Source organism: Papaver somniferum, chromosome 7 (assembly GCF_003573695.1).
Source record: "Papaver somniferum cultivar HN1 chromosome 7, ASM357369v1, whole genome shotgun sequence".
Lineage (NCBI taxonomy): Eukaryota > Viridiplantae > Streptophyta > Magnoliopsida > Ranunculales > Papaveraceae > Papaver > Papaver somniferum.
In genome coordinates, this window is record NC_039364.1 from 59,308,835 (window position 1) to 59,380,923 (window position 72,089).

Here is a 72,089-nt window from a genome sequence, read left to right on the forward strand (position 1 = left end):
GGCATCTCTTCAAGTGTAACGCCTCCAGCCGTCACCAGAGCAAGAGGAGGACCATCTCCCATTACATTCGCGAATTTGATGGAGAGGCAGGAAGTCCTTGATAAGACTCAAACGGATATGGCTGCAACTCAGAAAGAGGTACTCACTTTTCTTAAAGCATTAACTGATCGATTGCCACAAGATCCACGACATCCCATGGAGCCAACAAGGAACGCATTCAACGCACCCGGAGAAGGTACTTCAGCGGCGCGGGCCTACATGGACCTGATCAAAGAAGCGATAAACGACATACTCGATCTCCTCATCAAGATGACATCAGATATGAGCGGTCCTGTCATGGAGACTCCCACACTGGGGACTGATCCTTACAGCGATCCTCCTCAAGTTAATAGTTTCACTATGAACCAGAGACCGGTGGATCAGGAAGCGGCTTCAGTGGAAGGTTTATGCGAATTCTTACACCTCTCGAAGAATCAGCGAGCGGAGACGTTTGCTCCAATCAACCAGAGGGAGGTCACAACCGGGCCCTACATATTACTGCACGCATCAAGGATTCAGAGTTCAAGAGAGCCCCGATCGATACAGGAGCGTCTTCGAATGTGATTACCCTCAAGACTCTCAGGACAGCCAAGGTCCTCCCATGAAAGATCGTACGGAAGCCTACCACAATGACAGAATTTGAAGGAAACCAGACTAGCACATACGGGATCGTCCCTTCAACATATCACCAGTTCCTAAAGACTATGCTAAATGAAGAAGTCGTCCGTATTCCTGCATCATCGTCTCCATACGCACCAATATGCAGGGTGGAACTGTTCGAATGATTAAAAATTTTGATTGTGGTTGTAGTAAATAGGATTCGAACTCTAAGACTTGTTAAGATTAATTTTAAAGGAATAAAATAGAGAGTTACTGGATCTAGGATTCGGCCAAACTCATATCAATAGGTTCAATTATTCATTCTCAAACAATTATCGCTCGACAAATAAAACAACATCGACTCTTATTCTTGCCAAGGTAGATTCTCCAAACATTAATTATAAATCGTAAGCATGGGACATCAAACATCTAAGCAAGCATGACCCATTTAATAAAATAATAACTAATTTTTTCAAAACATAATTCTATTCTAATTAAGTGCAAAAGTCAAATAGAAAATAAAACAAAGTCACCCAAGTATGAAGTCTGGCTTCCTCCGTCGACCCAGTGTTGGGGTTTAGCTCCACATGGTGAAAACACTCTCAAAATAATATTCCATTCCTCAAAAAGGTGTTTACAAGGAGAAAAAGGTATAAAACATAGCTTTTGTAACAATTATAATTGTTACAGATACAACAATAAACTGTTACTGATGTTGTAGCTTCTACGACTGTCACTTTGTGTCGCAACCACTGTAGATATACGACCCACGGCTGAGTGTCGTTGTCACTGTTGGAAAACGACTGTCTTTGCCAGTCTGTTCTTCGTTCTTCACTGTTTTTCTGCTGCTGCTGCAGATTTCTCTGCAGCAATTATCTCGACTCTGTAGCCTCCCCAATCACTCGATAGCCCCCACTGACATCCCATCAACCTTTATATATACCACAACAACAACAAATCTCTCTCATTAACTCCCAATAATCTTCCTTTACTCGGTAATAAAGAAAATATTTTCTTTCTCAAATGCACCTGTGAATGACGTGCAGAATATCCTTGTTCATCTTATTCACGTTTATTCAGTAAGCCAACTCTATCCAAACACGTGAGTACACGTCAAAATTTGTTGTAATGCCGTGATTATCTCTCTCCGAGAATAAACTCCCCTGTTTTGTCGTGTGTCCAAATACAGTTTGATTCTGTCAATCCCAAAGCTTACGCGTCCCCTGTCTAGTCATCAAGGATCGATGCTAATCCATTTCAAGCCAAAACTCTCGCCAAAAATCTCCAAAAATCTTCACAGCTTAATTGCAGGAAAAACCCGAGTTTTTCCTCACTCCCTGTTTTTTTCAAACCTTCGATTCTAACCAATTATGGTTGGTTCAAGCAGCCTTACCAACTCTGTTAGGCCCAAAGGAAGATACCCAAACAATTTCAGCCATTGAATCTCCATAGAACAACTCCGAAATCAAAACCCTAATTCTGGCAGTTCAATAATCAGTTTTCCCGCCAATTTCTGTTCTTCCTGTTTTCATCAATCCGTGATTATCCAGCCCATCTTAACTGATTCAGAGCACATTATCATCCCTGTTTAGGTTCTAGGAACAAACCCATTTGATTTCAGCGCTTTAATCTCACCCAAACACCTCCAAAACCGAAACCCTAATTCTGTTCCATTGAAAACCAGTTTTTCCCGCCATTTTTCAAATTCAAAAGGAAGAAGATGACCTCTCCCTTATCCTGTTCTGGTGTCCCTTTAGCAAAATGTGTTGAATAGTAAAGAAGGCGCCCCTTAGTAATTGAGGTTCCCTTTAGTAATTGAGATTCCCCTTAACCAACAGTGAGAGTCCGAATAACACGTGTCCTCCGGAGTGCAAAAACCACTTTTCGAGCAACTTTCTCCATGAGAGCTTATTTCCTTGAAAAGACTTAAAACAAGTTTATTAGAGAAATAATGAGTCCTAGCCAATGTATTTATGGGTTAAAATGTGTCGCACTTTCGTGCTTATCAAATTCCCCCACACTTATATTTTGCTAGTCCTCGAGCAAAACAGAAAATTGACCCGCTACACAGCTGGTCATAAAGAGAGATAGAGAGAATTGACCCGCTACATAGCTGGTCATAATTTCTTTCTTTTTTTTTAAGACCGAGACCCGCTACACAGCTGGTCATATAATGCAAGAAAAAGAAAAGACCCTCTACACAGCTGGTCATATAATAAGATAGAGAGAGAGAGACCCGCTACACAGCTGGTCATACAATTTTTTATTTTTTTTTATTTTTTTTTCCAAGACCGAGACCCGCTACACAGCTGGTCATAATATGCAAGAAAATCCCTGAAACAGTAAAGTAAAAAGTTAAACACTCACCCACACTTAAACATTACATTGTCCTCAATGTAATTGAGTCATCCAACGCAAAACTTAAGATGGGAAATTCATAAAACGCAAAAAGAAAACGAAAAAAAAATAAAAAAAATAATAATAATAAAATAAAATTATACCTAATGGAATATACAAAAAGGATCCTCATACACTAATAACCTGAAAATTTGGGGATCGACCCAAAATACAACATTTACAAATGACAGCTTCACACTAATGTTATAAAGATGCGGAGACGCTGAAACTATCAAAAACCAAGATTTACCCCTAAACCAAGTTTTTACTGCACAAGGAAGTGCGTAAAGAACAAAATATGGGGATTCTATTGAGACTGGGGAAATATCAATTGATTCATGCACAATATCAGGAATAGGCAAGTCCTCTGGGTACTTAGATGCAAAGTAATCCAATAATACTTTAGAAGCACACAATTCTAACTCTAAATTAGGCAACTTTTGGAAGTCTAGGGGTCTAGAAACAACCTCTAAGTCGGGTGAATGATCTTGTGAGGTAGATTCATATATGGAAGTAGGCAAATCATCCACACAATCATCCACAGGGTCATCTATATGTTCAGTTTGGAACAGAGAGTCACTACCAGATTCATCATCAGCAGCAAATAATCTTTTACATTCAAGAACTCTCAATCTTTGATCCAAACTAGGCGGTGTGTGTTTGTAATACTTCTCGTATATCTCTAGAGGAGATTCTTCACGTACCTCATGTGGAGCAGAAACTCCATACCATTGCATACACATGTATTCAGCAAGCGTCATCTCAGATGAGGTTTCCTGATAATTTGATTTTCTACGCATATATTCCGCCAGCGTCATCGTAGGTGACGTCTCCTCAGAAGAAGTCATCATCCTCAAAAAGTCCCTGAAAAGAAATACAAAAAGAAACGCATAAAAAGGAAAAAGAAAATACTATACAAAATAAATAAAAAAATAAACCTAAAAATTAATCTAAAAACAAATCTGTGTCGGCGGCGCCAAAATGAATAAAAATTTTGATTGTGGTTGTAGTAAATAGGATTCGAACTCTAAGGCTTGTTAAGATTAATTTTAAAGGAATAAAATAGAGAGTTACCGGATCTAGGATTTGGCCAAACTCATATCAATAGGTTCAATTATTCATTCTCAAACAATTATCGCTCTGCAAAAAACACAACATCGACTCTTATTCTTGCCAAGGTAGATTCTCCAAACATTAATTATAAATCGTAAGCATGGGACATCAAACATCTAAGCAAGCATGACCCATCTAATAAAATAATAACTAATTTTTTCAAATCATAATTATATTTTAATTAAGTGCAAAAGTCAAATAGAAAATAAAACGAATTCACCCAAGTATGAATTCCGGCTTCCTCCGTCGACCCAGTGCTGGGGTTTAGCTCCACATGGTGAAAACACTCTCAAAATAATATTCCATTGCTCAAAAAGGTGTTTACAAGGAGAAAAGGTATAAAACAGGGCTTTTGTAACAGTTATAATTGTTACAGATACAACAATAAACTGTTACTGACGATGTAGCTTATACGACTGTCACTATGTGTCGCAACCACTGTAAATATACGACCAACGGCTGAGTGTCGTTGTCGCTGTTGGAAAACGACTGTCTTTGACAGTCTGTTCTTCGTTATTCACTGTTTTTCTGCTGCTGCTGCAGATTTCTCTGCAGCAATTCTCTCGACTCTGTAGCCTCCCCAATCACTCGATAGCCCCCACTGACATCCCATCAACCTTTATATATACCACAACAACAACAAATCTCGCTCATTAACTCCCAATAATCTTCCTTTACTCGGTAATAAAGAAAATATTTTCTTTTTCAAATGCACCTGTGAATGACGTGCAGAATATCCTTGTTCATCTTATTCACGTTTATTCAGTAAGCCAACTCTATCCAAACATGTGAGTACACGTCAAAATTTGTTGTAATGCCGTGATTATCTCTCTCCGAGAATAAACTCCCCTGTTTTGTCGTGTGCCCAAATACAGTTTGATTCTGTCAATCCCAAAGCTTACGCGTCCCCTGTCTAGTCATCAAGGATCGATGCTAATCCATTTAAAGCCAAAACTCTCGCCAAAAATCTCCAAAAATCTTCACAGCTTAATTGCAGGAAAAAACCGAGTTTTTCCTCACTCCCTGTTTTCTTCAAACCTTCGATTCTAACCAATTCTGGTTGGTTCAAGAAGCCTTACCAACTCTGTTAGGCCCAAAGGAAGATACCCAAACAATTTCAGCCATTGAATCTCCTAGAACAGCTCCGAAATCAAAACCCTAATTCCGGCAGTTCAGTAACCAATTTTCCCGCCAATTTCCGTTCTTCCTGTTTTCATCAATCCGTGATTATCCAACCCATCTTAACTTATTCAGAGCACATTACCATCCCTGTTTAGGTTCTAGAAACAAACCCATTTGGTTTCAGCGCTTTAATCTCACCCAAACACCTCCAAAACCGAAATCCTAATTTTGTTCCATTGAAAACCAGTTTTTCCCGCCATTTTTAAAATTCAAAAGGAAGAAGATGACCTCCCCCTTATCCTGTTCCGGTGTCCCTTTAGAAATAGGTGTTGAATAGTAAAGAAGGTGTCCCTTAGTAATTGAGGTGCCCCTTAACCAACAGTGAGAGTCCGAATAACACGGTCCTCCGGGGTGCAAAAACCACTTTTCGAGCAACTTTCACCATAAGAGCTTATTTCCTTGAAAATACTTAAAACAAGTTTATTAGAGAAATAATGAGTCTTAGCCAATGTATTTATGGGTTAAAATGCGTCGCACTTTTGTGCTTATCATCGAACTGAGGGAAGCTCCACAAGAAGAATCAGACAAGGACCATTGCATCCCACTCCCTACATGGGCGTCAATCCAGGAGGAGGACCGACTCGCATCATTGAGGGCTAAGCCCCACGATGCATCTTTGCTGAAGAAACATTCTTCTTCATCCGGTGAAGCAGAAACCCATGTTCACACCAAGAGGGAACGAACTTTTGTGGCGAGTCGTGACTAGAAATGGAAAATGGTATACCGACACTGCCATTATCAATTAGCAGGAGAGACTGTTACCCAGTCTCTCCACCCAATGGAATGCTACAACAGCAACGAACCACAAGAACAAGTGCTAGATGCTCCACAACAACTGCAAGATGGCGCCAACTCCACAACTGATGAGATTGAAATCGTTGAGGAATCTCCTAGGCCTATCTCCATCAGCTCAACCTTGTGTACGGATGAAAGCACGAAGCTCGTGGAACTTCTCAAAGAGTACCAGGACATATTCGCTTGGAGGTATGAAGAAATGCCGGATTTAGATGAAAATTGGTCACCCATCATCTACATGTCATACCTGAATCCAAGCCGGTTAAACAGTTGCAGTTCAGACATGAGGAAAATGGACAGATCAGGTGTTGCATGGATTTCAGAGACTTGAACAGATGTTGCCCCAAAAAACGATCTTCCTCTACCTAACATCGACATGTTAGTAGATGCAACCAGCGAACACGACATGTTCTTCTCCATGGATGGATGTAGCGGCTACAACCAGATAAGGATGTACGAGCATGATGCAAGTAAGATAGCTTTTCGAACTCCTCTCGAGAATTTTATTATATCGTACTTCCATTTGGTTTAAAGAATGTCGGTGCAATGTATCAACGCTCTATGGCGGAAATCTTCCACTGGAGTCGATACCCAAGGGAGCAGCCTCAAGGAGATAACGATGTCCACGCGTCATGTCGAGCAAGATCCGGGCGATTCACTCTATCAGACAGTGGTGCATGTCTATCGTGCTATGTTGGAGAATCTGCGCTTTTGGTCATCCTCTGGAGCTGTTGAACGCTCATCTACAACAACATCTACCTTGCTAGAAAGAACCAGTTTCGCTGAAGCAGTAAGAGGAAAACCACCGAGATACAACATCCTGCACGCCAACTCCAACTCCAATACTGCATACACGACTGCGACAATGATGAAACAACGTCCAAGATATTCCATATCTATATCGACGGAAGAAACATTAAGAGACGCTTTCAGTCTCCCATAGAAGAAGTAGTAGCGTTACCAAAGGAGTGTGACTGGGGACTTCTTAGCACGTTGTCCATCTCAAACATGGATGCAAGCACGCTATCATTATGATTCCAAGATGTTCAAATACGAGTATACACTCAAGAGAACAGGCGTACTGTCAAAGATCGGTGATATTCCTGGATGTCTATGAAACACAACGTAGTAAAGACGGCCTCATGAAACCAGTGTGGAAACATCTATCAATTCGAAGGCTCAGTGGATACTCGTGGGCAGGGGACTGTCTCCCTCTTTTTCATTCCAGAGGCAACATCAAGAAGTTATCGGTTTCATCATGCTTCTCCCTCTAATAACGAGAGATCGCCAAGTTCGTGCTCGTAGATATTACGCCCCTTCCTGCCAGTCTCTTCTGATCACAGCTGCAGCTAAGAACCGTTGGTCGTTTGTTGATACCAGTGCCCGAACTTCACCACAGCAACAACTACTACGAACATAGGTAATCCGAACTTATGCATATTTTATTTTCCCATGGAGAATTAATAGAGCTACAGAGGCAAGATGGTGATATATTTATGGTAAACCCACCGACCATACAAACCATGTAAACCACGCTTGGGGACTGAGGCTCAGCATGAAGTTCCTTCACCGTCAGTCAAGGACTTCTTCAACACGAGAGAGATGGTCAATCAAGAAACATGGAATTCACAAGGGTAAATCAAAATGAAGAGGAATCCAATTCAACGCTCCATCCAGCAGGAGCTGCTTCAATGGTCTACTCAGGAGCCGCCTCAACGCACTCTTCGAGACCCACGTTCGGTTCAGAATCCTGCTTCAATGCTATCTCCAGGAGCCTCCTCCACGTTCACTCCAGAAGCTTCTTTAACGCTCTCTGCAGGACCCACATTCACATTTGAGAACACAAAGTTCATTTTTGAGCAAAGCAAGCACGCGGTGGGTCCCACGTTCGAGCAGGCAGCAAGGTCGGTGTTTGGTCAAGTTAGCTGGGTCGGTGTTTGGTCGAAGTATCAAGGATGACACTCAAGCAAGCACATAAACCGTACAGGCAAAGCAAGCAAGGCTGGTATTGGGCCACGTCAGCAAACAAGGCCGGTGTTGCTCAAATCCGCGAAGCTGGTATTGGTCGCAAAGCTAATATCCCGTCAAGCAAGCAAGACTGATATCACGTCACGCAAGTAGGCTTGTATTGGGTCACGTCAAGCCGGTATTGTTCAAGGCCGATCAAGGTCACAAGGCTGGTATTGGGCCACGTCAGCAAACAAGGTCGGTGTTGGTCGAGTCCACGAAGCCGGTGTTGATCAAGGTCATAAGGCTGGTATTCAAATGAAATAGGCGCACACAGCAGGGACGATTTTTAGTCGAAGCACATGGCCGATGTTTGAAGCATGTACACGGTGAACCCTTGTTTGATCGAAGCATGCACATCTTCCCATGTTCGAATAAAGCATTTTTACATCGGGTCCCACATTCGACAAAATCAGGCACAGAGTGGACCCACGTTTAACCGAAGCAGGCACAACAAGCCCACGTTCGATCAAGCAGGCACATGATGAGTCCCACGGTTGAGCAAAGCAGGCCGACCCACATGCCTATCAAACAGGTGCAACAGGGTGACGTTTGGTCGAAGCATATACATGGTGGGGTCCACATCGTCCAGGGTTACACGCACGGTTTTCTATGGGAAGAGGAGCATACAAGCTCTATTCCCTTCTTGGCTCGAATACCCGAAGGAGGAAACCAGTCCCACCAAGGTCGTCGTCACACCTGGCGTACTCCCACGAACGAAGCAGCCACAACTTTCCCCACATTCAAGCGGAGCAAGCACGAAGCACGCTCTCGACCGAAGCAGGCATAACAAGGTAGATCGAAGCAGGCAAGACTGACATCATGCTAGGGGAACGCTCGCCTAGATGCCTCTTGAACGTGACATGCTCCAAGGACAGGACGACCCGTCTCTCCTGGTAACATCTAACTTTGTCTCGTAAGTTTTATCTGTATATGTCACTATCTAATGCCAACCGCACAATAGTGTAACCATTATGTGCTAGGCAGAGGACTTAATGATGATGGTGGATTTTAGTACAAGGCTAAAATTGTAAAACCAAATTTATGCACTGATATCCTGTAAAGGATAAAGCCACTGATAAGTGATGAATACTTCTTCACTTCGCTAATTTACCTAGTGTTGATGGTGGATTTTCATTAAAGGCTAAAATTATAAAGGCCGAAATTATGCGCTAACATCTTGCAAAGGATAAAGCCACTGATAAAATGGTGAATACTTCCTCACTATAAACTTATAGCATTATCAATTAATGCATGACCAGCCTTGTATTTTCTGTACTGCTCCACTCTCATTATTGGTGCGGTATGACGACTGAGTGTTGCTCTCAGCAGAGCAACACGAATCTCCAAGCGTTAATAATGAAGCATATACAAAATACCCGTACAGGCTGCAATTCTCGGAGTGTTATACTAACCCGATCGAGCATCTGGACTGTCTACGACAGTCTTGGAAATAATCACGACCACGCAAGTCGACCACAAAGGTGCAAAGTCACGCCTGACAAAATAATCACCAAACGCCAGCCTAGAATGGATATCCAGACTGGTGTGGAGCAGCTTGGAAAAGCTTGTGCGCACAAGACCGCATACGGCAGTCTCAAATTCATCACGACCGTCCAACTTCACCAGCATGGTTGGACGACGTAGATTATCCCATTACCGGTTAGACAAAGCTTGTCATGTACACCGGCGGACCTTCTTCCTACCTGCATGACTGACTCTTCCCTAACCTGATCAGATTGAAATATACGATTGTCCGAAGTTGGGTCAGCGTGGAGAATTGAGGGTCGCAGAAAAGTCCATTAAAAACCTAAAATTGATCACGACCATCCAACTTCACCAGCATGGTTGGATGGCTTAGATCAAGCCTGAGGTGGTCGTACATATACCACCATGCTCACCACCGTCCCAGCAAGGGTCCCACATGGTCGGCCTCACCGGATGAGGTATGTAGCACATGTTTTCGGTTAGCCAAACATGCATGCACACGACCGGACAAGAAACCCTAATGGGTTTGTGTCGCAAATCGATCACGAGCGTCCATTTTCTCCTGCTCGAATGAAGGGTCCAGGAATAGACTAAGCAGGTTCAGTGGGTATCAACACGATCACTATGGGCCCACCTATCTTCACACCCGATCGGCCAAGGAATACCATGGATGGTTGCCTCGATACGTACGCTCAAACTAGGCGTGGTCACACTTCCCAATTGCAAACCAATCACGACCACTCAACTTCGCCGGATAAATTGAGTGGCTTAGATCACGTTTCTATGGGACAATAAGGTACATACGTGTACACCAGCCCGCCGTCTGCATGCCTGACTGATCGTCCAAGACCGACAAGGCTTGGTCGTCTCGAAACACGCGCCCGAAGTAGGCATGACGCGCGGCCTTTGCGGCATGAGATTTCTGTCGCAAATCAATCTCAACCATTCCTCTTTGCCTGACAAATTCAGTGGTCTAGATTGCACCTTCATGAGACAGTGAGGTATAGGCGCCTACGCCAGCATGCCGTCTACACACATGCCCGATCGGTCCTGCCAAATATGTCTCCCACGCTTGGATTCGACCAAGCTAAAGGTTGGTGTTTGAGCACCTCCGAAACCCTAATCCAACGGTCGCAGATGTGGGTCGTAATCCATCTTGTCCGTCCAACTTCACCAGCTTAGACGGACAACCTAAGACAGGAATTAGGCGACCAGTGAGGCATCACCACAATCATCATCCACCACTCTTCCGCACAAAGTGATCGGCCAAGTCAGGACTTACATGTATAGCCTCTAAACGATCACTCGAAAATGGCTAGACATGCATCTATTTTAAGACGCTTAATCGTGACTTACTTCGTTAAGCCTTAAAACAGCGATGCTTCACACATGCTGATTATATTCGATGCATTACCTGCATAGAATACACACGATATTTCACAAATATCGACTTCCCAAATAACTTAGTTATTTAATCTAGCATCACATGCTACCTTTTGTGGGTCCCACGATCCACACACTCGAGACATTAATCATGTCACAAACTGGGGGCTACATACTGGGGTATTGGTCTGGCGGTTTATAGCGTGCAGCGCACAACGCGCCATCACAAGAACGTGTCAGGAAGACATGGACGGTTAGTGATGATGGGAGAAGTGGGCAAGACTAATCGTGTGACACTAACACACGCAACTCCACTACTCCATCACTCCACTTTCTCCATTTCCCATGAGAGACGTGGGTAAGGCTCAATGATTTGTATAAATAGGTTCTCCTCCCTATTTCAAAACAACATAAAACAGAAACCAAGTGTTGATACAACCGTATCCAAACACCAGAACTGATAGCTTACATTCTGCAAGCCAGTTCAGCTTTCTGATACAAGTCATACACAGCCAACACCTTCACAATCTCAACACCTTCTTCGCTTCCCTCCCTAAGATCAACCCCATCTCCTTCACTTTGTGACCGAAGCAAGTCTGGAACGGCCATTTCTTAGTTTAGGACAGAGTTGTACAGATTGATTTCTCGAATCACAAGCACTCTTGTGTAGTGCATTTGTTTAGGGTTTAGAATCATTTCTCATCCACACACCCCAAATTACCAAAACCGGCAGAAATAGTTTTCACCCATAAACAGTGACATCGTCTCAATGATAGAAAAGTGAATATAAATTGAGAAATAGGTGGTTGAGTCTTCACTTACCTTTTTTTGATGAAGTTCTCCAAAAGCTTCGGTTGATATTCGCCTTCAACGGTAGAACGCAATGATGACTGTCGTGATCCACTGTTTCTCAACTACATTTCTATCCTAGTCCGAGACTTAACTAATTGTAGACTAGAAATCAAGATATAATTTTGACAACTAAATTTGACAACATGTTTGAGATAGCAACACTTGTGAGTTCGACCGAGCAATGCTCTAACATTGTTAGATCGAAAATGAACTATACATCAAAAAGTCAGAAATCATAAGAAAACATAAGCCAGTTATGAGACTGAAACTTAGTTAATCAAATCCAAAGTTTATCGTATAAACAGAAATCAACACAAAGAGATTGATAAATTGAAACTAGTGAAAAGGAGAGGGCACCAAGTACACTACCAACTTTTTCATTCGGCAACCTATATGAACAAAACCTAAAACAATCACAAGTAGGTTAATAGTAAAAGCCCTTGTGTAAGATTGTATATAGAGTTTCTCTCTTTCTTTTCCACAATCAACATGCACAAACCAAGGTAAAAGTTTCTTTCTTTCCTTTCCACAATCGATATGCACAAACCAAAGTACGTGTACCTGATTGTGTGGAAGAGTTCTTGGACGATTTTAAAAATCGATATCCAGGATCAATGTAGTATGTACCGAATCGTACAAGATACAAATTCCAACAAGCATGAGATTTGTAATCTATATTTTAAGATACGAATCCAACAAGAACTAGTCTTACAGAATTCAATCAATTAGGACTCGAACAATATATAGATTGATTACGTACTACTTTTTTGATATTCTTATTTAACTTCTTTCACTCATAATTATAAATAAGAGTATAACAATAAGAACAAATTTGATCCAATGGAGTTATGGTTTGTCAATTTATTTTGATTACTTATGAAACAAGGGGGTTGATTATAATTATAACTAAAGTATATTAAAGCAAGAAAATTCAAGATAAGATTGCTTAAATTCAAGCTAACACTTTGTTTAGATGAAATTCATGTAAGCATGTGAAAAAGTTATTTTTTAATTGCTCAAAAGAATACGCACTAAGGTCCGAACAGTAATGTCCGAACATTAATGGTACCGTGCATGATGATTGTTTACAAAGGATAATTAACTTAGGACCTGGTGGGTATTTACTGATTGGACCCGAAATCTTAATAGGTCCAAACGAGTAATACCCGTAGGGTACCGATTATTCATTTTTTAATTCATCATTTTAGTAAAATTATAAGTATTTTTCCAGTTTTGACTTTGATTTTTTTCCATTTATTCTTACATTATAAGTATTTAGGACTTTAACAACAAAATAATAATAATTTTTATAAAAATAATTTAAATTCAAGTCAAAAAGAAAAAGATATTAGGTTTTTGAGTTTTATTTTTCTGGCTAGTTTGGGGTCTGGAGCATTTAATTGGGACATGTTACTAAATGACAAAAAGGGTCATTAGATATCAATTTTACACAAGCCCTTATCCAACTATTATTTTTTACCCATTTTACCCTTGATTAATTAGTGTTAACTAATCGTTTAAGGTATTAATTAACGTTTTAGATGTGAGATCAACTAATCTAAATCGAATTCCAAAACATTAAATAAGTGATTTTTTTTCCCGAACACAAACCAGAATCGGTTTACATTCATGCACTCGTTAACCGATTCTGAGTTGGTGTTTTGAAGTTCACGAAGGATATCTGGAATCGGTTCACATATGCATAATTGAAACCCGATTCTAGCAATCAGGGTTTTCCTAGTGACATATAAACCGATTGTTTCGTTCGTATAATCGGTTTATGTGAACATCCACGTAATATGATTCTAACAAAAAAAAAATACAAAAAACTGGTATCTCTTCCATACCATAATCGGTTTATGTGGGCATTAACTTTTACCGATTCTGGTTAAATTTCCTTCGATCAGAAAACACATTCAGGACAATTCGGTTGACGTGTTCATGAACGTCGGCCGATTGCCATAGGAATTGGTAAATATGGACATGAACATCAACCGATTATGTTAAAAATAAAATGGATTATGAAATTTCTTTTAAATCGATTGATGTTGTTAGAACCGATTGATGAATTAGAGTTTGAGTTTTAATTTGTGAGAGAAATGATTTGAATAGATTTTGGTTTTGAAATGATTTTAAATTTAAAAGGATATAAATTAGAATTGAATTTTAAAAGTGAGGGTAACTTAGTACTTTTTCCTAATTTTGTCACGTAGTGATAGGCCCCAAATAACTCCTATAGGCCCCAAACTAGCCATGTTTAGTTTATAGTTTCCTTAATACCCAACGGGTACCAAAAACCTACGAGTACCAGAGTTTTTAACGGATTCGATTTTGGATCCACATTTTTAGCAAGTGAAAAATACTAGAACCCCCCTACTATATGGGTTCAATATATAGAAACCCCACTAAATGGATCATCCACTGTCAACTCCATACTTTAACAAAATGATATTATTAGGCCCAAAAATCATTTTTCAGATCTGGCCCATAATTAATTATTAGAAATTCTAATAATGACTACACTTCCCTTTAGTATTTATATCATTAGATATTTTCTTTTTCAATTCATTTTCTTTTTCACTTTCTCTATCTCATTTTCCTTCCGCTCTCTCTCGGATGAAGGAACAGGCGAGAAGACACAATTTTCGATTGGAATTTTCAGTGAAAAATGAATTCAAAACCTAGATCCTGATTATCTAAACGTTAATTCGACATCAACATCACTTGTTCTTCGGAGATTCAATGAAAATCGATGGAAAATGAATGATAATCATCAGCAGCAGCAAATAAATCTGAAGATTGAACAGATAAGCTTCGTTTTATCTTTAACGTTTCAATTCAATAAGTAGATTTAGTTCTTTGATTTTTCAGATTTAAATTTTCAGCATAAATCTCTTATTGAAATCATAAGTAGAGTTAGATCTGTTATAATCTCACCTTAATCTTACTGTTGAGAGTAAAATTTCGTAAAAACATTCAAGAAAAATTTCTAGGGTTCTTGAACAAAATTCGATAGATCTTTTAATTTTTTATCTCGATCGAAAATCGGTTTTCAGATTTGAAATCAGTGAATCATTATCTCATTTACCCATCTATTAGATACGAATTCTATATAGTTTGATTTTTGAACTGATTTTTGCTCACCTCTAATGTTACATTTTCTTAAAAAATGATTTTTAGTTCAATCTATATTTGCTTTGGTTGTTCAAATTTAAACAACATGATGTAGTACGATTTTAAGATTTAGATTATATATCTAATCAAAATTTTATGTCAATACCTTCTACAGAGCGTCAATTACTGGCAACGGTGATGTCAAATCCATAGAAACTAAAGTTGAAGAATAAAGAGATATGGAAGGAAAATTTGGATCGGAAGTGATTGTAGAGGTAAAATGAATTTGGTTACTAAATTATGGCTTCTGCTTCAATTTTCAGTTCATAGCTTGTGATGGTGAAAGTTTGAGCAGGTGGTGATGTTGGTAGCCTGGTAGTGCACTACACCAAATTCTGGGATTAGAAACAGAACTAACCCGTTAAACGGATTGTAACGGCTCTTGCCTGTTGCAAAAGTGGGTGTTACATTTTTTTTGTAACGGCTTTGTGGCCATTACGAATTTTGGTTGTAACGGGCCCTTGTAACAGCTTCAGCCGTTACGAATTTGCCACGTGGTAACAGCTCTTGGCCGTTACGAATTGTTTTTGTAACATCGCTGCCGTAACGTTGGCGAGCCGTTACTACGTGGCAGATTGTAACAGCTTTAACCGTTACTACGTGGCAGATTGTAACAGCGTGTAACCGTTACTAAGTGGCAGATTGTAACAGCTTAGAGCCGTTACGATCTTTTTTGTAACAACAGAAAAATTACTGCCAGTCAGCCTTGACCTGGTCAAAATTGGTCAAGCTGACCGGTAGTACTTTTCTGCCGGAATTCTAAATTCAATACCCTGCATACACCTTTCAATACATTCATAACCCCACTCAACAACAATTTCTTCATTCAATTGATAATCACATTCATTCAATTCATCTCAGGTTCATATAACAAAAGAACTGAAATTTCTCTATGTACCAAACTTTTTGTTTTTTGTCAAGTATCAAATTTCTAAAGGAATACATGGAAGGTTCCAAATTTCTAAGGGAACAAATACAAACTTACTAACTGCCTACAAAACTTAAATACATGGAACTTACAAAATCTTGAAGCTCCTTTGTTCTCCACCCTTTCTGATGAAATAGAGCATCATTCAAATAACAACAGCTAGTTCATTATATCCTTTGCAGGCTTGCTTTGTTGAAAGCTTGGGCATTAGAAAACTCGATGTAGGCAATCCTGCAAAATACAACAGGCAGCATTATTATGACAAGTAAATAGCACTCATATACTCTAACTGTTGTAGGTAGCCTCAAGTAAGTCAAAGATAGACAATTGCAACACGATATTCCCAGCAACAAAATTCAAGTGCGGCGTTAGCACGAAAAAACAACGGAAACCATGAGACGAATGGTTCTTGGCTCAACATACGGGTGTTTGGCAGGTGGTTTACACATTTTGCAGGGAATTAATATCTCGGCCCCCATGTCATCGGATTCACCACATTCCTGATAAATTACCTGCAGTTGCAGAGTGCAACTGTTAAGATACTTCTCATTCATCTATATTCTGGCAGTATAGATTATGAAATTAGGAAAGACAAAGATACTTAACTAGTTAACTGCAATTAGGTAAGATGAAGCTTCATAAGTTGGCACTATCTTTGGTCCTGCAGCAAACCAAAGTCATACTATCAGGTCATATGACTGCAACATATGGCAAATGCATATTATTTTTGGTCCCATCAGAATTAGACCACATAAGAAAATTTGTGTCTACCATGAACAACAAGTCAAATTCGGAATACCTAAGTGTCAACTAGTTCTTCTAAGACCACAAAGAGGACAAAAGACTCGATCGAAAGTAAAAAAAAGTAATACTTTCCGCCAAATCATACATGATAGATTCAAATGCAATATCTGTACATGTAAACATGTACTAAAATGAACCCTTCACAGGCTCATAGGAAAGGTTAATGCCTATTTAAACCAAAACGGAAGCCTTTTTCAGCTTTTCTAATATCTACTTAGATATTATAAGTTATTTTCTAGACCTATGATTAAAGGGCTATATGTTTTCCACACAATGTCCAAGGGCTAATGTTCCCACATTATCATTCACTACCTAAAGAACCAAACCTCAACATGTAAGAACTATGTAAACTATCACATATTCTCCAAGAAAGTAGGCAGTGAGTTATAACTCAGAGATCACAAAAAAGATACCATGCCTCCTGAATTTGTAAGAAGGCCCTGAGTCTTGATTATTGCATCTGTTCGCTCCACATACGAAGCATTAGCACCAGTTCCAATTATCACTGCTGCTAGAGTGTCTTTGTCATGAAAATGTCCAAGGGCTAATGTTCCCACAGTATCATTTACCTGCTTAAAACGAGAAACATATTATGCTCAGAGTAAGTATAATGTAATAATTAGTGTCTTTTACGCGGATCTTACCAATAGCAGCAGCAATATAAAGAGAACAAAGTTTATCATAAACAGCAAGTTGATATAACAAACTTGGGTTTCTCAAAAGACTCTCAACATTCTAAATCATCAATTTTAACTGCATTAAACAACCCACCATCGTTACTACACAGAACATGTCTTCATTAAGTTTAATCTCCGGTCAGAATTGCAAGGAAGAAATATTTCTTTGTATCTTTACTAACGAAGTGTTGGCAAATTTAAAATGTACTTTATTCATAGTTTCACAGTGTCCCGTAAACGAACCTAAATTTTATTAGTCAAGGAAGTCACTTTCTCAAACAAATCTTAAGAACAAATTCTAGTCCCTGAGATTCGACGCATTAGAATTCATTCATTCAATATTGAATACTCCTACACAATGTACAACCAACATTATCTACTAGTACTGACAGTCTCACCAAACCATGATTGTATTCATAGCAACAAGATTTTATCATTTCTAGCCATGCATATGAATAGTTATAAAGTAGACACATGGGAAATCTTGATTCCACCTGGTAACACCCTTATTACAACAAACTCAAAGCATACAAAATGCTAATTCTTTAATTCTGTATTTGTTGATAGAACACCAATAATCCTAGCCGGACGACGACTATATAAAATAAATAGTATGTCTCGGTATTACACTAAAACTCTTGTACTAGAACATAATCCACTAGATCAATTCATATGTTTATAAAGAAATTCATGTGCCATGTCCACTAATAAATGTTAACCATCCACTACAACTGTATGTTCACACTACAACCTTCTTATTTGGAATTAATTAAAATGGATTTCCTAGCTCATAACCTTGCATAAAATGTATTAGTAAACTACTGTATCATGTTGGTGGGATAATCGACAACCCAAATCAAGCAGTTGCATTCAAATTAAAGATCTGATATTACAAAAGTGCTACAAAGATATTCATACATAATGAATATATTAACTTGAGCCAAATAGCAATAACGAAGAACTAACTATTGACTTGCTAGTGCAGCTGACCATCTCCATGTCGGCAACTTAAATCAGAAGCACGTATCAGTATACCATAACCAACAAGATTAACATACATCAAACAAATACATTTCCAAATTATATATCATAACCAACAAAAGTATCACAATAGCAATAATTAGTTATTTAGACGAGATCAATAATCAAAATACGAATCAAAATAGTACTCATGTATCAGATTTTCTAATTGCATACCCCTTGTTTGCGGCAAAGTCACAAACACCTTGTCCACAACCAATTACCAACAGACTTGCGAACATAGATGATGCTAAAATTTCTCAAGATATAAGAAAAATGATATAACCTGCGTTTGAAGTTTAATTCTCAATTCAAATGGAAGCAATATCAGACCCAGACTGATTTTCACGGCTATAATCTCCGCCCCTGTTCACGGCTATAAACCCCAAAATTTCAGTTTTGTAGCTGCACTTAAAACAACTTCAAAGAAAAGAAAAGCTTACAAGAAGTTACTGAATCAAACCCACAAATCTAGTTTGACACAAAAACTCGCCAATTGATAAGAATTCCTTTTTAAAACCAAAAAAAAAAAAAACAATAACCCAAAACATCAAAATTACCTTTAGAAGTTGTTAAGGACGGCTCCATCAGCACTAGCAGAAGCAATCCCAACCCCTTGTAGCTTCTCAGTCAACTTATCAACTTCATTCCCATCTGCATCTGAAAATAAATCTGAATAAAATGCCCTAAATCAGAAACCCAAATATCATAATCGATTGAAGAAGAAACCCTAAATCAATTATCACTTTGAAACCCTAAAACAAAAACCTAAATTTAGCTGAAAATAAATCGAAATCAAAACCAAAAATAGATACCTAAATTAAACAAAGTAGAACAGCTGCTTTCTCACGATTAGCTAAGAGTGAAGATCAGTTCTTCCAAGTTCGAACTCCGACGAACAAACTAAAATCGAAAAAATGAATCATTATACAGACTGAAACCCTAAAATCGATTTATGAAGCCCTAAAAATCCTATTATAGATGATGAGAAACTGAATGGAAACTGATTCATCAAACTCGATCTGGTTCATAGGCTGAGAGGAAGAGAAGAGAGGAGAGCAGAAACTCATCTGGTTTCATCGGCTGAGAGGGAGAGGGGAGGCTGAGAGCAGAAGAGAGAAAAATGTTAAGCATACAGTTGCAAGTGATCCACAAGACTAGGGTCCACAAGACTAGATAACAACACAGCTGTGAAGGCTTGTAACTCGTCCTATTTTGTTAGCTATTATATCGTCTTTGAAATCTTATCTTTGTAACAACATTAAGTATAAATAATAAGAACTCAATCTCCACTAGTTATTAGTGGAAGATATTCCACCAAAAATAATGTTCTAAATAAAAAAGAGAAATGAAAAATGAAAATTGCAATTTGTTTGGCAAAATTTATGATTATCTATTTATGATTATAGATAATCAAAAATAGATAAATGATTTTAGTATAATCATTTTTATAATAAATTTTCACAAACACCTTTATTAAATAATTGATTATCTTTAAAAAATGCTCCCTAAAAGTAGTGGAAAAATAATGATTTAGAACTTTTTTCTAAGTTCCTTAGTGGTTTTTTAACCCTCTCTTGATAGTTTATAGAAAATAAGAGGAATAAACACAACTCAATTTTATTAAGAAAAAATAATTGATTATAATAATTTTTAAACAACTTTTTTCTGTTTATGGAAATAATGGATTTTTTCAATTATGATTAAAATAAGCAATTATTATAATGGTTACCAAACGCATATAGAATCCATTATAATCTGCATAATGGATTATGGGATATACAGAAATCACGCATGTGAATCGCACACGCATGGGAGGAAATATCCTCTAGTGTTATTGATTTTGGGTGGAAACACAACGGTGCGCATGTGAATGGCACACTCACATACTCAAGGTGTTACGACACAGGTGTGACCAAGCGTGTGACTCGCACGCCTATAAAAAAATTCGTAACAACTTGACTCTGTTACGAATTTTTAAAAAATTAGTAACGGCTTATGTCTGTTACGAACTTTTTGTAACGGCCATTTGTAACGGGAATTTTGTAACGGCCATAAAGCCGTTACGAATGCCTGTTACGAATCCGGGAATTTGGTGTAGTGGTGGTACTGAAGCTAGAGAGTTGTTCATTGTGCTTCAATTTTCTCATTTTGATGATTATTCGCACATGTGTAACTTTCGTCTACACATCCAAATTGCATGTGTAGCTTACGTCTACACATCCAAAATGCATGTGTAACTCTCAATTACACTATTCAGATGCATCTGTAACTCCCAGTTACACTAGTCATATACATGTGTAACTCTTATTTATACTATTATTGTCTGTCTATTTTGGTTATAAACGATGTTACAGTAACATAGGATGTAACTAGTTGCAACATATTGGATTTGTTTTACATTTAAAGCTTATGGTGACTACATATTGAATATGGCCTTGAGTGCTTGTGTCTGTGTAGTTGTTGAAGCAACTGATGGTTATGGTTATGTTAATTTCAGAGAGGATGTTTAATTTTTATTTGGACCTAGTGGTGGTATTCGCAGGGTAATACAAGATGGGGAGAGAGATGGTGTTAATGTTTATGTTGTTTATGGTGTAAGTTATGTCTCAGTAAGCTTATAAAGCTTCCCAAGGGCAACAATCCTGCGACAACTAAGCCTGGTCGTGCATGTATTTCTTATTCTTCGTGGGGATTAGCTCTGTAACCCTTAATATATGGATGTGTAACTCCTAGTTACATAAGTCATATGAATGTGTAACTTCTAGTTACACATGCATATAGCATATGTAACTCTTATTTACACTAGTCACATACCTGTGTAATTTTGGTTCTAATTTTTGATGAACTGCTTTATTTGTGTTTTGTGCAGTTTGTTTGATGTCTTGATTTTATTGTACGTGAGAGAGGGGATTTGTTGTTGTAGATGGCATTGAAGCTTAGCCGGTGAAGATGCAGTTCTCAAGTGAATTGCAGGTGGTATGAGGATTGGGAATGGTTATGAACAGGTTGTTGTTGCTAATTACATGTTATGGAGGTGTTGATTTAAGAGTATGAAAGTTCACAGAGAGTTGTAGGAGTGTGCAAGCGGTACAGATGCAGATTTGGCGTTGGTTTGGAATGAACTGGTGTTGTTATTGCAGTGATATAGCTATGGGATGAATGGGAATAGCTCAGGTATGCACTGGTTGAAGAATCAGATGGGTTTGAGTTAATGATGCTCAAATATATGTATGTTAGGAGTTAACATTACAGGTACTGGTGCAGCTGCAGTTAAGATAGTGGTAATGGAATAGAGGAAATTCAGATGTGAAGTAAGCTCTTTCGGGTATTGATCTCTCTTACAACTTGTCTTCATCATCGTGTTTGTTTGATGAGTTTCACTGTGATTGTTCTATATGCATAGTTAGGTGATTGCGTACGAGTTAGGTGTAAGACATTAGAGTCTTAGACATTTCTTTGCATTATAAAAGCATGTGTGCATCCACACATTAGTTTAGATGTATCCAAACATAAAAACTTTGAATTATAAACACTGAGGTCTTCGAACCATGTTAGTTTGATGCTCAGATGGATATGATAAAAAGTCTACGTTTTTGTTTGTGCAAGCTCTTACGGAATGGGATATCATGCATAGATTTTACCTGTTTACGAACTTTTGCCTCCTTCTGGTTACATAGATTGTATGTGTAACTTCTGGTTACATAGATTTTACATGTTTACGAACTTTTGCCTCCTTTTGTGTGGTGTTTGACTATATTTTTTTCCTGGAAAATGCAGATTTGCTTGTTGTTATATTGCAGGTTTCAGATAACTTCATAAAAGCTAATTGCTTAAATGGTGTAATGGACTCGCTGGAATTGGAGTTGACGTTGAATACACAAATCAGATGCATGTGTAACTCTCAGTTACACTAGATAGATGCATATGTAACTCTCAATTACACTAGACAGAAGCGTGTGTAACTTCTAGTTATACATGCTAAGAAATTATTGTAAATGAATATTAAAGTAATACATGTATTTTTTATATGCATTCTTTTTTATGTCTATTTTTTTGATGTGTAACTTTGCATTACACATGTCATAAGGATGTGTAACTTCTGGATACACATGCCATATGCATGTGTAACTTCTGTTTACACATTCACACTATACTTTAATAATTTTGGGCTTAGATTTAATAATTTTGGGCTTAAATTTAAATTTTATTTAATTTGGGGTTTGACAATATATAAAAGCGCATGTATGTCTTTTAATAATTCGGGACCTAGATTTAAATTTCTTTTAATTAAGGGCCTCATATTATGGGTTATCCATGGGTTGGACCTTAGCTTTTCCTTTTTAGCAATCGGACCCGAAGTCGTTGGAAACTGGACCCGATGTTTTATAAGTAGGGTCCAGGAACCCGGACCCATTAACAACCCTACCTGCCAATATTAAGATTCCAGAAATATTATTGAAGTAGTTGAATCTCGTGGTCGAGTGAGGTACGGCGTTGACCATTATTGACTCATCTACTTCCCAGAGTCGTAATAAAAACACCATCACTGCCTAAGAAAATGACTAAACACAGAAGGAAAACGAGGAAAAAGCTTCATTAGTCTCCGGAAGAATATCACTCGCAGGTTCTCCCTCTCACTCTCTTCTTTCTCATTTCCTTGTTTGTTTCATGGCAGTGGTCGATAAATGCAATAAGAAACACTAACTTCTTCTCACAAGCCCCAACTTTTTTTCATCTTTTTTAGTTCAAGTTCTTTAAGCGTTTCCCCCCTAATGTCAGTGTAAACAGCATACAAACCTTAGTTCTAGCACTTATCATATAATGTAGCTTTAGACTGCATTTTCCGTTTTCAGATATTCCTCATTACAGTGAGTTCCTTGCCAACCTTGAAGAGTGTGCAGATCCTAATTTCAGTTTTACTCACAAACCCTAGAGGCATAGCAGTTAAATCTATTAACCCTAAGGTTATTAAGTCATAATCTGTGCAAGAATAATACTTTTCTCAACTTTGTGATCGTTGGGATCAAAGATTGTTTAGCTATAATGATGTTAAGATCTTCACCATCTTTTGGGGAGTCAAGTTGAACACATAATGTTTGATGCCTTTACTTGTGTCTCTGTTTTCGGTTAGACGTACTGTCTCTATTATCCTACGTGTCGTGCTTCATCCCCCTGAACACCTGTTGGTCCCTCTGGTTGTCTGTGTAAGCCATTCAAACAGCAATGTTTTTGGTTAGGATGATTGTGGAATGGGTTTCAAATGCAGTACAGGGTTAGGTCTACTAAAAGGTCAGGTTCGTTATGCTGAAACTATCTTAATGATCAGTCTTTCGGCATTGAGCTGTGGAAGTGGCTTGCACTCACTATTTTTGTATATAAGCAGTCTGATGCTAGTGTTTATGAACTTAACATAGAATGTATTACTGCTAGAGTGTCGTTGGAGGGTTGAAAGCGTGAAATGCCATCATCTGTATTTATTGTAACTTAACTACATCTAGTTCTGAAACTGGCCCTCCAATCTAGATTAGTATCTTATGAGTCAAAAATAAAAAAACCTAATGAAAAAATCATTTAAAATGGTAACTAGTTGCAATTCCTTTTTACTCAAAGTAACTCGCAAGGTAAAATAAAGACATGTTTGGCATTGTTCTTTTTGCTTTCCAGTTATCATTCATGCAGTTTCATCCTTGTGTTTAGCATCTTTATTACCAATATGAAATGGAAGTCCATTGTTCACTTTATCAGATGGAGCCTTCGTCGAGTAATTGTATTTCAGTTGATGAACAGTCGGGGTTCTTGCAGAAAGAATCAAGTCCTCCCTCTCAACAGAAAGTTGACGAATGTAAAAGTTGTGTTATCTTTTCTGAAAAGAGAGGCTTTCTGCTTGAAATTCTTTGTCGGCTGATTCCATTTATCTTGATCTTTTTTTTCCCTACAGCTATGGACAAACCCCAAGTTAATGTTGCTGGACCAATTCAGCTGGACACTCAAATGGAATTGGAACATTCTGGATCTTCCCAGATATTATTGGGTCTTCCTTCTCCGCATAAAATTGGTGAAAGTAAGACTACGCTAGTTATGCTGCTGTAGAGACAATGAGCTCAGTGCCTCAAATTCCTTTATGAGCTTTTAACTTCCCTCTTGCTTTCTCTTCTTGGCAGCTATTCAAATATCACATATAAACGATTCCGAAGCACAGCTTAATCCAATTCAGCGAGAAGCTGAAAACGGAATGGATGCCACAGAAGAGGAACAGTATAAAATGAAATTGGATGATACCACAACTGATGAACAAGATGAACCTTACTTTCTTACAGATAAACCATACTTTCACTGCATTCTTGCGAAAACACAACTCTATAACATGGTGAGTATGCTTTAAATTCTACCAGGTTGAGTATTTCTAGTTTTTAACTTAGAAGCTCCGATCCCTAATTGGTTGGTGAATAGATATCGTTTTTGTTTGAACAAAAGAGAATATGAATAATTGTTTTCCTTGTCAGGGGATACCTAAATCTGTCAGTCAACTACTTCCAGAAGAAGAGGTTCCAGTCATTCTTTCTTACCAAAACAAAACCTGGAGAATGAAATATTGCGGCAATCGTTCAGTCAAAAGATTTGATCCAAGCTGGAAATATTTTGTTCAGGATAACAACCTCAAAGTCGGAGATGGGTGCGTCTTTGAACTCACAGCGCATGGCAATGAATGCATTAAGTTCAGAGTTCAAATTCTTGATGGTGATATCCCTTGCGAGTTCCTCGATCGAGTCGAGGGTGAGACTATAAATCATCCAATTGTTATAGGCCTTGAATAGAAAGGAAGAAGAAAATATCTCTGTAAGCCTGTGGTTTAGTGTTAGGGAAACAATGAGGCTAGAAAAATGAGGTAGTACTATTTCTTGGAATCACTGTATTTCTAGAATGCAAGTATCCTTTACATTATTTGCTATATTTACACAGTGATCTCCAAGTCTTGTGATCAGGGAAATGACGAACTTGTGATCAGGGAAATGAAGAACAAGGATCCTTAAATATATTTATATATCCTGAATTCTATTTTGCACCCCTGCTTTTCGTTTGAGCCCACATTATTTTTGTTTCTAATTGCTGCTCATTTAGTCTCATGCTAATAAGCATAATTATTGGATTACTCGAACTTCCTACATTGCTTGAGTGAGAACTTTGTGTTCCAGAAACTTTAGTGGGTATAGATATCATTACCAGAGCCAGAGAAATGGGGTTTAACTAGTCTCTACACAAATTTGGATATGGTTTAGGGGATGAATCAATAAGCTCTAAGGTTATCACAAATTATGATGCTACCATCAATCCCAGGATCAGTGTTATCCGAATTTTAATCTTTAACTGTTAGGAATTCTGAAATTGTTTAACAAACAAAACAATGAAACAAACAAAACAATGAAACAACCTTTACTCCCATTCTATAAATTCGGTTCACTAAGTGATTCTGTTCTGTTCTCCAAAAATCAGAATGATGCTCAAATAGCTTACGTTTTAATAAATATCGTGGAACTAACAACTTGAAGAGTAAGCCCAAGACGTTAATTATCAATCAGACTAAGAGATTGAGCTTAAGATCGATTTTAATTCATATTTCAAGTTATACACAGCAGTTGCTACAAAATTGACATACAATTTCCCTTTGGCCAACTTTCACAACAAAAAAGTAGGATCATCACAACCACTGATACCTTAAAAATCTGGTTAAAAATTGAGGTTAACTTGGATCTTACTTACTGACCCAAATTCCACTGCTTTGGGGGTTCCAGTTGTGACTGCTTGTGCAAGATTCCACCTGAAAGAAACCCACAGAAGTTGCCATGGAAACTGTTAAATACCAGAAAATTAAATCAACACATAAAAATGAGTAAGAAAGAGTAAAAGAATCAGAGTATTGAAAAAGGCAAACAATTATCAATGGAAGTGCCATTATAGTCAACAAAGATTCTCTCACTTCACTCCATTATATGAAGATGCCTAGAAAAGTTGGCTAGTATTGCGAGAAAAATATCGTAGTAGATGAAGAGCATATATTGGTTAAACACAGAAACCAGAAGATACGGATTTCTTATACTACGTTTCACACCAACAGTGTCGAGAGACGAGAGTCTAGCATACTGGAGCCAAGTAAGCTGATCATACTTAGCGAGCCAAAAAGGAGCGAAGTTTAGTACATAGACCTTAAACCTAGCTTTCATTAGCCCAAGAGTCTCTCATCAAATGGGTGTGTTGATTTTGTCCTCTAAAAGGTAGAATCAGATTCGATTCATCAAATATAGCAATAATTTAAGCAGGGAGCGATCTCCCTATATCCAAATGACGTGAATCATTAATCAACATGATGTAATTTACCTTAAAATCTGACAGAGAAAATGACCAAGTATAGAGGGGTTAGCAGACTTCGGCCACTCCTGTCTTGAAATTCTGGCTACATTTTTCATCCTAAGTGGCACATCCTAGATAGTAAGACTAATTCTTTTTGTATAATCGCTGGAACTTTTCAAAGTCTGCTAATTACTAAATAAGGGTTCTAGATCCAAGAAACCCGTCTCGCACTAAAATCTGAACCATCGTATCTCAAATAAATCCTCTTTTTCAAACTGTCTGTGAAAAAAAAAGGAGTTGCATAGTTTTACTGCACTACAAAAATACAATGCACCATGTAACTTCACTGCAATGATAGTAGCAAGGTTTCATAGTAAACCCTTGTAGCTTCACTGCAGCTGACAAGGGAAGCTTCTCCAAAATACAGTCAAAATAAGGGGGCATCTATGTAACAATAAGAGGTTTAAGAATTATTTTAAGCATTCCTTATAAGATCTAACCATAAGACACACTCAACGAATCATTCCCCATTTCAAATTATCAAGTAAAACATCTCCAATGGTGATTGATAATGATGTTATAACATTTCAGATTTTAAAAGGGTTCTTGAAATGCCATGGGTTTTACCTGGCCTTGCAATACGGTGAATTTGCGAACGAGGACCAGCAAACTTCCAATTATCTTCATCCAATGACTTCACCTCTTTATTCAGTGCAGCCATTAAATCAGCCTTTAAAACTGAAATAAAACAAATAGTGACTGGCAAAGATAAGTAACCACAAGTAATATCCCAAAATCACAATAACCTAAAAATCAATAAGAAAAAAGAAAGAGATTAATTCACCAAGCACAGCCTCATCTTTACGCTCTTGACCAGAAGTAAAATCATTTAGAAACTGAAATGAAGAACTTTCTTCAGATGTTGTAACAGCAGCACCACCACCAACACTACTTCCTACTCCTTGAGTACTTCCTACTGTTGTTGCCATGGAAACTGTTGAATGGGTTGGAGAAATATTACTCATCTTCCTCTCTTTTTTAAGTCTCTTCTTCTCCTAATCAAACCCCTAATCTAATTTCGATCAATAGGTTTTATTTGAACTCGAATGTGTAATACACGCATACTATATAGGCTACTCCATATCCATAGTGTTCCTTAGGTTACCCCATAGTGTTTCCTGGGATGTCCCAAATAAAATCATCATCTACTTCTCTCCCTGGAGTTAGAGTTCAATTAACCCTAGAAATTTAATTCACCTGTTAAACCCACTTGATTAATCTCGAAATCCCTTGCGAATAAACAAATTCCCCAAGAAGACTGTTCCGAATGTAATGCATTGATTTCCTTCGTTTAAGACCTATCACAGCAAGAAAACAGGTGAGAAACTTATTTATTTATTTCATCTGTGTGGCATGAGATAGAAAATGATGGAAATTCTTGAATGTGGTTCTAAGAAATGCCTAATTATCATGTTATCTCTTCTTTAAATTCTGTTTTTGAAGTTAGTCTATGCGTAGGTATCTAATAATGAGATTTTGAATCCTTCATCATGCCAATGCCAAATTTAACTGATGTTTTCTGACCCAGTTATACTTTTGAATCAGCTGATAGATCCCAGTTATAGCTTTGTATCAGCTGATAGATCCCATTGGTGATCGAGTGTATGTTCAATCAATATAACAAAACTGCCCTTCCTTCTCTCCACTTCATGTGCTTTTTAATTTGTATTGAAATCTGCCAAGTTGGTGAACAATGTAATGTTTTTCCTAATCCTTAACTTGCAGCCGGATATATCATGTGTTTCGGGTACTCTATGGATACCGGGGGTGCACTGTATGTGTACTTGTTACTTGCGTTTATACTCATCTATCTTCCAGCAACATCAGTGAGTCGCATCTGGTACCTGAGATTTTTTGCAGCTTAATATATTTATCAACCTGCATGATGATTTATGTTATGTTTACTAGTGTTTTTGAACATGGTGAATTGCAAATGTTTTTAAACAAATTCTTATTTTATCTACATCTTCCTACCTTAATTTTCAGGTTGCCAAGTTTAACAACCAGCAATACGTCAGCTCATTGCCGTACTCGAAGAAATATCTTTTGGAAGCTTACTTTAACAAACACGATATCTTAATTGATTCAAACTTCCAAAGTTTCTTTAAGCATGACTTTCCCGTTCACTCCTGTAAATAACTCGGTTATCTGAATACGGTGGTGATTAAAGTACTAGTTTTGCACAAGGATCTGATTGGTGAAGGCTCTCATCGTCGCTTATTTTCTTCCTTGAGGATTAGTATCCAGCCTGATACAACCATGTCAGAGCGACCAGCGCACTTCTGTGAAGCCGTAGTTATTGAAAGACTACCATCTGGAGTATTTGCAGACCCATTTGAGTTACAACAACTCGTCCAACATGGTGGTAATAATCTCTCTCTTCTTCATGGGAAGCAAATTAGTAGCTCTTGTGTTATACCTTAAACCTTTTTAAGAAAAAGAGAGGTTTTACGTTTCAGTCTTTGAAGACGCTGCTGTTTTTGGAGATACAAACTTGGAATTACCTTCAGCTCTTTCCAACAGATCAGTTGTCGAAGTTCACATTGATATTGGTCAGAACATTCTATGGAAGCACACTGAGGAATTGGAAATCAACCTTGAGCTTCCATTGCATGCACGCTATCCAGTGAGTTTGATTTAATAGCTGTTGTAGTTGTTACCATATGAAAAAACATGTGATAGAACCCTTGACTCTTCAAAATGAATGATCATCATGTGGTAATTAGTTTGGAGTAACAAGTACACGTAAATATCCATTATAGTTAGACTATGTTCTGTTCTGATGATGATGTGGAAATTAATAGTATGATTTATTTGAAAATGCATGGATTTGTAGCCTCTTGATGGAAGTGGTTACTCAAAAGTCGAAATGGGCATTCCAGATATGTTTATTCACTGCACCACTGAAAGTATAGCGGTATGTGAAAGATGTTTATGGGTGAAAACAGCCGAAGGCATTAAATCCCTAGCTGATGCTGTTGTTTGGAGGATCCCTTCTGGAAACAAGGCACATTCTCAAGTAGTATCTTATGTTACTTTTACGGCAGCTCTCTTGTCCACGATGTTAATTGTTCTTGCTGCTATCTACAATTCAGCTAATACCAATACAGCTAACAAATTAAGAAAAAGTTGAATTCAGTTTTACTGCGTTCTCAGGCATATACACACTGTACACTTTTTTTAGAGTAAAGAAAGCAATTATTTTATTTTTGTTCTTGTTTTGTTGTAAAATTGCAAAATAATTTTGTTTTCATCCATGCCCAAGGGCATTTAACCAGCTCGCGTGGTTCACCGGTTCCACCGACTAGAACATATTCTCGGTCGATACAGAGGTGCGCTTCAAAGTGGGGGTATGCTGTCTTTATTGGGCGACATACTGGCATAAGCGCCCTCTTGCTACCCATATGCGAGGCGCCGTCTTAGCCTTCCCTGACCAGGATCGCTCCCACACCTAGGGTTGAACATGGTGTCGGTTAACCGTTGGAAACCGACCGAACCAGACCAATAAGCAAGAAACCGAACCAAACCATTTAGATTTGGATTGGTTTGGTAAAAAAAGTTGAAAAACCGACATTACTGGTTTGGTTTTGGTTTGACCTGAAAACCGAACCAAAAACCATTGGGAAACCGATTAATTTTTAAACTTAGTTTCTACCGTCGATTTAAAAGTATTAGATTCTACCCATTGATTTAGAGAATAAATAGAAACCCTAAATCTAATATTTCATTATGATACTCTCCCTCTTTCTCTTTCTCATTCTCTCAGCCGCCTCCCTTCTCCACCCCCAACAACAGCTGCTGCTACTCGACTTTTTTCTTCCCGTCTTCCTTCTTTTTTATTTGTCAATAACTAAATTAAGATATATTATATATCTTCTTTTGATCTCTAGAATTAGAGTAAGCTTTAACTATTCTTGATTTTTTTTTGTCTGTATATTTGTGTAAACCAATATTATCGGCAACTACGATTTTTTTATCTGTAAATTTGTTTATTTTTTTTTGGTTTGACATAATTATTGGTTAACCAAAAACCACTGGACAAACCGAAACCAACTGGAGCCATTTGGAAACCGAACCAATGGTTAATGGATTGGTTTGGTTTAGATTTTTAGAAACCAATAATATTGGTTTCGGTTTTGGTTTGGCTAGAAACCGAACCAAAACCGACCATGAACAGCCCTACCTGTAACGTTTGTGATCGGCCTCCTCAACTGTGTACCGATCGAAAGGCAGCCCGCCCGCCCGCCCACCGCCGACATGCCATGGTGCCCAAGGCGGGTAGGAGCAGGTCGAATCCGTATCGCCGCAGAGCAAGAGCAGCGTCCGGATCTGATCTATAGACTCGGCAATCCATCCGGTAACTTCACTGTCAGCCAAAGAAGCCCAAGGACTTATTTTTCGACCAGGCCCGCCGTCACTGTTTCTTTGCTAGTCCATAATTCCCGACTACTGACGAACTTCACTGGCAAATCAGACCGACGTTTAATCACAGCATGCGTATAGAAGAAGGTAGCATGAAGATGCAACCAAAACGAAAAATTGGGGTTACTACTTGCAATTTGTATCATTTTCTAATTGGTCTACCAATTTGGTTCTACAGGATCAGCAAAGTTAGTTTTGTTATTTTGTAAGGTGCAACCCTACTAGGCTCATTTAGGTAGTCAACATGAGAGAAAACAAGGATCTTTATTTTCCCAACAAAATGTTTATCCTAATCAATTTCAATCAAAAAAACAAAAACAAAAAAACTGTTAACAGATGCAATACATCACAGTAGAGATGAGCAGAACATGCATGCAATGATATAATAATCAAAAGAATTTTAATTTGTTGATGATATCAGGATCAAACCGCTGACAATTAGATAATTGACACTTGAAATGCACGGACCACAAACAAAAACCTCAAAACACAACTTACAATGGGTAACAGAAAGGAAGATAAACTTCCAAACAAAAGCAACTGAATTACTACAAGTAACCAACCAATAACCCAAACTTATATACGATACTATATATGTAACCATGAGGCAAGATGAGATAAAGTCAGCAGTGATCCACGCTAGATTTGTAAAACCACATTTCGGAAGTGATAAGCATAGTTTGATAATAACACCTTGTCCAACAGAATTGGCTTGCCCAAGATAATTGATCGACACACCAAGGTTCTTGATACTTAAGCTGTCAGGACGATTATCACAATGAGCAGGACGACCCCAAAAATCACCAACAACAAGCACGTCTGCATCATTGGCACAAACTTCAAGTCAGTATGTGGAAATGCAAGATTATGATATTTACATTTACAAGACGGACTACCCAAAGCTTACCAGAGATGAATTTGATTTTTGGGTCTTCGCCGCTTTCGCAAGTTGGGATTTTGCCTGCTGAGTTGCCATATATGAGTTCTCGACGTGCGAACCAATGTCATCTGAAAGAGAGATAAAATGCGGCACTAAGTATGGAGGCCTATAGATATATAGTTAACAGTTATAAATAATTCGATTTTGAGGGAGGGAGGGAGGTGACTTACCGATGACAGCTCCTTGCTCATGGACCAGGACAGCAAGATCTTTGAAAATCTCGTTTACCTCACCAATCTGGTTCTGTATCTCTTGGATACCTTGTTCTCTTTCTTCAATGATTGCTTCATTAAAAACAATCTCATTGTCCAGTAGCAAGACATCCTGCCTGTATCACAGATATTACCTCAGGGGATAAAGCAGAATAGAAAATAAAACACAACATAAATGGTTGTCAAGCAAATTTCCATTTGACTATCAAGAACATAACAAGAAAAACGCCTGAAAAACACGTCAACAGCCACTCAAAGAGTCGAGAGATAGTATTTTTGAAGAATATCACTTTCCCAAAAAGCTAGAAACACAAAGCATCAAAATGAATGAAATACCAGATGAGTGCTACAGCTCTCACTCGATTATTTCCTAATAATTGTTGTACCTCACAAGTGACATTAATTGGCTCGCCGTCAGTACCCATGTAAATGTGAAATTATCTTAACATTTGGAGAATGAATTAAATCGTGTTTATCTATAATTATATAGACCAAATAGCAGACATAAGGTCACACGCGCAATGCAGATTATTTCTCGAGATTCATTTTAACACTATCGATGCCCACGAAGAGGTATCGGAGTATTAGTGTTCCAGCAATTGGGTACTTTAAAACAAAAAAACAAAATAGAATTTTATCAAGGATTGGTGTTCAAACATATAGATCGGGCTCAGTACATTCTGAAGGTGATGCTCCCACTCTTTCCAAGAGATTTGATCAAAAACAAAAATGATGCTAGGGGTACATAAACTATCCCAATATCAGCTAATGCAACTGGATGACTCGTGATAAGCTGGTTTACATAAAGTAATCACAGCTAAAGCTGATAAAGTTAGTCAGAAATACACTTCTAGCTAAGAATATTTGGCCTATATATCTATATCAAGGAGCTTTAATTAAATAAATACAAAAAGAAACCCTATTTTGACTGAAAAAAACTACATAGCAAACTGCTAACAGCAGTTTTTATAAGAACAGAATGGACAGAATACACCCAGTATTAAGAAAAGAGTCCAGTAAACATGTAATTACCTTCTAGATTCTATAAGAGCAGTGCGCTGTTCAGGGTTCTTATCCGAATTTCTGTCCAGCTCACTTGGAGTATAGCTGTTTTCATAAAGTATATAGCATTAGAAAGATATATCAGAAGTGTGGAATAAATATCAATTACTCCCATGAATTTGACATCATCAGCAAGTGAACTTTATTATGTCACAGTTGAGTCGGCTAACTCAGCTGCATACTGGTAGATATAAACCTATCACAATAGTAACGGATTCCAACAGTAATTACCTGGAAGGAACCGACTGTGGAACAAAAGGGGCATATTGAACCTCCCTTTCGGCTGCAACACGTTGTGCTTTCTGAAACTCTTTTAGAACTGATTCAAAGTCCTTAGCAAGTTTAGCATCAGCTATCTTTTTGCTAGCCTGCAGTAAGTTGGATTATATTCAAGGTTACCCACATCCATGCCATCAAACAGTAACAGTCAAATAAAAGTATCTTAATTCGGAGCAGTCGGCCAATCAAGTGTGCCAGCGCTGTAATAAACCTACCAACGTGAAGATGTGAAGCAACCTAAAGTCCATATTTCGTTACATCAGTGATATATGAACTTACACTAACTTCAGTACGCTGATCTGTCTCGCTAGCTTGTTTGAGTTTAGCTGAAGTATCTTTCACCAACTGTGTGATATGTAATCTTGTCTTGCGCCTATGATCATGAAAAGTTATTTATGAGAACCGTTACAGCACATAATAAAAGGTTATCAAGCTACAATCTCCAAAACATATGAGTATTAAAGGAATAGAGAGCCATGATTATGCTGAGCAGCAAAGACTCTGTTAGGTTAAATATGCCGGTAAAATGCCATTAGGTTGACCATGAGAAAATTGAAGTCTCAAACACAGAGAGGTGAGCTTTTTCCTAATAAATTATGCTTCAAGAGCCAACACTCACACAATATACAGTGTCTTTAAACAGGTATATTTAGCTCCCATCCTTCGTAGTTGGACAAAACACAAATGGTTAATCCACTACAGAGCCGTAAACAAAAGCAGAAGCCAAGACTAGTACGCCAGGCTTCTCTGCATAAGTTATGGCAGCTTCGCACCAAGTGGAAGGTGAATGACCACAAGGAAGTGAGTAACATAACATAACAAATTCTGCTAGACAAGTTAGTGCATTTTGTAGGTTCGCTTCAACATAGATGAGTGCAGAACAGATAAACTTGCGGGCCGCAGTATACTATTCCTAAAGGAGATAAAGCAGCTTTCTAATTGGGAGGGAAATGGGTTATTTTGTCATCATAATCTAGTTAACTTCCATTAAATACAAGCTTTCTCAGCCATAATTGAGACTGATTTGAAGAATGATCATATATAATAGAACTCCACAATACTAAATTATCAAAACAAAACACCAACTTTTGAACATCGTCAATGATCACAACATCAAACAATTCATACATGAATCGAATAAAATAATTGATAATTACTCACAATTTCTCACGAAGTTCAGGTGTATCTTTAGGAGTACCAAGGGTATTAACAAGGCGCTGAAAGGTAGAAACAGATGTATTGATTTGAAAAACACCTGATGCTACAGCTTGTGTAGGATCTTGTTTTCCATTTATATAATCACTTCTTCTTGATGTGAAGGTACGACCTGCTTCTAGATCTTGAAAGCTGCTCATTTTTGCCCTAGAATTCTCAGAAATATCTTAAATTTTATTTTATTTTCTGAAAACCCTAGAAGCAAAACTCCTTCCTCGCTTTCTGGATTCTCAGCGATTGTATGAGAATTTTGGGAAGAGAAAACGAGGAAAAAGCCGGTTGTTGAGGGTTTCAATTTTGGGGGTAATTGAATCGATTTCTTCTGGAGAGAGAAAAGAAAACCGAAAAGGTTTGTTTTTTTATTTACAGAAGAAGAGAGAGAGAAGACAGAGGAAAAGCTATGGGGTTCGTTTCTTGTTCTCAGCTGGACGTATGGTGGAATTATTGCTGCTATTAAATAATTTTACACTAGCACGTTGTTGAATGATTATCGGTATCATCAGGACTCCCGGAGTGGCGGATACATTGGAGGTTCAAAAACGGAAGAAAACGTAATAATGGCCGGATTGGGCAATATCAAGCAAGGCTTGAAAAACGGGTCACGGCTTAGGTCACGGGTACTAGGCGTGACCGTTATAACGCGTCTTGGCGGGAGTGAGCACATTTGGAGTAAAAAAACGCGTTATTTATAAGGAAAACGCGTTTTTTTGTATGTTTTTCATAAAAGCGGGCGTTATAACGATTAAATAGAAAATTAAAAAAAAAATGATCTGAAATTCCTATATAACGGTTATAACGTGCGTGAAAACGTTATAACGTGTCTAAAAAACGTTGTGACTAATATTTTTTTTGTTTTTCAATACTCTCTCCGTTCTAAAATAGATATTTTAAAATTGTGTCTCACTAATAGATGACCTATATCATTTTTAATGAGATATTTCTAAAACTACCATTATAATCGATTATTGTTAGTATAAGAAATATGGCCCGCAAGAGCAAAATGCATGTCAGAGGTACAAAATTACTAATACTATCTCCAAATATGTTTAATTAAGTAATTTGAATTTCTAGTAATAATTGTACCTATCTCCAAATATGCGAATGATGCAAGGTCAATTTGCATCACCATCAACACGTATTGCAGCTCAACATGGTGATCCTGTAAGTTGGTGGTTATCTTATGGTGCTGAATATCCATCCCTCCAGAAGATTGCAGTAAAGATATTAAGTTAAACAAATACAACATGTGGATCAGAGAGGAATTTGAGTGTGTTTGAAAGAATCCATACCAAACTACGCAATCGTGTACTTTCATCGAGAATAAATGATTTGGTGTATGTCAAGTACAATTTGAAGTTGGAGCAATAAAGAATTAAAGGTAAAGCAAGGCGACATAACATTGATGTTCACGGCGTCCATACTCTATTAAGGGATGACAATATGCTTGACTGGATAGCGGTGGAAGACGAAACACCGGGTTTACCTCCAGAAGAACAATGGTTAAATATGCTGGAAGAGGAAGCCGTTAATAATGGACATGCTCTGGATTATTAACGGCTTCCTCTTCCAGCATATTTAACCATTGTTCTTCTCGAGGTAAAACTGGTGTTTCGTCTTCCCCCGCTATCCAGCTAAGCATATTGTCATCCCTCGATAGACTATGAACGTCGTGAACATCAATGTTATGTCATCTTGCTTTACCTTTAATTAAGGTTGCACAAGAACCGGTCACTTTTCCTGTACCGGTCTGGAACCAAAAAAAACCATACCGGAACCGGTGTAGGCGGTACAGGGACCGGGACAGAATATGAGAACCGGGATAGGACCAGGTATAGGGAACGGTTCTTGGGGGGACCGGCTTGTACCGGACCATAGGAACCCGTTAATATGAGCAGTTGAGATCTTGATCTGTTTTTAATCCTAGTCGTCCATCCTAGGTTAAGAGTAAAGATTATCGTGAGAAGTTCACTCATCAGTCGTCATTTTTCTTCTTCTTTTTTTCTCCGAAAAGCAGCGGCAGCCTACTCTCTTCTTTATTCTCTAAGTATTACCATCTCTATCGGCCTACTGAGTTCGATCACTTATTCTTCTTCTTCACCATCTAGTTAGGTAATTATTCTTCTCCTTCTTGTTCGATTTAGGGTTTCATTGTAGATTGATTTAGGGTTTTCATGGTTAGGATTTTAATAATCTTAATAAGAAGTTAAGATTGTCTAATGGGTTCTGTATTTAGATTGATTGTAGATTGATTTAGGGTTTTCATTGATTTCTGCTATAACGTTTAGTCCAGAAATGGGTATATGTTCTTTGATTTATGTGTTTATTTCAAAATGGGTTTTGGCTTTTGATAAATTTTGACGTTTTGCTAAATCTTAGTTTCGTGTTTGTTTGACAGCAATATCTTGATAGGAATCAACCATTGGGTGGGTTTTGAAGCAGAAGCTCATTCTGGTCTTCTAACTAGTACTCAATAAAGGTATATCTGAAAAGATAAACTTATAATTGATTTAGATTGGTTGATTCAACACGAATGAGTAATCTGTAATTTTTTAGATTTACCGTTTGTTCTCCTCTTTTTACTTTATGGACTAGCTTGATGACAAATACACGGAACCAACTGTTATCATGGTTGGAATACATCTCCTACAGTTTTTTGTTTAATGTCCTTTGGTTTCCAGCTTCTGTTTATTAATTTGTACAATTGCACCTATCTTTCTTTTTATTTCGCTGTCCCAACAATATTTTGATGGAGTGAGTCTGTTGATCATCTTAACTTAACTTAAGTATACCGTATAAATATCATGAATGGACAGTGTTTCCTACTTATTATGGGTGCTCATTGTCTAGGATAAAGTTGTTTGCCAGTGTCTTTTATAAATCTTGTTTATTCCAGGGTAGTCATAAGGTCTTTGTTTCCTCTACTTTTCATTTCTGGTTGATGTTATTGTGTTTAGCAGTTAATTGCTTCTCTGCAGCAATGCAAGTTAGTACCTGCGTGCCCTTCTACAAAAACACGTTCTACATTTGTAATGTTTTTAAAAATGGCATACTGATTTTCACTTGTACCTTATTTTTGGTTTTCCTATTTTTATCGAGTCAGTAAGGTTTGTATTTCGATTAGTTAGAATTTGCATAATTAGGTATTTGCATTATCTCAGTCTAACATTGTGTTTATGTTTAATGTTTGTTAGATGACCACATCAAATGCAACTCCAACTACAAGTACAACTCAAAAAACAGAAGTTGGATCTTCCTCTCAAGCTGCATCTCACACCAACGAAGCTGAAATTGCAACTCCAACAAGTACAGCTGAAGCGGTTGAAGTTGGTGATAACAAAGAGAAGCACGACAAACTGAGATTTAGTGTTTGGTTGGAAATGACAAGGATTAGTAAAACTCATGTTGAATGTCATCAATGCAAGGTAAATATGCTGCTCACAATGACGTAAATGGCACTACTGGATTACGAATGCATTTGAATAGATGTCCAAGAAATCCCAACAAGAAGAAAGATAAGGGACAACAATCTCTGTTGATGCCACCTCCAAAACCAGGTCAGGATGGTAAACTTATTACTCATACTTACAGTTATGATAGGTTAAGAAGGCGTCTTGTTGAGTGGATAATTAAGGATGAAATACCTTTTAGAAAAGTAAAAGGGTCAGGCTTTGAGGAAATGATGCAAGAGGCACATCCTAGGTTCAAGGTTCCAGGACGTATAACAATTTATAGGTATATGTGAAAGATGTATGTAAATGAGAAGAATGACCTAAAAACTTACTTCTTGACATCTAAGCAGAGGGTATCTTTGACAACGGACACATGGACATCACCAAATAATTCTAATTATATTTGTGTAACCGTTCACTACATTGATCAGAATTGGAAACTACAAAAGAGAATACTCATGTTTTGTCGAGTCGAAGGTCACACGGGTAATGCAATCAGTAAGAAGCTGATGGATTGTTTGAAGGATTAATTAGGGTCTAGAAGATGTATTTGGTGTCACTCTAGACAATGTCAGCGCCAACACAATAGCTATAGATCAGCTGAAGTAAGTTGTTACTAGCTGGACAGGATCACCAATTAGAGCAAAATATTTACATGTAAGATTCTCAATTATTTTCTTCTTTCATTGTGCATTTGTGCTCATGAATGAAACATCAAATCCTTTGTCTCTTTATCTCAATTTTTTTCTTCATTTCATTGTAAAGGCATCTGTGTGAGGTTGAACAGTTTGCTCGGTTGAGGAGTCTCGACAACACGCTCGTCTCTTCAATTACCTGAAAAACCAGCAAATCGTTTTTCCCCATCTACAATATCGACGTGTACTATAGGATTATACTAATTATACTATTCAGTACATATTGATATGTACTAGACGATCATTATGTTGGTTGTTGGTTGAATTAGTTCTTACTTCGGCAATGCTTTCACAAACAATATCATTTTCTTCCCTTTGAAGTGTCAACTGACAGTTCATAGTATTTTTTTTCCTAGTGTAAACTTGCTTAAAGGAATGATCTTGCTCTGATCGGTTCACCATGCATGTAGTCTAATTGCTATAACAATTGTGCAAAAACATGAAAAGTCTGATACTCGGTACATATCGATATGTAATACAGTTTCATTCAGTATATATCGTCATGTACTATAGGATTATACTAACTATACATTTGAATACATATCGATATGTACTAGACGATCATTATGTTAACAATTACGTATTGAAAGAAAATAAACACACCTAATTTCTCACAGTACATACAAATATGTGCTGGAAGGTGATACTGCCAAAAAACACCAAGTTTCTGCCAGCACAGCCAAATATGTACTGCAGTTTTTACCAGTATAAATAAGTATGTATTGGCAGTTGACACTGTCGAAACTAGCTAGTTTATGCCAGTACAACCAAATATATACTGCAGTTTCTGTCAATACATACATCCAAATATGTACTGCAGTCAATACATCCAAATATCTATTGCAATATAGTTACATATGTATTGCCAATCGACACTGTCAAATCCCACCTAGTTTCTGTCAGTACAGCCAAATATGTACTTCAGTTTTTATGCAGTGTTGAATCATACACATCAATAAGGAACAAAAGTGAAGTAAACATTTGTGTTGAGTATTCAAGCATAAAACAGGGTATTACCCAATACATATTGAAAATGTATCCTTTTTTTTGAGAACATACTGCATGCTATTTTTCTTCCGCATAAATTTACAAAGATGAAAGAGGTTTATACAAAAAATCAAAGAATCGATTTTTCTTTCGATACATACTAATACGTACTGTGTAGGATACAAAACAAAAAGGAAAAGAAGTGAAAATCTATTTTTGCAGGACTATTTTTGAGTACTACTTGTTTTTGGCGAATAACAGAGATAACATATTTAGAAAGAAAGTAATACATATACTATGGTTACAGAGATACATAGCCATAGTTTCTCCAGCGCCACCATGCCAATATTTACTCCTTGTTTCATATGCCGCCGCCGCCATCGAAAACTTCACTCAGACATCAGTGAATAATTTCACCTCTTCTCTTTCGCCATGATTTCTTTCACCAGATCTGTTTCGGTTTTTCCCTTTAGCTTCTCCTTCTCACGCGCTACCACTATCAATTACTTCCTCTAACGCTGCCGCCATCACCACCTCAGATTTCACTTCAAATTAATTGATCTCTCCGACGCCATCAACGAAGCCTCTCTTCTCCTCTTTCGTTTTTTAGTTGTTTCTTTATAATCTGTTAATCACACGTATAACGGGAAGGGTTGGGTCGTAATTTCCATATTTTTGGACCTCTCATTAAATGGTTTTTACCACTAGACTACGGGATAACTACTAAACGGGTTTGTGGACCAACTAGAAAATCTCCCTTTTGATAATAATTTTAGAGGTATGGTGAAGGATTTCATCAACAAAAGAAATGATTTAAAATCTCAAATCATTTCCTCTTTAGAAAAGATAGCTCACTATGACATATGTTGTCTCTAACAAAGAACACCTTGAGTGGACTAAAAAGAGAACTTAGTGAGTTAACTGATATTTCTGAAGATTTAGAGGAATTGAACGATCCCATAATCAATGGTTTTTTCAAAAATGAGAAGGAATTCTCAGTAGATGCTCTGAGAAAGCTCTACGATGTCTAGGAAATTTCTTATGAGAATTTATTCTTGTATTTTAAGAAGCATAACTAGGGTTTGGAATAGCAATTATTGTGAGTACACATAGCTATTGCCAACGATTTTCATCTTGCAATGTTTTTAGATTTATTTATTTAAATTCTAAAGTTTATTTGGAAGATGATTTTGCAGTATTAATTTTTATTGGTTTTATATATTGCAAAAATTGTTATGGGATATGTGTGTTTGCGTCCGTGAACTATGATTATCCCATATATGTCAAATCTTTGTGGGGAGTGTGGCTGTGGAATATTGTAGGAGTTTTCTTGTATTTTTATAAACTCCTTAATGAATGCATTTAGTTTCGACTATATGATTGCATCGAAACAAAGTTGATATGTTCTCTTTTAGTCATGAAGTATCTCTATGAGAATTTCATTATGATCCCCACTAGTTTACGTACCTTTGCCAATTTATGTTGACAAAAGGGGTAGAATTAATGTGTAGTTCACATTACAAATGCATATGGTTTACGGATCATTATGTAAGGGGGAGTGGTTTTCATTGAGATGAAGTATTGACTAAGGGGGAGTGATACATATCACCATAGTATTGTTGTCAAAGTTGTGATGCAATTGGAATTTGATGTTGTGTAATAATACTATGACACTGTATGACAATGATTGAGAGCTACTGTTTTCTCATTGTTATAGCTACGGATCTTCAATAACTGTGATGATGAGTTGAACACGTTCAGAATCACTGGAGTACTTTGACGTGATGAAGATTTCGAGTAATGTTGAAGAACCAAGAAAATCAAGCATTTGGATGAGAAGCTACAAAGTTTATTTATTTTGTAATCCATATGTATTGATAGTTTTGTCACTAAAATTGACAAAGGGGGAGATTGTTAGAGCACTGCTCGGACGAACTCGCAAGCATTGTTATCTCAAGCTTGTTTGTCAAGTTTAGTTGCCAAAACTATAAGTCTTGATTTCTAGTCTACTTATAGCTAAGTCTCGGATTAAGATAAAAAGTGTAGTTGAGCTTTAGACTTCACGATGTTCATCGATTGAAGACAAAGAACTACTAAGGGGAGCTTGTGTAACTTCATCAACAAAAGGTATGTGGAGACTTTAACTCATCTATCACTCAAAAGTCTATCTACTCTATCTCCTATTTGAGACAAAATTCGTATAGCTATATAGACTTCGATTATACACATTTGATATTTCGAGCTGGGTTTAACTCGCTTACATATTTCTCGAAATATGTGTTGGTAAGCTTTCGCTTTAGCCAAGTTCATCTTATATTATTGACGAATGTCAAAAGATGATCATGTGAAAATCGTCTGGTAACATCTTACATAATTTATGTGAGACAGTCATTTGATGTAGACTCGAAATGTTTCGTATTGATCTATCGATCACTTGAAAATTGCTTTGAAGAGTTTGTGTGAGACAGCTATTGTCGTCTTCTAAGAATATTTCAATGATTGAAATGGGATTTTGAAACAATTAACCATGATTGGATATAACACAGTATGCTTACTTGTATGCTAACTGTTGCAAGTTATTCCACGTCCGGGAACCATAGTATGCATACCCGTTTGCGTACTGGTTGGTTTAATTAAAGTACGGGAACTTAGTATGCATACACGTATGCGTACCAGCGTAAGTTCATGTCCGGAAATTCAACTGATTTTGGAAGGTATGCGTACCCGTTCGCATACCGGCGAACCCAAATAAGTCTGACCACTTAGGTATGTGTACCCGTTTGCAAACTTGAGTAGGTTATGTTCTAAAATCGGTTTGTTCATGAACTAATACATTTATATAATAAGGAATACAATCTTTTGCAAACCGTGGCTATAATGTTCATGAATTGTTTCGAGTGAATCAAAATCGATTTTTCTTCAATTGTGTCTTGTATACTTCTATGAGGATATAAACAATTGAACAACTCTAGAAGTAGTTTCATTTGAGTCATTTGAACTAGTTGTGTTAAGATGAACAAGGTTGATATGAAAGTGTTCATATGGCTAACCTTGGTTAACTACTGTTGAGACAACAAGGTGTACACATTTAGGTACGGTTACCCATATCTAAATGAAGTCACTTTTCATTTGTGTCTAACAAGCTAAGTTCGATCTAACGATTGAAAGATATTAGCTTGAGTCTAATCAGGTTTTCATCTAACGGTGAATATTGAATGCTTTGTTACCAAGGTAACATTGATTGCAAACCCTGATTTGAAGACTATATAAGGGAGAACTCTAACAACTGGGAAACCTAATCCCCACACCTCATCCAAATGCTTGATTTCCTTGGTTCTTCAACATTACTCGAAATCTTCGTCACTTCCAAGTACTCCAGTGATTCTGAACATGTTCAATTTAGCATCATAGTTGTTGAAGATCCTTAGCCATAACAATAAGAAAACAGTTGTTCTCAATCATTGTTATACAGTGTCATAGTATTATTACACAGCATCAAAGTCCAATTGTATCATAACTTTGACAACAATACTATGGTGATATGTACCACCCCCCTTTAGTCAATACTTCATCTCACAATGAAAACCACTCCCCCTTACATAATGATCTGTAAACCATATGTATTTTTAGTGTGAACTACACAATAATTCTCCCTCTTTTTGTCAATATAAATTGGCAAAGGTACGAAAACTAGCGGGATCATTATGAAATTCTCATAGAGATACATCATGACTAAAAGAGAACATATCAAACTTTATTTCGATGATTTCACATATTCGAAACTTAGTGTATTCATCAAGGAGTTTATAAAGATACAAGAAAACTCCTACAATATTCCACAACCGCACTCCCTACAAAGATTCGGCAATCAAGCACAAGTTCAATTAAGAACTCTCCCCCATAAAATGTCATTCCCGAAAGAAAAACAAGAGCGACCTTACTTTTACAAGAAAAGAAGGATTTCTTTGGACATTAACAAATCACATGAAACATGAATTTGTATCCAGAAAACTAAATTAAATTAACCACAAAGGAACCTCAATGATTAATTTAATCGGAAATGCTCAACATAAGAAAACTTACGGAGTCATACAGTACTTTCACATAGAAGTGGATCAGGGAAAGATCAATACTGCGGAATATTCAAAGATTCATTCTATTTTTCATCGATATTTGGATAATGACACAATATATTTAATCTTTGACATCAAAAGTTCATTCTATTTTCCATCAATATTTGCATACCGACATAATAGACTTAACTTTTGACATACATGGACAATCATAGTTCACGGACGTAAACACACATATCCCATAACATTATTTGTAATATATAAAACCAATAAAGATTAATACTGCAAAATCATCTTTCAAATAAAATTTAAATAAATAAATTTAAAAGCATTGCAAGATGAAAATCGTTGGCAATAACAATGTGTAATCACAATATAGGTTATTCCAAACCCAAGAATAAATTCTCATAAGAAGTTTCCTAGACATAAAAAAAATCAACAAGCTAAAAACAAAGGGACTCCTAAGTCAACAAAACCGATCATGAACTGAAATCAATTAGCACATCCGGAACCCACACAATTCTTGAGACCTTTGAGCTTGTGATTGACAGCATCCACTGCTTCTTCATAAAAGATATCCTCATTAAGAAGATTTTTAACATGTGTCTTCATGAGAACAAGGTCAGAGTTAACCTTTTTCAACTCAGTTCTTAACATATCGAGACCTTTCATAGTATCAATGAGCCGCAGTTTTGCTTCCTCAAAATATTTAAGAAAATCATGAACAACTTCGGCCGAAACCATCTCATTAGCATGAGGCCTCAGAATTTTGACCATCAACTTCTACTAGGGTTCTTTTCTTCCTCCCTTTGAACTCGAAACCAATACCTTTATCAAGAAAACCTTTTGCAAAATCACAAGTGCGAGAAGGTGAAGACATTCATGACAAAAAGAAAATAACCTAAAATACATGTATGTGACTCAATAGGTTCGGTATTTAAATGGTTTCTTAGGGACGGTAAAATTTAGGGTTTTGAAGAAAAGGTTCGTGACAAGCAATATATGGGTACCCGTACGAACACAATCTGAACCCAAAAACGGAAAACACTCAACTGAAAATGCAAACCAAGACAATTTTTTGCAAAGCAATATTTTGCTAAGTGAATACTGTCAGAGCATAGCTCGGTCAAACTCACATGCGTTGCTATCTCAAGCATGTTTGTCAATGTTAGTGATCAAAACTATAAGTCTTGATTTCTAGCCTACATAGCAAAGTCTCGGACTATGATAAAAAAAAGTGTAGTTGAGCTCAAGGACTTCATGGCGATTCATCATACAACGACGAAGATCTATACAAGGAACCGTGGAACTTCATCAACAAAAAAGGTATGTGGAGACTTGAACTTATCTATCACTCAAAAGTCTATCTCTTCTATCTCCTACTTCTTATGAGACAAAAGTCGTATGCTATATAGACTAGATCACACACATTTGATATTTCGAGCTGAGCATTCATTTCTTATCTTTTATCTCGAAATCGTGTGTGGGTTGATAGGTGTTGTAAAACACCTAGATTTATATCTATTGTTTATACTTTCTTTGCGAGTTTTTATGTAAATTATGTATCTTATGTGTGCTTTTGAGCTATTTAGGTACTTTGGAGTCATTTGGAGCAAAACGGGCAAAAAGATCAATTCACAGGCGGGTTATATTCGGAGCCGGCTAGGTTGCGCAAGAAAGAGGCGAAGAATGAAGAGAAAGAAACAGAATAGGCAGTCAGTTCTCTGAAACTGACATGCCAAATATCACCTTGGTAGCCGGTATCATATGTTGGGTGCCTATATCATTTCCACTCATTACTAAAACCTGAAAATACCGACACAAATGATTTCTCAATCATTTTCCCGTATAGGATTCAGATTTCAGAGAATAGAGAAAAGAGAGGCACAATGTCTGAGACGATTTACTTCTGAAATCGGGTGAACAGGATGGAAAAGGGGATGAATCAGGTGAAGCTGTTATCAGATAGGCAGGAAGAAGATGATGGTGATGAAACTGTTGAATTCAGAGAAGCAGATTGAATCTGAGACTCAGGAGGAGATTGAAATCGAGAGCTTCTGTTGGTGGAGGAATTGGTTTGATTTAGGAGATGGGTTCGATGATTAGAGAGGTTTGGAAGGAATTAAATACATGGGTTTCGTCTAATTGCAAAATCAGTTGGGATTGACGGAAGATAACACGGGTTTCTGAAGAGTTAGGGTTTGAATTTGGGTTTTGAATGAGATTCAGACAGAGTGAAGAAATCGACGATGAATTCAAGCTAGAGTTCGATCAGATGAAGATGATGTTTCTGATATGAAATTGTGAGAAGAAGCCATAAAAGATGGGTTTAAATCTGTGAATTAAATGGGTTCTGAGTAAGAGTTGAATTGAAGAATGGGTATGAATGAGAGTTCTGGTAGTGATATGAAGGTTGAGATGGTGATGCTTTGGAGGTTTCGATGGTTTGGTGCTAGAACTAAGATGGCAGTTGTCTGAGAAATGGTGTTGCTGTTGAGTTTGTGTTAGTACCAGTTAGCAGGAATTGAGTCAGAAGCAGCTGCAATTGCAGGATGGAGAAAATGGAGGAGTTAGCTGCTGCCAAAGGGCGAAGATTCGATGTGGAGATGGAATTTGTGGTACTGAATATGAGATGAATGGAATCAGATACAGGTCTTGATGGCGAAACAGCTGAGATATTGCTGATGTGCAGCTGCAGAGGATGATGTTTGAGTTGCAGTTGGAGCTAGTGGTTGGAGCTCAGATGGTACTGGTGATAATGGTGGTTACATGGCTCTGCAGGTGCAGGCAGTTGGAGCTGCTGTTCTAATGAAGATTACTGGGAAAGCTGAGAGGGAGATATGAGTTGTTGGTTCTTGTTTTGGTACTGTGATGATATGAGTTGCAGCTGCAATTGCAAACAAGGAGAATGAAGTTGTGTGCAGTCAAGAGCAAGTGCAAGCAGAAAAGCACTAGCAGGTTGTGCCGGTTGCAGGTTGGTCAGATTTGCGGGGAATTAGTTAAGCTGCGGAATGGGTGTGTAATGCAGTTAGTTTTCTGTTTGATTGAAGATACAGAATGGAAGGGAATGAATGTTTTTGAATCAAGTTGTTGCAGGTTTGTGTGTTGAGACTGCAGCTGCAAATGACTTGTAGTAGGCTGTGGCGCAGTGGAGATGTTGGCTATGTGAAGTATGCCAGGGCAATAACAATGATGATTATGAAGCTACATGTGTTACTGCTGTTACTATGGCTAGAGTTGGTAGTGACTGAAATGACTTGTGGATGGCTTGAATTGGAGATAATGAAGTGCTTTGTGTATGATGGAATAAACTGGAGTTGCGAGCGAAGCTGTAACTGGTGTTGGCTATGAGGTAGAGTGGTGTTGCAGTGAGATGGCGGATACGCTGTTGAGATTGAGGAAGGTGCTTGAATTGAGATTGTGCTGCTAATGGGTTGTGCAGGTTTGTAAGTCTGATGCAGTGGTGGAGTAACTGTGGTGCCGTGTCGAATGGGGTTTGTTGGTGGTACTGTTATTGTATGAAGATGGCTTATGGTGAAAACGGCTAGACAGTTTGGTGCTGCTCAGATGGGAAGATTACAGGGAGCAGGTGGTAGTAGTGCTGTTAGCTTGAGGTTCTGATGATGCTGCAAACAAGCAGCAGCTGAGTTGGATTGGAATGATGGTTGCAATGAAGTTTATTTGAAGTTGCAAGAAAGCTACAACTGGGACTGTGAAAGCAGCAGAGATTGGTGAAGCACCATCATGGTGCACCACAAGATTAGGCTGAGCAGTATTGGCAATGGCCTTTGCAAGATGGTTCTGGCCTGATCCGACTCAGCTCATTCAGCTGAGTTGGATAGATAACTCATTACCCTGACTCGGTCTGACCTTGACCGAGTTGACCTAATTAACCGGCGACCAGGTTGACTTCCCGCTCACCTGAAGATGAATTATGGCGACTCTTCCGGGAAACTTTCGGTTACTTTTCTGGATTCCGGCGACCAGTTTTAGACGAAAATTCCAGAGAAACTATTTTGACATACGGGCTTGAAGGGCTAGTTGGTGGACCAATTGGAGACGGGTTTTGAGAAGACTTGACCTATTTTTGGAAAGAGTATCATTTTGGGAGAAAGATATAAAAGGAGAAAGTCTATTCTATTGATGATATCTCCGTTAGGGGGACTGATATTATCTTCTTCTACTACTTTTGTTCTAGGGTTTAGAAAACATGAAAACCTTTCTTTTTCTTTTTGTTATGAACTCTAAGAACATGAGTTAGAGTATTATTATTGGTTATGGAATAATTGGATTTCACATAATATGCTTTTTGATATGATAAATTAGTTTTGTCTCCATGCTTTATCGTTTATGATTCACTATTGATATTGTCTTATGATTTGAATACTTGTTTGATCGAGTCGCGAATCGGTTGATTTTGTGTTCATCTCCATTGCTAGATTAGGATTTATTATACGCAAAAGTGATAGATTCCTGATTACAAGTAGAATAATTGTGATTATTGCTTGTAGTGATACATCCTAGTAGTCACATGTGAGTCATAACCTTTGTTAAATCGGATTAGTGCTTTTACACGTTCGATTGCTTTGATTGGCCTAATTTCATAGAACTTAATGCATATAGGGAATTAAACTTGATTAGTGCTTTTACACGTTAGGTTGTTCTCTTAAGTAGAATTCATATTCGCATCTTTTAATGTGTTTGTTGATGATAAAAGGAATTTAGCGGGATATTCTTGCGATCAAGGTATCCTAGGGCCTTTGATAAAAGTTGAGATTAAAATATCAATTCTAGTTATTGTGTAGAAAACATGTTTGTGAATGAAGATGAAATCCGTGACCAATACTTTCTCATCCTTAATTTGATTTGTTTACCTTTATTGTTTGCTTTTATTTAGTTTATTATATTAAAATCAGAAAAACCCCCATTGTTATTATAGGAAACCGAAACAACTTGACAACCTTAGTTCTCTCTGTGGGAACGATCCTTTCTTGCCCTTGCTTCATTATATATTTTGAGTAGTAAGAAAGTGTAATTATTTTTTACGCCTATGACAACGATCAAATTTTGGCGCCGCTGTCGGGGAGGCAGCGGTTGTCACTTGTTTTTGGTTTCTTATTTTTTGTTTTTATTTTATTTTTCTTATATTCTGGTTTGTGACATAGTTTTGAGAACTCTTGTTTCAGGTACCAATTTCTATGGAAGGAGCATAATGGAGCAATGGATACGGTTTTCAACCTCCTCAACACTATGACGATTGCCCACCATCTACGGACTACGATCGGAACCAATTTATTGGCTATGATCAATATCCAAGAGCTTATGGTGATTTTTATACATTGCAACAACAACCTTGCAGTGGGTATGTAAGTCAAGCACCTAGGTGGGACAATTCTACTTCCAATTTGCTTTATCCGAGATGTATGAATGCTATAAATGGACTGGACATCGCATAAACCGATTTCTGCAACATTTTTCCTTACCCGACTCCTGATCGTAATTATGATCATTCACCCATTCAAAGGGAAGAGTCATGGGAAAGAGAACCTATTGTAGTCAATGGTGGTAAGCGTGTGAACGTCAGGAAACTTGCACAGAAACTATATAAGTTCGAAGATGAGGGAACCTCGGAAGAGCTTGTCGCAAAAATTAGTAGGACCATTCATATGGAACTTAAACGACGTCGTGATAAAGGATGGGAAACTGATGAAGATTCTTACTATGGTGAGTCTGAAAATGAAGATGATTGTGTTGAAAAGGACCAACCTTTGGAGATATTTGATGACGTTAGTGTAGTTGACTCAACTCTTGATCTTTATAATGATCAAACACCTATTCAAAAGGTACATGAGTATGATGAAACTAGTGTTTTACAGAACTTCCTTGCAACAAGGTTTGAGCCTAATGATGACGAATGTGTTGAGAATGTGTCTGATTTGACCAATATTGTGGAAGGCCCAATTGAGCTTGCAAAGAATTGTAATGGTGATGTTTATGTCGAGACTTTGGTTAAGGCAGAAACAGATGAAGAATGGTTGCAAGGTTTGATAGAGGACCATGATATAAAAGAGGTGAGTAATTCACTTGAGTTTTTCAAGGATGAAGAGGATTATGTGATACAAGAGATTGTGCAAGGTTTGTCTAACCCTTTGCATATTGTTTCTTCTCATTTACCTCTTATTGGTTTGAACGTATGTGCTTCGAGAATATTGTTGAATGACTTTGTTTCTCGATTTCCGCCATTAGAAACATTTAATTCTCATACTGTGCAAGTTTGCAAAGAAGAAACCATAGAAGTTTCTGAATTTTATGGTCTTTATACACTTCCAAGCATGGACAAGAATAAGTGTGGGGGAAACTTCTATTGGGCTATAGCTTCACTTTTGCTTTATTGTACTAATCTTTGTGTGAAGTTTTTGCAAATCAGGTTACATGGAAGGATCCCCAACTTTTCAGATTATTGGTGTATGGGGAATTCGTCGTGCAAGTCGGGCCGACGACTTTAAACCAAGCGCTAAATGGGAGGCAACCCATAGGATGAGTATTTCTTGTCTTATTTTTATATTCTTGTTTTGTTTTTAGCTTTTTCTTGTCTTGCATTTACATTTTCTGATTTCTTGTCACATTATCATGTAGGGTTTCCCACCTTGACTTTCTTTGGACGATTCAATTTACATTGAGGACAATGTAAAGTTTAAGTGTGGGGGAGTGGTTAAGCATTTGCATTGTCAACTTTTGTGTAAATTAGTGAATAAAAAACTCCAACTTGTAGTTAGTTTAGAGTCACATAGTATACATGTCGCTAAGATTACATCGAATTCTCATAAGAGTGACTGAACTTAGAGATGACAGAGAACATGATCAGGTTTCTTACTTGTATGAGAGTTAAAGTTGGATTTAACCATGCCAGTGGCAAATAAGGTGCAGACTGAATTCGGTATTAGAGTTGTGGTCCCCTATAGTGGAGACTACCTATGTTACATCATGAGAGGCACCGACCTTCACTTCTTTGTACCTGTCTAAATTTGTGCTTTTAGAGTGTGTGTCACCGTACGTAAACTCCGGGTATAATGGTGAGCTACCCAACCTCCCACCGATAGAAGCACTATTTTGATCTCTTGAGTGCTATTTTATCAATCATGATGGTGACATCGAATTGCTAACTTACATATCACTTGTGATCTTGTTCGCAGTTAGCACCATTCACTTTATCTCTCCCTACACCAACAGGTCCATAGAAACACCATCATCATCAACAAGAGGAGCATCACAAATTCGAAGGAAAGTTGAAGAAGTACAAGGTTTACAAGCAACAATACAAAATGAGCAGATTTCAGATTCAAGTAAAGCAACAAGACAAGGAGCAGAATTTTTACAAGTTGAAGACTATTGTACAAGAGCGAAGATTATTAAGATGAGAGTTCAAGGAGTTTATGATATCGAGACATACAAGTTGTGAAGAATCAAGCGGTAAAGTACTTACACCATGGCCTTTGTATTTGCAATTTTTATTTTATCATATTTGTATATTATTTTCTCTTGTTCTAAATCAAAAAAAAAAAATTGTTAGGTTTATTATTAGTTTTATTATTTTGTTTTGTTTTTATTTTGTATTTGTTTTATTTTTCTTGTCTCAATAAAAAAAATGAAAAAAATGAAAAAAAAATAATAAAAGAAAGAGACAAGAAAAATCCTTTGCATCAGATTTTGGGTTTGTATAGTTCGTTTTTAGTTTTGTATTCTTTCAATAAAGCCAATGGAAAGAAGAAATATTTATAATGGAGTTTCAAGCAACTAAGAATTAGAGGAAAGAATCATATTGTCAAGATTCTACGAAGTTCAAGATTTCATCATCAAGAGTTGAAGAACGAAGACGAAGATGAAGACAAGGATTGAAGACCGAAGACGTTTCTATGGATGCTGTGAGAGTGGTGCTAACTGCACGTCGAACGGATAACGAGGTAAGTAAACATATTCTCACCTTCGTTAAGTGGTTGATTTCCTTTCTTAGAGATCGTCAGAAAAAAAAGGGTTTTCGAAAATGATAAAAGATGTGGGTTTTCAAAACAATTCAGAGGGTTTTTGCCTTCCTACCATTCAAGGTGTCTCAGGATTCTCTCTTTATTCCTACCTGGACACATGTGTGACCCATAAAAAGCTATTTATTATTGAGAGCAACTTCATAAAACCCTTTCTTGTGAGGCAGAGTCCAAACTTTCGATCACTCCGAACCCGAATTTCTTTCGATAAGGGATGGTTATTTCTCTCTCAACTTTTAAGGATGAGATTGTGTTCATTTATGTGTCTAACTTCTTATGACTAGTGTGCAAAATCTCTATGTCTTCTTAGCGCGTTGGATGCTATCATTACGGAGAACTAGTAAGTTGGAAAAGTAGGTTTTGTAGGTATATCTCTAGTAAACCCTCACGAGATTAAAACTCGTCCACTAGGGACACATAAGGGTTCAAAGGCTTGTTATACGTGCTTAGTGTGACCGTAGCCTCGACGACAAGAGTTGTATGTATCCTTTATATTAAGTTTTGTTTGATTTTCTCGAGGACTAGCAAAGTCTAAGTGTGGGGGAATATGATAGGTGTTGTAAAACACCTAAATTTATATCTATTGTTTATGCTTTCTTTGAGTTTTCATGTAAATTATGTATCTTATGTGTGCTTTTGAGCTATTTAGGTACTTTGGAGTCATTTGGAGCAAAACGGGCAAAAAGATCAATTCACAGGCGGGTTATATTCGGAGCCGGCTAGGTTGCACAAGAAAGAGGTGAAGAATGAAGAGCAAGAAACAGAATAGGCAGTCAGTTCTCTGAAACTGACATGCCAAATATCACCTTGGTAGCCGGTATCATATGTTGGGTGCCTATATCATTTCCACTCATTACTGAAACCTGAAAATACCGAAACATGATTTCTCAATCATTTGCCCATATAGGATTCAGATTTCAGAGAATAGGGAAAAGAGAGGCACAATGTCTGAGACGATTTACTTCTGAAATCGGGTGAACAGGATGGAAAAGGGGATGAATCAGGTGAAGCTGTTATCAGATAGACAGGAAGAAGATGATGGTGATGAAACTGTTGAATTCAGAGAAGCAGATTGAATCTGAGACTCAGGAGGAGATTGAAATCGAGAGCTTCTGTTGGTGGAGGAATTGGTTTGATTTAGGAGATGGGTTCGATGATTAGAGAGGTTTGGAAGGAATTAAAGACATGGGTTTCGTCTAATTGCAAAATCAGTTGGGATTGACGGAAGATAACACGGGTTTCTGAAGAGTTGGGGTTTGAATTTGGGTTTTGAATGAGATTCAGACAGAGTGAAGAAATCGACGATGAATTCAAGCTAGAGTTCGATCAGATGAAGATGATGTTTCTGATATGAAATTGTGAGAAGAAGCCATAGAAGATGGGTTTAAATCTGTGAATTAAATGGGTTCTGAGTAAGAGTTGAATTGAAGAACGTGTATGAATGAGAGTTCTGGTAGTGATATGAAGGCTGAGATGGTGATGCTTTGGAGGTTTCGATGGTTTGGTGCTAGAACTAAGATGGCAGTTGTCTGAGAAATGGTGTTGTTGTTGAGTTTGTGTTAGTACCAGTTAGCAGGAATCGAGTCAGAAGCAGCTGAAATTGCAGGATGGAGAAAATGGAGGAGTTAGCTGCTGCCAAAGGGCGAAGATTCGATGTGGAGATGGAATTTGTGGTACTGAATATGAGATGAATGGAATCAGATACAGGTCTCGATGGCGAAACAGCTGAGATATTGCTGATGTGCAGCTGCAGAGGATGATGTTTGAGTTGCAGTTGGAGCTAGTGGTTGAAGCTCAGATGGTACTGGTGATAATGGTGGTTACATGGCTCTGCAGGTGCAGGCAGTTGGAGCTGCTGTTTTAATGAAGATTACTGGGAAAGCTGAGAGGGAGATATGAGTTGTTGGTTCTTGTTTTGGTACTGTGATGATAGGAGTTGCAGCTGCAATTGCAAACAAGGAGAATGAAGTTGTGTGCAGTCAAGAGCAAGTGCAAGCAGAAAAGCACTAGCAGGTTGTGCCAGTTGCAGGTTGGTCAGATTTGCGGGGAATTAGTTAAGCTGCGGAATGGGTGTGTAATGCAGTTGGTTTTCTGTTTGATTGAAGCTACAGAATGGAAGGGAATGAATGTTTTTGAATCAAGTTGTTGCAGGTTTGTGTGTTGAGACTGCAGCTGCAAATGACTTGTAGTAGGCTGTGGCGCAGTGGAGATGTTGGCTATGTGAAGTATGCCAGGGCAATAACAATGATGATTATGAAGCTACAGGTGTTACTGCTGTTACTATGGCTAGAGTTGGTAGTGACTGAAATGACTTGTGGATGGCTTGAATTGGAGGTAATGAAGTGGTTTGTGTATGATGGAATAAACTGGAGTTGCGAGCGAAGCTGTAACTGGTGTTGGCTATGAGGTAGAGTGGTGTTGCAGTGAGATGGCGGATACGCTGTTGAGATTGAGGAAGGTGCTTGAATTGAGATTGTGCTGCTAATGGGTTGTGCAGGTTTGTAAGTCTGATGCAGTGGTGGAGTAACTGTGGTGCTGTGTCGAATGGGGTTTGTAGGTGGTACTGTTTTTGTATGGAGAGATGGCTTATGGTGAAAACGGCTAGACAGTTTGGTGCTGCTCAGATGGGAAGATTACAGGGAGCAGGTGGTACTGATGATGCTGCAAACAAGCAGCAGCTGAGTTGGATTGGAATGATGGTTGCAATGAAGTTTATTTGAAGCTGCAAGAAAGCTACAGCTGGGACTGTGAAAGCAGCAGAGATTGGTGAAGCACCATCATGGTGCACCACAAGATTAGGCTGAGCAGTATTGGCAATGGCCTTTGCAAGATGTTTTTGGCCTGATCCGACTCAGCTCATTCAGCTGAGTTAGATAGATAACTCATTACCCTGACTTGGTCTGACCTTGACCGAGTTGACCTAATTAACCGGCAACCAGGTTGACTTCCCGGTCACCTGAAGATGAATTCTGGCGACATTTCCGGGAAACTTCCGGGTACTTTTCTGGATTCCGGCGACCAGTTTTTGACGAAAATTCCAGAGAAACTATGTTGACATATGGGCTTGAAGGGCTAGTTGGTGGACCAATTGGAGACGGGTTTTGAGTAGACTTGACCTATTTTTTGAAAGAGTATCCTTTTGGGATAAAGATATAAAAGGAGAAAGTCTATTCTATTGATGATATCTCCATTAGGGGGACTGATATTATCTTCTTCTACTACTTTTGTTTTAGGGTTTAGAAAACATGAAAACCTTTCTTTTTCTTTTTGTTATGAACTCCATGAACATGAGCTAGAGTATTATTATTGGTTATGGAATAATTGGATTTCACATAATATGCTTTTTGATATGATAAATTAGTTTTGTCTCCATGCTTTATCGTTTATGATTCACTAATGATATTGTCTTATGATTTGAATACTTGTTTGATCGAGTCGCGAATCGGTTGATTTTGTGTTCATCTTCATTGCTAGATTATGATTTATTATACGCAAAAGTGATAGATTCCTGATTACAAGTAGCATAATTGTGATTATTGCTTGTAGTGATACATCCTAGTAGTCACATGTGAGTCATAACCTTTGTTAAATCGGATTAATACTTTTACACGTTCGATTGCTTTGATTGGCCTGATTTCATAAAACTTAATGCATCTAGGGAATTAAACTTGATTAGTGCTTTTACACGTTAGGTTGTTCTCTTAAGTAGAATTCATATTCGCATCTTTTAATGTGTTTGTTGATGATAAGAGGAATTTAGCGGAATATTCTTGCGATCAAGGTATCCTAGGGCCTTTGATAAAAGTTGAGATTAAAATATCAATTCTAGTTATTGTGTAGAAAACATGTTTGTGAATGAAGATGAAATCCGTGACCAATACTTTTTCATCCTTAATTTGATTTGTTTACTTTTAGTGTTTGCTTTTATTTAGTTTATTATGTTAAAATCATAAAACCCCCCATTGTTATTATAGGAAACCGAAACAACTTGACAACCTTAGCCCTCTCTGTGGGAACGATCCTTTCTTGTCCTTGCTTCATTATATATTTTGAGTAATAAGAAAGTGTAATTATTTTTGACGCCTACGACAGCGATCATTGGTAAAGCGTTTCGCTTTGATCAAGTTTATCTTCACCTAGTGACGATAGTCATGAAAAGTTTCAATAACTTTGAGAATTGTTCTGACGTGAATCGTTCTGTGAATAACGGCTACATAACGTCCTCTGAGAATGTCTCAATGATTGAAATTAGAGTTTAGATTACATAACCATGTATTCCTTGAACCGAAGTTTTCGAACTTTGTTGATCAAGAGAAATCGGGAGGATTGTGGAATTGGCTTGCCAAGTCCGCGAACTGTCGGAAGTTCTCGACCGAGAATTTCTGCTGGATTTTCCAAAACTCGTTTGTGTGATAAGTTCGCGAACTCAGTCCGCGAACTGATGGAAGTTCTCTTTCCGAGAATTTCTGCTGAGTTTGGAAAACTCAACCGATGAACTTAAGTCCGCGAACTTGTTTGTGAACTTAAGAGGTTATGATCTAAAGATGTGCTCTAAACATGAAACAGTAAATTACTAAGGAATGCTTTATGCAAACCGTGGTTATAATGTTCATGAGCCGATTCAATCGAATCGAGTCATCTCTGTTTCAATTGTGTCTTGTGTAGTTACATAAGATCTCATAGCAATTCAACAACTCTTTAACTAGTTCATTTGAGTCAATTGAACTAGTTATGGCGAAGAAGAACAAGGTTAATATGAAATGTTCATATGGTTAACCTTTTGGGTTACTATGTTGAACCAACATACACGTACACGTTTGGGCATGGTTTTCACAAACCCAGTAAACGTTTACCAAGTGTGTGTGACAAGCTAGGTTTTTCGATCTAACGGTTGAGAAATATTAGCTTGAATCTAAATCAGGTTTTCATCTAACGGTGAATAAGGATTGCTTTGTAACTAAGGAAAAACCCTGATTTGAAGGCTATATAAAGGAGACATCTAGCATTGTGCAAGACTAATCCCCACACGTCTGTGTGCTACTAGTGCGCCCGCTAGATTCGATCTCCATTAACCTTTGATTTTCTTATCTAACATCAGGTTAATGACTTAAAGACTTCATTGGGATTGTGAATCCAGACCGACACTACTTTATCGTAGTTGTGTGATCTGATCTTGCATCTTCTATCGTACGAGTACAATCGATTGATTGGCTTGAGATCGTGAGAGTTCTCCGATATGCAAGATAAAGAAGTCACAAACATCTTCGTCTCACTGTTTGTGATTCCTCGACAGTCCGCTTGTGTAGTCAGGAAGGATTGTAGAGAGGTGATTGATTAATCTAGTCTGTTCTTCGGGAATATAAGACCGGATTATCAATTGGTTCCTGTTCACCTTGATTTTATATCAAAAGACGGAACAAAACCTAGGGTTTATCTGTGGGAGACAGATTTATCCTTTTATAGACTTTTATGTGTGAGACAGATCTGTTTATTATCAAGTCTGTGATTTTGGGTTACAACAACTCTTGGTTGTGGTTAGATCATCTAAGGGAATCAAGTGCGCAGTATCCTGCTGGGATCAGAGGCGTAGGAGTACAACTGTACCTTGAATCGGTGGGAGACTGATTGGGGTTCAACTATAGTCCAGTCCGAAGTTAGTTTGTAGTAGGCTAGTGTCTGCAGCGGCTTAATACAGTATGTATTCAATTTGGACTAGGTCCCTGGGTTTTTTCTGCATTTGCGGTTTCCTCGTTAACAAAATTTCTGGTGTCTGTGTTATTTCTTTTCCGCGTTATATTTTATATAATTGAAATGATACAGGTTGTGTGGTTGTGATCATCAATTGGAAATCCAACCTTTGGTTGTTGATTGATATTGATTGATCCTTGGACATTGGTCTTTGGTACCGTCCAAGTATTCCTTGTATTTGATAAAGACTCGCTATTGTTTTTAGGTTGAGTAAAAATCAAATAAAGAGAGAGATATTAACTCCTTGAGATACTTTTGTCTAGATTGAGTCTGACTGTCTAGTTGATTCTCTAGCAAAGTATTTCGGAGTTAGTCCATACAGATTGCTAAGCGAAATATTGGGTGGTGTTGTTAGACCCCCGCTTTTTCAATTGATATCAGAGCAGGCAAACACGTTCAAGACCTCACAAGTCTGTCTTTGTAGCGATCTGACTCTATGGACAGTAGTGCTATCTCAATAAATGCACCACCAGATCCAGGGATTTCAGAATTCTCTTCCATGACTGATTTAATAAAATCTGTAGAAGAAATTCTATCTAAACCTCCACCAGGTTTAAAATCCCTTGAAGTGTTTTCAGGGCTTGAAAAGAATCTTGAGAGCTTATCTCTTGATGTTGAGTTATACCTCCAAAAAGAGCAAGAATCTCTTGACATGCTAAATCAAGTTATGATGAATAATATTCATGTTGAGGTTGATATTGATTTACTAATCAGTGAGAGCATTGCTCCGCCTCTGCGTAATCTAATTAGTTGTGATAAACTAAACGTATTACAAGAGGAGTTTAAATCTCAGTCATCTGAGTGTATCACCTCAAAGCATGAATTGATTTGTTGCTCAATTCCTGATACTTCCTATCAAGATAGTAGTATTGTCTTCTTTTATGAAGAATCTAGGATGTCTCTTTTTATCAAAAGAGTTTCCCTTCGCAAACTAAAAACTATCTGCAGAAACTGTTTTTTATAAGTTGGAAAACAAGAAATCAGAAATACAAATCTTTTTGGGTTCTCTTGAAGTTCATAGATAGACTTATAAAAACAGTTTCTTAGGTGTTTCTCAACACTACAAGATTTAAGAGTTGTTGGAAAGAAACTCTTTCTTGGTGCCATGGTGAGCAAGACATTGTTCACCTCAACACAACTTGATTGTGTTGAAAGTGCATGCTCATTAAGAAATGCCATGTTATGTATATGGTGAGGGAAGCACGAGAACTGGGGCATACATATTAAGTTGGGTATGTTTTTGAATGTTTGGTAACGCGGTAGAATTCGATTGGATTCTATTAAAAAGGTATGTCTATAAACTTGAGCAGTATTTGTATTTTTATTTTCTTAGAGTACTTATAATGATCCATGTACCTTTCTTATCGCTCATTTCTACCTAACTTGATCTGTGTTTAAGGTTCCTTTGTGTTTAGGTTTGAAAATAGTAGTTCGGGATGTTTGGACGTCATGGTACACCTACCAGGTATGCATAACATATTTTAAAATCAAAATCCAGGGGTTTAAGTTCGCGGGCTTGAAAATTTGTTTGCAAACCCGTATGCATATTTGCCTGTAGACGTCGATATTCGGTCGACTTGCTTTGCCCGTATTTTCTTCGTCCGAACTCGGAATGACCCCATTCTTTTTGCATTCTCTTTCTCTTAGAATTCTCTTCTAAATGGAGATGAGAAACCTTGAATTTGGATGAGTTAAGATTGGTATTTGTCCTGTCTCTTGTTTTTGAGTGTTTTGCTCCATTTCGTCACTTGTTCCACTTCTCTTGGAATGGGGCACTTGGATTCTTGGATTACTACTCTTCTAAGCTAATTTGTAGCTTTTACAAGAATGTTGTTGGTTAATCACAAAGAAGGGAGTTCAAGAATGGGCAGTAGTACACATTACTATGGAATTCTTGAATGATCACAATCATTTTATGTATGGTCGTTAATGGATTTCTTTGTTAATAAAATCTTTTTATACGCCTTTGGTAGATATTTTTGGTATAAATCCGAGCGAAAAAGATTGATTCTACCCTCTAAGGACAAATCATTTTATATGTGCATTACGAGTTTGTCTTGATGCCTAGGAAACTTCTTATGAGAATTTATTCTTATTTTTGAGAAGGATTACTAGAGTTTTGAATAACCATTATTGTGATTACACATAGCTATGTCCAATGTTTTCATCTTCATGTTTTTAGATTTATTGGTTTTTAAACTCTAAAAAAAATTTGGAGGATGATGTTATTGCAATATTAATCTATTTGATTTTGAAGTATTGCAATATTTTTATGGGATATATATTGTTTACGTCCGCGAACTTGAAGGTCCCATATTGCGGTCAAAAGTAAAGTCGTTCATGAATCGGTATTCGTATTGATGAAAGGACAAATGGACTTTTGACATATACAAAAGTTATGCCTATGCAATCATGTATTTGATGGAAAATAGGATAAAATCTTTTGTTCAACAAGGATAAAGTCTATTATGTCATTATGATGGAAAGTAGAATAGATCCTTGTATGTTATCCACGGTATTGATATTCATTGATCCATTTTATCATGTTTTACCGTGAAGGATCCATTGTGTGTCTTATGTTGAGCACCTTACAACTAAGTCGATTTACCTTGGCTTTGTTGGTGGTTCCATAATATGCTATATGTCGAGCATTAGGAACTAAATTAATCAACTAGTTTGGTTATTTAGTTAGTACTCCATAAGTTTTCTTTCTTATGTTGAGTACATGTACGGTTAAGGTTGTCATATTCTATGATGAACTTAGTCGGGGTTTCATAAGCTCTTTTATGTTGAGCCCAAAATAATTAAATTGATTACTTCAGTGATTAGTTTGGTTATTTGTATTCCAATTAGATTAATTTTAGGTTCTCTTGTAATTAATCTAGTTGAGTATTCATATATTCCACAAGTTCTTGTGTTGAGTATATGAAAGGCTACACTATCATGTCCTTTGGTTAATGTAGTCATTTATTCTGTAAGGTTTTCCTTATGTTGAGTATTTGAACGGTTAAGTTAGTTATCTCTATGTGATTGACTTAGTCGTAGCTCCGTGAGTTTAATTATGTTGAACACTTTCAATTAAATTGATCACTTTTGTGGTTTGATTTAATTGCGTATTCCAATTGAATTAATCATGGGTTTACTTGTGGTTAATTTGGTTGAGTTTTGGACATAGAAAATCATTCCTATGGTTTTTGGTGTCCAATAAAAAAATCCTTCTTTTCTTTCAAAATTAAGGTCGCTCTTGTTGTTCTTTCGGGAATGACATCAAATGGGGGAGAGTTCTTTTGAACTTGTGGTTAATGGTAATATCTTGCGGGGAGTGCGGCTGTGGAATTTTATAGGGGTTATCTTGTATCTTAAAACTCCTTGATGAATGTTGTTAGCTTCGGCTATTAGATTGCATCTAAATTAAGTTGATATGTATTTTTCTTTTGGTCATGAAATGTCTCTTGTGTAAATTTCATTATGATCCCATTTTTGTACCTTTGCCAATTTTATTGACAAAAAGGGGGAGAAATATTGTAGTTCACACTACAAATACATATGGTTTTCGGATCATTGTGTAAGGGGGAGTGGTTTCCATGATCGAGATGGAGTATTGACTAAGGGGGAGTGATACATATCACCATAGTATTATTGTTAAAGTCGTGATACAATTGGACTTTGATATTACATAAAGTACTATGACACTGTATAATAATGATCGAGAATCTCGATTTCTCTCATTGTTATAGCTACGGATATCAAACAACGATGGTGCTAAACTTACAACCTTTGGGATCATTGGAGTACTTGGAAGGACGAAGATTTCAAGGAACGTTGAAGATTAGACTATGGAATAGGAGCCACTAAAGTTTATCTTTTTTGTATTCCATATGTATTAATAGTTTTGTCACTAAAATTGACAAAGGGGGAGATTATTAGAGCGTAGATCGGTCAACCTCGCATGCGTTGCTATCTCAAGCATGTTTGTCAATGTTAGTGATCAAAACTATAAGTCTTTCTAGCCTACATAGCTAAGTCTCGGACTAGGATAGAAAAGTGTAGTTGAGCTCAAGGACTTCATGGCGATTCATCATACAACGACGAAGATCTATACAAGGAACCGTGGAACTTCATCAACAGAAATGGTATGTGGAGACTTGAACTCATCTATCACTCAAAAGTCTATCTCTTCTATCTCATACTTCTTATGAGACAAAAATCGTATGTTATATAGACTAGATCTTACACATTTGATATTTCGAGCTGAGCATTCATTGCTTATCTTTTATCTCGAAATCGTGTGTTGGTAAAGCGTTTCGCTTTGATCAAGTTTATCTTCACCTAGTAACGAAAGTCATGAAAAGTTTCAATCACTTTGAGAATTGCTCTGACGTGAATCGGTTTGTGAATAACTGCTACATAGCGTCCTTTGAGAATGTCTCAATGATTGAAATGAGAGTTTAGATTACATAACCATGTATTCCTTGAACCGAAGTTTTCGAACTTTGTTGATCAAGATAAATAGGGAGGATTGTGGAATTGGCTTGCCAAGTCCGCGAACCCAGTCCGCAGACTCAGTCCGCGAACTGTCGGAAGTTCTCGACCGAGAATTTCTGCTGGATTTTCCAAAACTCATTTGTGTGCTAAGTCCGCGAACTGGCAGAAAATCTCTTTCTAAGAATTTCTGTTGAGTTTGGAAAACTCAACCGATTAACTTAAGTCCGCGACCTTGTTTGTGAACTTAAGAGGTTATGATCTAAAGATGTGCTCTGAACATGAAACATTAAATTACTAAGGAATGCTTTATGCAAACCGTGGATATAATGTTCATGAGCCGATTCAATCGAATCGAATCATCTTTGTTTCAATTGTGTCTTGTGTAGTTACATAAGATCTCATAGCAATTGAACAACTCTTTAACTAGTTCATTTGAGTCAATTGAACTAGTTATGGCGAAGAAGAACAAGGTTAATATGAAATGTTCATATGGTTAACCTTTTGGGTTACTATGTTGAACCAACATACACGTACACGTTTGGGCATGGTTTTCACAAACCCAGTAAACGTTTACCAAGTGTGTGTGACAAGCTAGGTTTTCGATCTAACGGTTGAGAAATATTAGCTTGAATCCAAATCAAGTTTTCATCTAACGGTGAATAATGATTGCTTTGTAACTAAGGCAAAACCCTGATTTGAAGGCTATATAAAGGAGACATCTAGCATTGTGCAAAACTAATCCCCACACGTATGTGTGCTACTAGTGCGCCCGCTAGAGTCGATCTCCATTAACCTTTGATTTTCTTCTCTAAAATAAGGTTAACGACTTAAAGACTTCATTGGGATTGTAAAGCCAGACCGATACTACTTTATCGTAGTTGTGTGATCTGATCTTGCATCTTCTATCGTACGAGTACAATCGATTGATTGGCTTGAGATCGTGAGAGTTCTCCGATAGGCAAGATAAAGAAGCCACAAACATCTTCGTCTCACTGTTTGTGATTCCTCGACAATCCGCTTGTGTAGCCAGGAAGGATTGTAGAGAGGTGATTGATTAATCTAGGCTGTTCTTCGGGAATATAAGACCGGATTATCAATTGGTTCCTGTTCACCTTGATTTTATATCAAAAGACGGAACAAACCCTAGGGTTTATCTGTGGGAGACAGATTTATCCTTTTATAGACTTTTCTGTGTGAGACAGATCTGTTTATTATCAAGTCTGTGATTTTGGGTTACAACAACTCTTGGTTGTGGGTGAGATCATCTAAGGGAATCAAGTGCGCAGTATCCTGCTGGGATCAGAGGCGTAGGAGTACAATTGTACCTTGAATCGGTGGGAGACTGATTGGGGTTCAACTATAGTCCAGTCCGAAGTTAGTTTGTAGTAGGCTAGTGTATGTAGCGGCTTAATACAGTGTGTATTCAATCTGGACTAGGTCCCGGGGTTTTTTCTGCATTTGCGGTTTCCTCGTTAAAAAAATTTCTGGTGTCTGTGTTATTTCTTTTCCGCATTATATTTTATATAATTGAAATAATACAGGTTGTGCATTTCTGATCATCAATTGAAAATCCAACCTTTGGTTGTTGATTGATATTGATTGATCCTTGGACATTGGTCTTTGGTACCGTCCAAGTATTCCTTGTATTTGATAAAGACTCGCTATTGTTTTTAGCTTGAGTAAAAATCAAATCAAGAGAGAGATATTAACTCCTTGAGATACTTTTATCTAGATTGAGTATGACTGTCTAGTTGATTATCTAGCAAAGTATTTCGGAGTTAGTCCATACAGATTGCTAAGCGAAATATTGGGTGGTGTTGTTAGACCCCCGCTTTTTCAAATACATTCACACTTCTTAGCTCAATAAATTTTATATTCTCAAGAGAAAAATTTAGAGCATAAGAGTAGCATCAAAATAAACTTTTATAAAAAAAAAATCAACAATGACAAAAACAAACAAAAATACTCATGAAACAATGTCTGCAAATGACAATCCAGCTAAGAACGATAAAAAAATAGCTAGATAATCAGTGGACATTTTGCCATCAAGTATACCTGATCAAATCTCACTCACCTAGGGTTTTTAGTGAGTGAGGTTTCAGCCTTGTGATTAATTAGCACAAGTATGAGCTTTGTGCTCATCAAATGAATGTTGTTCATAGTTAAATTTCTTTTTCCTAATCTTTTGAGGAAAAACTTTTTGATGTGAAAACTTATCATAAAACATACTGATTATCAAAATATGATGCATAATATGGATTCTTACCTGAAGGGTTTTGACTAGAGGAATTTGACAACATGTTTACGAGCTCTTTGTATCCTTTGATTACCAAATTTAGGTTGTCTTTCACACCTCCATTTTTGCTTCCTTCTTCTGGTACCTTATTCACATCAAGAACAACATCTCTCTTTTTAACCGAAGAAGATCCTTTCTGAAATTTTCTTGGACAATTTGTGTTAAGTTTACTGTTGCAAGCTTGAACATTCGAGGAACAAATCGAACTGACTTTCCTGGAAGGATTCACGGGTGAGAACTAAAACCAATTGGTCTAGTCATACGAATGTCAGTTACACCTTTGAAAATTAAGTCTAAGTTGTGTTGAAGTCGAACAATAAAATTGTCATTCAACCTAGATTTGTTTTTTCGTTCAACATGTCCTTTCGAATCACAAAAGAGACACACTTTCTGATCACCTAAGTGATTTGAGTGAACAGACTTAACAACATATTTAGGAGATTTCTTCATTTTGAGCAATGTGAAGTTTTCTTGATTAGATGAAGATACCAGCACATCTTTTCCAGTATGAAGTGTTTGCAGTTTAGCTTCTGAAGTTGTTTTCATTAGAGAAACATGATTAGAATTAGTCACATTTTCTAATATCACAGCAGAGTCAGAAGTAGTTGGTGACAGACTCCCCAGAACAATTTTTATCTTGAATAGAGATATTACTCAATAGTCGTTCAATTTCATGGGCATCTTCCTTGAGTTTAGCCTCGAGTAAGGTTCGGGATGAACAAACTGCATAGTTTTCCTCAAGAAGAACCCTTAGTTGGGAATCACGATCTTTTACCATACCAACCATTGTATTAACCTTGTGTTTCAGCCTATTGATTTCAACTGCCTGGATTCTAACAAGTTTTAAAATCGTTGCACTCTCTCGGGCTACTTCCCTTTCTACTTCAGAATCAGATTCGTCAGTAAGATAATCAGGGTAACACGTATCAGTACTTGTCTGTTTCGTAGGAACAATTGTCTGTTTCGTAGGAACAGAATGTTCATCTATACGTGAGATCGACAAGTCTTTCTCTTTAATAGATTTCATAGAAACAAAACTTTTGTCTTTGGTGATGCGTTTGTCAGAGATAACACTATTGTCTATAGAGTCAGATTGATATAAACACAGACTTATGAGGTCTTAAACGTGTTTGCCTGCTCTGATACCAATTGAAAAAGCGGGGGTCTAACAACCACACCCAATATTTTGTTTAGGTAATCTGTATGGACGAACTTCAATATATTTCCAAGAGAATCAACTAGACAGTCAGACTCAATAAAGGAAAATACATCCAAGAGTTATATATTTGTTTCTCAATGTAATCATCAAATCAAACAGATAGAAATCCGCGAGCCTGATTATTACGAGAAACAACTTGAACGGTACCAAAGACCAACGTTCAAGTATCAATCAATTTATATCAACAACTAAGGGTTGGACAATATAATTGATTGAACTACGCACAATCTGTGATATTTCAATTATATAAACAAATACAATGCGGAAAAGAAATAACACAGATACCAGAAATTTTGTTAACGAGGAAACTGCAAATGCAGAAAACCCCGGGACCTAGTCCATATTTGAATACCACACTGTATTAAGCCGCTACAGATTCTAGCCTACAAGTTAACTTCGGACTGGAATGTAGTTGAGCCCTAATTAATCTCACACTGATAAAGGTACAGTCGTGTTCCTTACGCCTCTGAATCCCAGCAGGACTCTACGCACTTGATTCCCTTAGCTGATCTCACCGACAACTAAGAGTTGCTACGACCCAAAGTCGAAGACTTGATAAACAAATATGTCTCACACATAAAAGTCTATTGAATAGATAAATTTGTCTCCCACATAAATACCTACGAGTTTTTGTTCCGTCTTGTGATTGATTTTTTATTTTTGAGTTGTTTTTTGTTCTTTTGATTATTGTCCAGGAAACTTCTTATGAGAATTCATTCTTGTGTTTTCAGGAAGGATAACTAGGATTTGTAATAGCCATTATTGTGAGTACACACAGATATTGCCAACGTTTTCATTTTGCAATGTTTTTAGATTTATTTATTTAAATTCTAAGTTATTTGGAAGATGATTTTTGCAATATTAATCTTTATGGCTTTATATATTGCAAATTGTTATGGGATATGTTGTTTACGTCCGTGAACCTTGATTGTCCCATATATGCTCAAAAGTTAACTCTATTATATGTCGGTATGAAAATATTAATAAAAGATAGAATGAACTTTTGACTATAAAAGTTAAGCCTATTATGTCATTATGCAAATATTGATGGAAGATAGGATGAACTTTTGTTTACAAAGATTAAGTCTATTATATATCATTGTGCAAATAGTGATGAAAAATAGAACGAATCTTTGATTATTCCGCAGTATTGGCCTTTACCTGATCCACATCTTTGTGTATGTACTGTGCGGCTCTGTAAGTTCTCTTATGTTGAGCATGGCCAATTGAATTGATCATTTTCCTTGTGGTTAATTCAATTGAGATTTTTTGATACAAATTCATGCTTCATGTGATTTGTTTATGTCCAAAGAAAATCCTTCTTTTCTTGTAAAAGTAAGGTCGCTCTTGTTGTTCCTTCGGGAATGATATTTTATGGGGGAGAGTTTTTAATTGAACTTGTGCTTAACTGCAAAATCTTTGTGGGGAGTGCGGCTGTGGAATATTGTAGGAGTTTTCTTGTATCTTTATAAACTCCTTGATGAATACACCAAGTTTCGACTATGTGAAATCATCGAAACAAGTTGATATGTTGTTCTCTTTTGGTCATGAAGTATCTCTATGAAAATTTCATGAGGATCCCACTAGTTTTCGTACCTTTGCCAATTTATATTGACAAAAATGGGGAGAATTAATGTGTAATTCACACTACAAATACATATGGTTTATGGATCATTATGTAAGGAGGAGTGGTTTTCAACGTGAAATGAAGTATTGGCTAAGGGGGAGTGATACATATCACCATAGTATTGTTGTCAAAGTTGTGATACAATTGGACTTTGATACCATGTAATAATACTATGACACTGTATTACAATGATTGAGAGCAATTGTTTTCTCATTGTTATAGCTACGAATCTTCAACAACTATGATGCTAAGTTGAACACATTTAGAATCATTGGAGTACTTGGAAGTGACGAAGATTTCGAGTAATGTTGAAGAACCAAGGAGATCAAGCATTTGGATGAGAAGCTACAAAGTTTATTTATTTTGTAATCCATATGTATTGATAGTTTTGTCACTAAAATTGACAAAGGGGGAGATTTTTAGAGCATTGCTCGGTCGAAATCGCAAGCGTTGCTATCTCAAGATTGTTTTTCAATGTTAGTGATCAAAACTATAATTCTTGATTTCTAGTATACTTATAGTGATGTCTCGGACTAGGATAGATTGTGTAGTTGAGCATTAGACTTCACGGCGTTTATCATTCGAAGACGAAGAACTACTAAGGAGAGCTTGTGGAACTTCATCAAAAAAAGATATATGGAGATTAAAACTCATCCATCACTTGGAAATTCTATTTCTACTCTATCTCTTATATTGAGACAAAAGTCGTATTACTATATAGTATTCGATTATGCACATTTGAGATTTCGAGCTGAGTTTAACTCGCTTACACATTTCTCGAAATATGGGTTAGTAAGCTTTCGCTTCAACCAAGTTCGTCTTATATTCTTGACGAAAGTAAAAAGATGATCATGTGAAAATCGCCGAGTAACATCTTACATGGTTTATGTGATACAATCATTTGGTGTAGACTTGGAATGTTTCGTAATGATTATTTCAATAACTTGAAAATTGCTTTGATGCTAATAGTTCGTGAAAACAGATGTTGTCATCCTCTAAGAATGTTTCAATGATTGAAATAGAGTTTAGAACACTTAACCATCATTGGATTATGAACATAGTATGTGTTCTTGCATATATGTGATCCATGACCGGAACTATAGTATGCATACCCGTATGCGTACCTGTTAGTTGTGAAATTCCGTGAGCCTAAGTACGCATACCCGTACGTGTACTAGCGAAGAGTTTGGGTCTGGGAATTTCTAATGTATTTGGAGGTATGCATACCCGTTCGCATACTGGAGAACCCAAACTCAGTCCGCCTACTTAAGTAAGCGTATCCGTTTGCATACTTAAGTGGTTAAAGTTCTAAAATCGGTTTGTTCACGAACTAACACATTTATATATTTTTTATGCAAACCGTGGGTATAATGTTCATGAATTGATTCGAGTGAATCAAACTGATTTTGCTTCAATTGTGTTCTTGTATACTTTTATGAGAATATAGCAATTGAACAACTCTATAACTAGTTTCATTTGAGTCGTTTGAACTAGTTGTGGTTAAGATGAATAAGGTTGATATGAGAGTGTTCATATAGCTAACTTTGGTTAACTACTGTTGAGCCAACCTAGTGTACACGTTTAGGTACGATTACTCAAACCTAAATGAAGGTACATTTTATTTGTGTATACCAAGCTAAGTTCTATCTAACGGTTGAAAGATATTAGCTTGAATCTAATCAGGTTTTCATCTAACGGTGAATATTGAATACTTTGTTACTGTTTGTACCCTATTAAAATAGTGTACGTGCAATCCGCACAAGCTATTTGATAACGGTAAAATGTGGATTTAATTGAGGAAACCCACATGGCTTGTTGAGGAAGCCCAACCGGGTTTATTAAGGAAACCCAGTGGTTTATTAAGGAAACCAAAAATGGCTTATTAAAGAAGCCCGACTGGGTTTAACAAGGAAACCCAATGGTTTATTAAGGAAACCAAAAATGGCTTGTTAAAGAAGCCCGACTGGGTTTATCAAGGAAACCCAGTGGTTTATTAAGGAAACCCAAAATGGCTTATTAAAGAAGCCCCAACTAGGTTTATTAGGGAAACCCATTGGTTTATTAAGGAAACCAAATATGGCTTATTAAAGAAGCCCGACTGGGTTTATCAAGGAAACCCAGTGTTTTATTAAGGAAACCAAAAATGGCTTATTAAAGAAGCCCGACTGGGTTTATCAAGGAAACCCAGTGGTTTATTAAATAAACCAAGAATGGCTTATTAAAGAAGCCCGACTGGGTTTATCAAGGAAACCCAGTGGTTTATTAAGGAAACCAAAAATGGCTTATTATGGAGGCTCAATGGTTTATTATGGAATCCATTAAAGATAAATACAAATCTCAAGAGATAAATATGGTTATATTGAGATAACTATGACTCTGGAGAAGATAACTTAGAATCTCTCAAGATATATCCAGATCTATAAAGATAAACATAGATATTCTTGGATAAATGCAAATCTTGACAAGATAGACATGGATCTTTCAAGATGTGCACAAATATGATGAAGATAAACATGAATTTTCCAGGATATGTACAATTATTGGGGAGATAAGTACAAATCTAAGTGGTTATTTAAGATAACTGCAAATCTCATAAGATAAAGGTAAATCTTGGCGGTTATTTGAGATAACTACAAATCATAACAGTAAGATTTGTTTTCTGCCTATAAATAGAGGCTGAAATCCAACTCAAAAGGTACACAATCACAATTCCTTTTCTCCTCTAAAAAACCCGTCTAGAACTCTCTCTGACTTAAGCATCGGAGTGTCTTTGCAGGTACCCTCAATTTTCATCTACAATTTCTGGAGAAATAAAGCGACGGGGGAGATTTCATCGTCTCACACACATTTCAAAGATTGTTGGGTAAATATTTTTGCACCAACATCTTTTGGCGTCGACTAAGGGGAGCGAGTGAAATACTCGTATTCAACTAACAACGTGTATCACGACATACTGGTTTGCTCGTTCCTTTTCTTTTATCTAATTATTATTACTTTGATGCAGTAATATGATCATTCATAAATGCATATATATGGAATCAACAAGAATCAACATTTAGACCTCGCCAATCTCAACCGAACTTGGCTTTTGATAATTGATGCCTCATATCATACATTCTTTACGTGATCTGCCAGTACTCCTACTTCGAAGGAAAATAAACTAGACTGACCATCTTGATGCTATGGTAGAAAAAGTTTCGCGACTTAGTTGAGATCCATTTAACGATTTTTTCGGTTGTTTTCCATTCACGTTATATTGTGAGAATGCTGGCCATAATATTTTGTCGTTGTGGTGCCAGACGTTAAATTAAGAAGATAAGGGAATAACTCTGCACTATATATAATTTTTCGGAACAGGCTCCTGGTACTACCCAAAATATATAGCGCTAACAAGTAACAATTAAAATATTGCAAGCAAACGGAAGAGAAGACCTCCCTCTCATTTGTTCCTGAAGCCTCTCCCTCACCTACATGGGGAAAAAGCCTCTCCGAGCCACAAGTTCTATATTCTCACCTTGACTTCAGCAAAAGCCTCGACCATGTCGTGGGAACTAAAGCCTTTCACCTGCATCAAACACCAATTCAGGGTGTGGCCATACACTCCTATCACAGTATCCCAGTACAAAACATGCTCATTCTCGCTAAAGTTTGTAATATCATACTTAACATAATTCGAAGACAACAAGGATGTAACACCAACAATAGAGAGTCACACACGATTTCGAGGAGGAAAGGGAACTTACCATCACCTAATTGAACATGTAAGTTATGAAAAAGCAACATCAACCACCAAACCCACAGAGCTGGCACCCTGGATTCAAGCTCGATTACAACGATTTCTCAGTCACCAGTATTACATAAAATTACTTTCCATGGGGGTACAAGCAACAATCCAGTTCGAATAGCTGAGCCCAATTATCATTACTAAAACACCAACGGGAGATGGTGAACATGCTCAGATCCGAGAACCACGAAAAAGTATCAGCTCACTGTCCTCGCAATCGTGGGCGGTAAAAAGACTATTTCTGCGGTGAGAGTGAACTCATGAGCACCACACCAAGACGCGAGAACAAGGAAGGCTTCCTTGCCACTTCTACAATGTTGCAAAAAGTACAACACCACATTTACGGAGATGAAATTCACAGCATTTCTCAACCTAATCCACACATGATCGTTGATATTGGTAATCAAGAACCGACCACAAATGATTGCGATATCAATGATACATCCACGATGCAGGTTTACGATGCAAAGCATGAACCAGTACCATCCTATCGATTTATAGAGGACATGGATTTTTAATTTTTTTTCTTCAAAAGCTTCAGCTCTCTCGACGTCAAGCTTCCAAAAAGTAAAAAGGAATTTCTTATACCACATGAGTACAACAAAAGCTAGTAACTGCAGTTACAATCAGCATCAACGGTTCAATAATCACATCACGACATTAATGGACCAAGGTCTCACCACAACATC

General features: G+C 37.3%; 4 protein-coding genes and 1 long non-coding RNA gene across 10 annotated transcripts; 2 read left to right on the top strand and 3 right to left on the bottom strand.

The window, feature by feature from the left end:
* Positions 1-15,787: 15,787 nt before the first annotated feature.
* LOC113292695 lies at positions 15,788-19,629 on the bottom strand. Of its 2 annotated transcripts, XR_003331828.1 has the most exons (7): positions 19,275-19,629; positions 19,020-19,131; positions 18,746-18,835; positions 17,176-17,331; positions 16,565-16,619; positions 16,382-16,470; positions 15,788-16,189 (listed from the first exon to the last, which is right to left on the bottom strand). It is a non-coding gene; the product is annotated as an uncharacterized LOC113292695 (long non-coding RNA). The 2 variants fall into 2 exon arrangements; XR_003331827.1 differs by having other exon boundaries at positions 17,176-18,835.
* A 3,334-nt stretch (positions 19,630-22,963) lies between these two features.
* On the top strand, positions 22,964-25,498 carry LOC113292696 (B3 domain-containing protein Os04g0386900-like). Of its 3 annotated transcripts, none has more exons than XM_026541569.1 (5): positions 23,037-23,086; positions 24,208-24,304; positions 24,401-24,523; positions 24,624-24,829; positions 24,966-25,498. In XM_026541569.1, exons 2-5 carry the CDS (start codon positions 24,208-24,210, stop codon positions 25,275-25,277), a joined length of 738 nt encoding a protein of 245 aa, XP_026397354.1. In that variant the 5' UTR covers positions 23,037-23,086; the 3' UTR covers positions 25,278-25,498. The 3 variants fall into 3 exon arrangements, with proteins under 3 accessions (XP_026397356.1, XP_026397354.1, XP_026397355.1); XM_026541570.1 differs by lacking the exon at positions 23,037-23,086 and adding an exon at positions 23,731-23,751; XM_026541571.1 differs by lacking the exon at positions 24,208-24,304 and having other exon boundaries at positions 22,964-23,086.
* A 526-nt stretch (positions 25,499-26,024) lies between these two features.
* LOC113297419 (protein SAMBA-like) lies at positions 26,025-27,919 on the bottom strand. The gene is made up of 3 exons (XM_026545874.1): positions 27,653-27,919; positions 27,436-27,546; positions 26,025-26,278 (listed from the first exon to the last, which is right to left on the bottom strand). The coding sequence occupies exons 1-3, from the start codon at positions 27,831-27,833 to the stop codon at positions 26,217-26,219; spliced, it is 354 nt and encodes a 117-aa protein (XP_026401659.1). The 5' UTR covers positions 27,834-27,919; the 3' UTR covers positions 26,025-26,216.
* A 24-nt stretch (positions 27,920-27,943) lies between these two features.
* On the top strand, positions 27,944-30,048 carry LOC113297417 (phosphatidylinositol-glycan biosynthesis class X protein-like). 3 transcript variants are annotated; one of them, XM_026545872.1, is made up of 5 exons: positions 27,944-28,186; positions 28,594-28,708; positions 28,855-29,233; positions 29,328-29,494; positions 29,705-30,048. In XM_026545872.1, the coding sequence occupies exons 3-5, from the start codon at positions 29,128-29,130 to the stop codon at positions 29,999-30,001; spliced, it is 570 nt and encodes a 189-aa protein (XP_026401657.1). In that variant the 5' UTR covers positions 27,944-28,186; positions 28,594-28,708; positions 28,855-29,127; the 3' UTR covers positions 30,002-30,048. The 3 variants fall into 3 exon arrangements, with proteins under 3 accessions (XP_026401657.1, XP_026401656.1, XP_026401658.1); XM_026545871.1 differs by having other exon boundaries at positions 28,594-28,694; XM_026545873.1 differs by lacking the exon at positions 28,594-28,708.
* A 1,600-nt stretch (positions 30,049-31,648) lies between these two features.
* LOC113297420 (syntaxin-22-like) lies at positions 31,649-35,436 on the bottom strand. The gene is made up of 7 exons (XM_026545875.1): positions 34,945-35,436; positions 34,063-34,156; positions 33,736-33,872; positions 33,475-33,549; positions 32,401-32,558; positions 32,198-32,298; positions 31,649-32,109 (listed from the first exon to the last, which is right to left on the bottom strand). The coding sequence occupies exons 1-7, from the start codon at positions 35,136-35,138 to the stop codon at positions 32,044-32,046; spliced, it is 825 nt and encodes a 274-aa protein (XP_026401660.1). The 5' UTR covers positions 35,139-35,436; the 3' UTR covers positions 31,649-32,043.
* Positions 35,437-72,089: the final 36,653 nt, after the last annotated feature.

Coding starts and splice junctions, on each gene's coding strand:
- LOC113292696 (XM_026541569.1), top strand. CDS start 24,208: ATGGAGCCTTCGTCGAGTAATTGTATTTCAGTTGATGAACAGTCGGGG. Junction 24,524..24,623: donor TCCGCATAAAATTGGTGAAA/GTAAGACTACGC, acceptor TCTTCTTGGCAG/CTATTCAAATATCACATATA. Junction 24,830..24,965: donor AAACACAACTCTATAACATG/GTGAGTATGCTT, acceptor TTTCCTTGTCAG/GGGATACCTAAATCTGTCAG.
- LOC113297419 (XM_026545874.1), bottom strand. CDS start 27,833: ATGAGTAATATTTCTCCAACCCATTCAACAGTTTCCATGGCAACAACA. Junction 27,547..27,652: donor TAAAGATGAGGCTGTGCTTG/GTGAATTAATCT, acceptor GTTTTATTTCAG/TTTTAAAGGCTGATTTAATG. Junction 26,279..27,435: donor TCACCGTATTGCAAGGCCAG/GTAAAACCCATG, acceptor GGTTTCTTTCAG/GTGGAATCTTGCACAAGCAG.
- LOC113297417 (XM_026545872.1), top strand. CDS start 29,128: ATGTCAGAGCGACCAGCGCACTTCTGTGAAGCCGTAGTTATTGAAAGA. Junction 29,234..29,327: donor ACAACTCGTCCAACATGGTG/GTAATAATCTCT, acceptor TTTACGTTTCAG/TCTTTGAAGACGCTGCTGTT. Junction 29,495..29,704: donor CATTGCATGCACGCTATCCA/GTGAGTTTGATT, acceptor ATGGATTTGTAG/CCTCTTGATGGAAGTGGTTA.
- LOC113297420 (XM_026545875.1), bottom strand. CDS start 35,138: ATGAGCAGCTTTCAAGATCTAGAAGCAGGTCGTACCTTCACATCAAGA. Junction 33,550..33,735: donor CCACAGTCGGTTCCTTCCAG/GTAATTACTGTT, acceptor TTATGAAAACAG/CTATACTCCAAGTGAGCTGG. Junction 32,559..33,474: donor GCTCTTATAGAATCTAGAAG/GTAATTACATGT, acceptor TCTGTGATACAG/GCAGGATGTCTTGCTACTGG.